Source organism: Scomber scombrus, chromosome 7 (assembly GCF_963691925.1).
Source record: "Scomber scombrus chromosome 7, fScoSco1.1, whole genome shotgun sequence".
NCBI lineage: Eukaryota > Metazoa > Chordata > Actinopteri > Scombriformes > Scombridae > Scomber > Scomber scombrus.
In genome coordinates, this window is record NC_084976.1 from 19,570,034 (window position 1) to 19,641,534 (window position 71,501).

Sequence of the window (71,501 nt, forward strand, 5' to 3'; positions counted from 1 at the left end):
TTAAAACATGTCTTGAGGGGATCTTCCTCTTAAATTTTTAATTTGTAATACTTTTTTGTATTATGGTACTGCTGTGTCATCGTATGTAGCACTGAACTGAAAAGTAAAAATGATAATAAATAACCATAAAGGTTCTTTGTATCCTTGCAGGTATCAACTCAGATTTGTCCTTCAGAGCAGCAGATGTGGATCATCACACACATCCAGAAAGGTTTTTACTGATAATGGAGATGAGAAGATGGGGAGATTGTGGAGCTCTACGCAGGCCTATACTGTCTGCCTTTTTGTTAACCCATGACCATCATCATCTTCCTTTACTCCTTGCCTTCTTTTCAACATGTGATATACCATGTATATGTTTCCATCTTCCTTAAACTATATGCTTCATTTTCTGCATACTGTGCTGATTTCAGCTGCTATTCCACACATGATGTTCATCTCATTGCCTTCCCCTGCATCCATCATTAAAAGTAAAACTTTCTTCAGAACAGCACACACACACACAAGAGTAAACTTCGTCATTTTTAATGACAGAACACTTAACTCATTGTTTCCTTTCAAACTTTCTTGGCAGTTTTATATGTTGTACATTTCACTGAAATACAATTCAAAAGATTGTAATTAATCTAAAATATCCCTGCTATGACAGTAAAATAATTATATTTGCAGAAATCCTATTTACTTTTACTCTCTATTTACATATATAAGTCATCCACCGGGATAATAAGGTAGTAAACATATAGGCTACTGATCGCTATAAGTATATTAACATTTGAAATCTACAAATTAACATTTGCCTTTTATGTGTCTTCTTGAGGACTCAATTTATCCTTGAGTTCAGCTGCTCCCAAACTGTCAGTGGGCAGAGGTCCTGGAGATTTGTCACTGAAAACCAGGTACAACAGTCAGCTGTATTTTAATTTCAACTCATATCAAAGACATATTTTTATTTGTGTTTTAAGTCTTACCTCTCTCCATCTTTCTCTGTCTGTAAAGGAAGTTTAAAAATAATATTAGCTCAAACCATTTTATTAAGCAGTTTTTCAGTCAAAAATCCTCCATCTCATTGAGTTTTTACCTTTGGTTTCTGTGATGAGATGCCCCCAATCTTCCTTGGTACTCCAAGAGTGTCAAAAGAATGGCTACGCACCCTGATGGCTCTCTAGACGTTCAGAAGATAAAATAGTTCAGTGAAGTCAAGAATGGGAAAGTTTTCAAAATTTGAAAGGTGAGGGATAGCAACATTCACCTTAAAGTTTTCAATAAAACCTCCGCTCCCTTCAGACGCTCCACGCACACCCTCAGAAATTGGGAGAGCAGACACTGATGGATCCCCAATCATGCACTGCGAACGGGTGGAGAGTTCAGCCTGCAAGCTCTCCAGGAGTGATGAACGAGTGCGGAGCTTTAAGAGAGAGGAGAGACAGGAGATAACACATGGCAGAGAGCAAAATTAGAGAGCAAGCTTGTCATTTGGATCTTCACTAGTGAGCATAATAAAGTCATAATCCAGATGATGTGCTGTTTCCATCTACCTCCAGTCTGCTGAATCGCTCAGCCTTATAGCAGGAAATCTCTGCGTTGATGAGCTTGGTCAAGAGGAATTCTCTCAGCAGGGAGCGCTAAAGACAAAACAGATGAGACTAAAACCTTTAAAGCATCTCAATAATGGATTTATCCTGTGGATAAACAAGGTAGACTCAAATAAATGGCTCACAGACTGAACAGTTGGAAGAGAAACAAGGTTTACTGATGATCAAAGCAAGATTTGTTCTTAGGCAGGCTGTCAGAGCAGGAAAATAAATAGAATTGACGTATCAGCAGCTAAGCAAACGTCTAAAAAGGCAGCCAAGTGTCACAAACTAAAGCAGGGAGGTTGATGAGGCAAAGGTTGGACCACTACAGCAGGAATGCACATTAGACAATTAACCCTTTCAACAGGAATTGTTGTAGGGAAAGCACAGTTGTTACTAAACGAAGGCTCCGTTCTGTGTAATACTGTGTGCAGTGCAACCAGGATTGTTATTGCCACAACATACCAACTGGATTAAAATTGTTACTACAGGCCATTTTTCAGAGCAGAGCAGACATTTTGACTTGTAATAATAAATAAAAACGATGGCTCTGGGCTGAGACATGAGAGTGTGACATCATGCACAATAACAGGACCCTGAAACTGAAGCAGCTAAATGAAATTCAGCCATCATTAAGTTTATCATTTGCACCTGTGCTCTTAAAAAAAAGGCCTATTTGACAGTACTGAGGTTAAAAAGCAGGTACGTGGTCAGAGAGGTAACAAGGAAATGAGGAACAGGTGTGCTGGTGCAACTGGGGAGAACTTCTGGACAAGAAGGGGGTGGCGGGGGCTGAATAACAGACTGGAAATGATACAGAATTGGCTGTTTCTATGACATTACTTTCTTGAAGTTTTGAGACAAACAAAAGCAGCTGACTCAGTATCATTTCTCACGTCTGTGAAGAGGGGAGGATCTGGGAGGACTGGACCAAAGGGAGGAACATCCTCTCTGGCAGTGACCGACACCTGTGAAGAGGAGGAACCACTGTAATTCTCGAAATATCAGTGGTGGAAGAAATACTGAGACTTTTTACTTTTACTTGAGTTGCGATACCACAATGAAAAATATTCCATTATAGGTATTAGTCTTATTATAGTACTTATAATGCAAACTGCCTCCATTTAGACTGTTATATTTATCATACATATTGTTGGAATATTAATACTGATTCATTGATGTGTTAAGCAGCATTTTAATGTTGTGAAAGGTGGAACCATTTATAACAACTTATACTGTTGGCGAGTCTAATTTATTACAGTGCCATTTTAAAGTTATTTTATAAAGTCATATGTTTTGTGTTTGAAAGACTAATCTGAATCAGAATGATCTGTTTTGGATTAAAAAGTAACACATTTGGCTCTCAAATGTAGTGGAGTAGAAGTACAAAATAACATTAAATGAAAATTTTAAAGTGAAGTACAGGTACCTCTAAATTATGCTTCGCACTTGATTAAATGTACTTCATTACTTTGCATCACTATCCATGCACAGTAACCATTGAGCTACCAGGGCACTCAGGCCAGGACTTTTTTCACCCACCTGGTACGCAGCTTCACCTGTTCCCTCCTCTCTCGGAACCCTGCGGACCACCAGGAAACAATGCAGGAAGTGGGACTTGATAACATCAGATAGAAAAGGTGTTTGACCCTTCTGGTAGACCAAAGCTACAATGTCATTACCAATATGTCTTTTTCTTTGTAACTGTGTAGGATGGAGAGGAGAAGGACAAAAAAATCAACAATTCCCAAAAATGTCGTCTTAACTTGTCTTGTGAATCATCAGTGAAGGACAGATTTAGAGTTGGAGAGTGACTGACCTGCTGTGGGTCGCCCTCTGTGAAGGGCAGTTTAGTTGCGACATGGAACATGATTTCTCTTCTGTGAAAGGAAGTGAAGACTGCTTCACTTCCTGTCTGGCCATGACACACATCTAAACCGCCTCTGAACCTAATGAAAAGAGGAGCGAGGATAAGAAATCATGTGATTTTACACATTGTATGTGTAATTTCTACAGCTAAACGACGTCAGCAGAGTGTACTTTACCCAGTAAAGCCTTGCAGCTGAATTGTTTCTCCCAAAATAGACAGGAACTCCTTAAACTCATCACTTTCCTCATTGTTACCGAGTATGTCCTGCTCAGTGAACTAGAGAAAGATGGATGGTGTCTGAGAGGGAGTAGTTATGATATGATGCCATATCTCAGTCATTTTTATAAATACAAAATGTTGTGAAATGAAGCTCCAAATCTTACCTGCCCGTCAATTTGGTACAATACGCCAAACTTGAAATTAGGAGACACTCTGTGCTCATCAAATGCAGTTATTAGCTCTGGAGCCTGAGGCATGAGTGAGAGTGAGGGAGAGGCTTAAAGAGGATTTGTATAAAGTAGATGTCTTTTTGTTCAGTTATAATTTGAGCATTACCTTGAGGTAGCTGACCACTTCAAACTTTGAGACAGTCACTCTGTCACAGAGCATCTGTAAAGAATATGATGGAAATTTTGTAGACATTTTTATTTAGTTATTAGTTCATTGATTCAAGTAGTGCACTGAAGTACAATTTTGAGATATTTTACTTAAATATTTATGTTCAAAGTTGCTTTATACTTCTATATCACCACATTTCAAAGGGAAATAGTTTAGTAATTTGTAGTTATTAAATTTTACATACAGAACATACAACTTGATGCAGTTTTACAGATTAAACTACCCAATAATATATAAAGTTGTTCTCCATGTTAACCAGCTAAAATATTAAAGGGAAAATGAAATTAATTTGTTTTGTTTTTTAAAGTTAGGTGCCAAAATGAACATTAGGAAGGGATCCTTTATTAGCCAGTATCAACAGGAGGACTGATTACAGCAAGCAAAACCTGTTTCAGTGTTCATATGGGCACCTGACACATATCCTTTAAAATACTGCTCATATGTCAATTCATGAATAAATGTAACAATATCATTTTTATTTAAAAAAAAATATATAACACTCTTAAAGGGGCAATTCTACATAAGCATTTTACTTTTGATACTTGATGCTCATCTGAACTTCTGACGATATTTACAGTGTGTTATTTCTACTTTTACTTTGGGATTGGAGCACTTCTTCCACCACCACTATCCAATATTTAGAAAATAAACAGGTCAATACCTTTGCTAATTCAACCGCAGATGGGATGCTGGGGAAAAGCGACACAGAGAAAACTCCATGCAGGGAGCACTCCTTCATTCTGTGAGACAAGAAACACGATTTCTGTGTTATGTGCAAAAATGTTTAAAGTTTAAATACAAGATGCTATGTTGAATGATTTTTTTATGTATAGTAGCTTGGGACACACAAAAAGCGTTCATAGTTGACTAATACTGACTAAAGATCTCAACCTTAGTATCACCCGTAGTTTATTCTCTTCTTCCTCCAAACACACAGAGAGAACCAGTGGCCCCAAAGATAGATCCACTGCTGTGAAAGAGTGATGGTACTAGGAGGAGAAAAAGAGGGTAAAACACACAAAAAAGCAGCACAGGTAAGATAATATGTTCCTTTATACTTCACAATAATTATTTCTACTCTGGATATTATAAGCTTACTGACTCGTGAGCGAAAGAACTCGTGGTAGATTTTGGCCTCGCCATCTCTCTCCATGATGTCATAGCTCTCTGGATGGAGTCCATAATAGGAAGAGGTGGGACTTGCATCTACAAGCCTCTCCAGAGGGGGGTCTACCCAGTAGCCCCCTGACTTCGAAAGGAGGATAAGCGGCAGTTCTCCTCCTATCGTTAAAAGTTGAGTCTAAAATAAACACAAAGGAGCATCTGATGATGGTGATGAGGGTCTGTCTGTATTGAGAATGAGCTTTTATTGTTTGGGGAAACAAATTACATGGTGTTCACAGAAAGGTCAGTGTCAACACACATAGAATCATACCTGTATATAGAGTTTTTTTAATATCAGACTAACCTTCAGAGGTAGAGGGAATTGACACCGCTGCTCATCGATCCTGCTGCCCTGATGGACAATAGGAGCATCAATGCAATGATAAATAAACCTCTGCTCACACATCACTGGATACACACACTGCAGATCAATCGCGCTGTAACTCACCTGCAGCTTTTCAATGATTTCAAACAGCTCTGTCTCCTGATATGATCAACAGGCCACAGATGTCAGACAAAAGCACAGACAGAGAGAGAAGGGAAGGAGAAACACGGGTAAGAAGAGGAACCAGACAAGCGCTTCGGTTGGGAATGGAAACTCAGACACATAGAACAATGGAAAGACATTAGATGTATGTAATTAAAGTGAGCAGGGACAGTGAACAGATAATTATATCACCCTCTGTTTGCTGCTGGCAGAGAGGAAAGGCTTGCTTTCAGTGGCAGGAGAGTCCAGGATGTTCAGTAGGTTGTCCTCTGGTCTGCAGCAACAGGTTGATTTACACAAGAAGACAGCAACAATATCATCACTTCTCATTCAATTCTTATAATATTTAAATATCTAAAATAATCTCATAACAGCTGCAATAAATTGGAAAAATAAAGCCTCACCTCGTCTCATCCCCACATGTGAATCTGTCCACACTGTAAACAAGGAAGTGATACTCAGAGAGAAAAACAGATCAGCGTACACAGACAACACTACTATCTAAAAGTACTTTTATTCATTGAGTATATATATCTCATCAAAATGAATTTTATGAAATAATCATAACCTTTGAGTCTCATTCTGACACAAACAATGTCTTTACTCACCTTCCATATGCCCCAAAAGTGAAACTTCTCTTTCTGGAGAAGGACGTGTCATTCTTCTTCTCTCTCTCCATGGCTTTGGTGTCACTGTGAATGTTTGTACATGCCAGTTCTCCACAGAGTCAATCAGGGCTGGGTAAGGTTGAATTAATTCACTCTGTCATTCTGTCACTCCTCCTCCTCTCTGCCCCCTGCCTCTCGCTCATTTAAGCTTCCCTTTCCTCCCTCTGTCCTGCTGACAGACAAACAGGCAGCGTTAACCCGCTCATGGTCACAGGTGCAGCAACTACCACAACGTAGAAAACGGACACGGTCAGGCTGCTCCATGCCATCGATCCTCGTGCTTGGATGAACACTTGGTGGTGCTTTCTCAGACTGGCGGAGCTTAAAGACAGACCAGAAAATAAATAAAGAAATGCGTGAGACATTTTCCCCCAGACCAGTTACCCTTTGAGTCAGTGAGGATCATCAATTATTGACAGCACACACAGTGAGGGTGAGGAGATAGACAGCAGGGGAGGAAGGAGTAGGCCAGAGGATAGGAGGTGGAGGGGGAGAGAAAAGAAAGAAAGAGAGAAAGGGAGAAATTTTAAAAAAGAGATGAACAGAGAAAGAGAGGAGGTGATAATGCACATTTACAGTGTTTCACATGATACAAATTCTAATATTACTTCTGATTGTGTATCTTCATTGTATGCTTGGTGGAAGAAGTATTCAGGACCTGTGTTTATCAGACAACTAAAAGGAAATTTTTGGACTAAAATCCTGCAAATGAAAATGAAGTTTTGGAGAGCAACAGGCGTCTTTCAGCTTGATTAAGAGAAGATTGTGTAAGGCTGCAACACAGAGACACAGACGAGCACTTTCTGTGTGACACGCTTTGGAATCAAGTTTTTGATTATGATGAATAATAGATCTGAAGCAATAGTTATATTTCAGGATTGGGTCATTTTATAGTTTGCCAGCTATTGCCAAACACATTTTTGATCAAATTTTACCACAAATAAAACTGACATTGATTTTGTTTGCAATCATCCTATATCTGTGGACATTTATACAAAAATGTAAGTTTTAGACTTTTTAAAAAACTTTCCCCAACATACCTACTTTACCACGCAGCTCCAGTTTGGTTTTCTTTTTTTCCAGTTTCCTATAACTGTGTCCCTATTTATCTGGTTGGAGACTATTGTATTGTTAATTCAACATGTTAAGTGCTACTGGAGATACTGTAGTATTATTATTATTATGAACAATAATCAGAATGTCATTTTTATACTATTAAATGTATTATTTCATTGGATTATTATTACTGACACAGTCGTGTTTAAACATGTAGCTGGTTGAGGTGGAGCTAATTTGAACTACTTTATATACTGTTAGGTATATTAAATGATATATTATATTATAGAATTATCTTATATTTCTGGCTAAATTTTTTTCCTCAAAGTAAATAAGCACACTATTTCTTTTTCAGAAGTTTAATTGTCCAGAAAAAGAATGGACAATACCTTTACATACTAATAGGCAGTTTCATCTCCAGTGCATCATATATCATATATTTAATCTATTTTAACCTAGTTTTATTCCAACTTTTATTAAACTTGATCTTTTATTTCATGTTACTTCTCTTCTGTCTTTTGAATCTATTTTAACCTAGTTTGTTACGCTAACTTTTAATAAACATTTTCTCTTATTCTCTCATTTTATTTATTTTATCTATTCATTTATTTATTTATTACTTATTTTATTTAAATTCTCCAAACATTCCTATCATTCTTATTTTCTTTTACATGCATTGTGCATGTTTTTGTCTTTAAATTTGGTTTTTAGTCCTTTTCTTTATGTAGTCACTTTTCTATCTTATTATCAGCTTGTCAATCAACTGTAAAGCACTTTGAACTACACTAGCCTGTATGAAAGGTGCTATATAAATAAAGTTTGATTGATTGATTGATTGATTGATTGATTGATTGATTGATACTATAAAATAATCTGATATTTTTATGTAAAATATTTTCCTGCAAAGTTACTATAAGATGTGGAATAAAAAGTGCAATGTTTATCTCTGAAATGGAGTGGAGAAGAGGAATGAAAATCTTTAAGTTAAATGCTCTCTTCTTTTCACCCAATAACAGTTCGTCCTCTTATTGTTAAAAGGCTCACTATTAGAGGACTGTTTGTGTCCGTCTTCAAAGTGCCTCTTATCAATTGGTTGCTTATTTACAGAAAACAGATTCAAATTCAAAAATTCCCTTAAATCTACCATTTATACAGTAGTTCTACAGTAGGAGGAATCCGCCTATAAGAAGCTAGCTGATTGGCTATTCTATACGCCATTCTAATTTCTCTCGCTCTCATTGGTTAAAATCCAAAACAACGACCCCTGTAGCCCCGCCCTGCTTAATGCAGCGCGGAAGTTGGTTTTTACGTAGAGAGAGTGGACGGGATGTTGTCGATTAGTGTGAACTAGTGTAAAACTCGTCGACACTTTGTTGTGTTTTTTCCTGGAAGATTTGGTTTCCTGAACGGTAACAAGTAGGTATGGCAGGAAGAGCATTACGCTTTCTTTGACGCAACGAAACAGGGGCATTTTTTAAGTTCGCTAGCTAGCTAGTTAGCTTAGGTAATTAGCCACCATCGTTTCACTGTCAGTGCAACTTTACGCCTCCTGCATCGTAATATCATGTTAATATTTACAAAAACTGTTGATTTTAATTTGCTTAGCAGCCTCTTCAGTTGGTTATTGCTCGTTTAGATGTTACACCTGCACTGTTCAGCTCGCATTGTGGATGTTTCTCTGTTTAAGGGCACAATAAAGCATTTATTATTGCAGTAGTTATGGCGTTATTCATGTTTAAAGCGTAAATTGATGCTTTAATGTGTAGGTGTAACTACTGAGGGACATTTCCCATTGAGAAAGCCCAGGAAAAAAGTAAAAGTGTGACAATACTGAGTGGTTTGGCTCTGCATATGGCTCGCTGCACATTATGTTAAGTGTCTGTGACCTTGCACCCTGCGGTTTACCTGTCGTTGGTCGTGATCTTGAAGTTAATGTGTTGTGGTTGTATCCCTTCCTGTCCTGTACCCAGCAGACTGTTGTGGTAAAATGTTAGAGTGTGGCATGCTGGAGCGGGACAGGCAGGCTCTGCGGAGACGCTCTGTGGTCCTCTGCAAACAGATGGTGGTAGACGAGCTGCTCATTCAGTCTCTACAGGCGGACAACATCCTCACTGAGGGCATGGCAGATAACATTATGGTACGTTAACTCATCTTAAAGCACTGCTCTGTTGAGCTGTTCACCCTTCATCTTCTCACCAAGGCCATACCCCGTGCTGAAGATTTACAAGTAGATATTGCAAAGTTAACAGACATGTTTCCCCTTGGCTGATATTATCGATTAATACCTGAGATGACCACTTTAGACTACTATTGCCTGGTTGAAAAAAAATGTTAAATGATGGGTTCACAGTTTTTCAAGTCTGTCCTAAAACAATAGTCAGGTTCCCAAATGAATATTGAAACAGATTTTTCTTGCCAAAAGAATTCCTCCTGTTCACACTGACCATTAGAAGATCCATTCATGATGCACTTGTAACAATGTAAGTGATGGAGGACAAAATTTACAAGCCTCTTTTTGTGCAGAAATATATTTTAGTTTCTCTGAAGTCAATATGAATCTTTCAACGTTTATTGTGTTTTCAGTGCCAAAGTCGCTCTTTTTGTTACTATACTTCCTCCACAGCTCAACAGGGGAACACCGAGAAAACACAGAGGGAATTTTATGCTAAAAACACTATAGATGTGGCAGATATCCACTTGAAATGACTAAAACAGACTGACTTGAGGCATCATATAAGATTCAGATAAACTTTTAAATGCATTTTTCACAAAATGACTGTGTGAACACACTGTGGAATTTGTCACCCATCATTTGCATTGAAAGCACATTGAAGATATTTTTACAGCCAGTATGAACAGGAGGAATGATTAGAGCGAGGAAAACCTCTTTCAGTGTCTAAATGTCTAAACAAATCTTGTTCTGGGTGAACTGAGTCAACAATGGACAATGCTTGATTAAAATCAAATTAAGGTGACTGTATTTGAGATCAGAATTGGAAATAAAAATGTTCTGCCTTGTTTCTGATCATCTCTATTTTAGGCTGAGCAAACAGCTCAAAAACGAAGCTTTCGTTTGCTACAACTTTTACCAAAGCGAGGGCCCAGAGCCTTCAGCAGCTTCTGCTCAGCTCTGAGAGACACTGAGCAGCAACATTTGGGTGACCTTCTCACACAGTCACCAGAGAAAGATGGCAAAGAGACACATCTAGAGGTGAGTGCACACTTAAACAAACATCACCACACACACAGCACACAGTTACAGTATGCGCAGCAGATTCATACCAGACTTAGTGCAGTCCTTAGACTGTTTTTTGCTCACAGAGTATTCAGCCTGAAGAAGAGCCAGAGGGACAGGCAGGGCGACTGGTCATGCAGACACCAGAAAAGAAGAGAGAGGTGAGCAGATACAATACAAAATCTCTCTACCTGGATAACTATTGGCATTCTAATTGTTCACATGTTCACAAGAGAAATAAAGCCATTGTCAGGAAAGGTGTGTCATCAAGTATGTGTATTTTAAGGAGCTTTGATCAGCTCATTTATACATGCTCACAGTTTGAAAAAAAGTCACATTTGGCTAACAAATGTTCCAGTCACACGATCTTGTGCAGTTATCTTCAGTAAACAGAGAGGAAAAGAGTGAGGAGAGCCGCACCCCATCATACCCAGTCGAAGCCTCAGACAGCTACTTGCGCTCAGAGTCATCATTCACAGGTTCAACTCCAGACAGGGAGGAAGACAGGAACCAAAAGAGACTAAGGAAGAAGAAAAGAGTAAGATAACTGGACAGATGTGAGAATCACACACCACATCCATCAAGACAGTCAGATGGCCTGCTGAGGTAGTCAAACAGCAGGCAGGAGATTCCCCAATAGTTAAGTTATGATTGCAGGTGTCATTTTCTAACATTGAAAAACAGCTGCTGCCAAAGGAAAGAACAAAATCCTTCATTATCTGTCTACATAGATTTGTGCTGAGCAGCGAATATGTTAAAAAGAAAGATTAAGCTCTGCACACTGTAGCTCCCTTAGATGCAGTTTGTTGAGACATCCACCAGTGACTAGCTAATGTGCAGCTAATTTGTTGACATTAATAGTAGCATTATTTTGAATTGTAGAGATATGAAGACTCATCTGTTCCACTTTCAACCCAGGAGGGAATTGTAGCTAAAAGAGCAAGGACACAAGGTGAGTTGTAATCAACTGTGGACTGCATTCAGGATAAAGTACAGTGTGTTTCTCTGTGTCCGATGTTGTCAATATTTTTCTGTTTCCCTGGAGACCCAGGGTGGTGTGTGAAGAAAAGGGTTTATCTATTGTCCAATTTTACGAGACAGGTAATTGAATATACTTAAACACAAACACATTTTCTAGCTAGCAGCAGCTCAGAAGAGTTTAGAGTCTGTCTGAACTGTTTTTTTTATTATGTAATCTCATCACAGAGAGAAGTGTAGGAGTGTGGTTGTTCTAGTAGCTGGTTGCTGTCTGTACCTGCAGGCACCACACCTTAAAAGTGACTCATTCACAGATTTGTAGTACAACGTTTGTTGTCACACAACTGCTGGCAAGACACAAACTTTGCATCAGCAGTTGAAACTGTAACAAGCAGAGTTTAATGTCTCGTATGTTTTGTGTTTATTTGTGTGTGCTTTAGAGTTCATGGAGTGTAGCCTGGATGCAGATAGTCCCATCAACACTCCTGTGCTCGCGTGTACACGTGACTTCTACCTCTCTCACTGCCAGCAGGTAAAATACCACAACTGTGTTTGCAGCAACATACTGTGGCCTTTTAAGAAATTAATATCAGTGTCAAACCTCTAGTATGGATGAGTATACACACTAAATGCATAAAAGAAATAATAGTAAGTTATACAAGCAAGTGTTCAATCCTCTTATAAATGTAGTATTGCAATGCATTGTTACTTTATAGAAATGTTGTGGTCATCAAGTTATGTCTCTGATTCATTCTTGTAATTTCTTTCTCACTTTGTGCACTCCAGTCCTACAGAATGAATTCATTGCCACGTGGCTTTGCCTTGGTCATCAGTAATGTGACATTTGACCCTTGTGCTGCGCCTGACCTTGACCCTAGGAAGGGAGGTGAGGTGGATGATGAAGTGCTGAGGAAGGTCTTCACAGAGCTGGACTACGTGGTTACAGTCCACAGAGACCTCACTGCTCAGGTACTGCACAGACACTGGCTGTATATAAATACTAGGGGTGTAACGATACGCCGATCTACATCAAAACATTGAACGAGCCAATAGCATCGATGCAAAATGTAACGTTTAAGACACGCTTTTATTTTGAAATTCCCCTGGCACGTCTGTCTCGCCCGAGGTCGCACACCTCCAAACAAAATGCCAGCAGCGCCATGGGAACAGTTAGAAAAAAAGTCTGTTAAGTTATCCTGAGCAGCTTTTTCCCAAAAAAACTAAAAACCACAACTCTAAAAGAGCAACGAGTTTCAGTTTCAGCACGTTAGACACCACAGTTTTAAAAGAGAAGCAAAAATCCTGCTTTAACGTATAAAAGTACTGACTTAATGTTCTTTCGGTTTTCTTTTATAAGATGTGAAAAAATTGTGTGGTAGACGCACACATCTGCAGCTCCAATGCAGGTGGATCCCAGTATACCTGAATTGGGAGCTGCAGCATGCCAGCTTTTTTCTTGCTTTTACAGATTTTGTTATTTGGTCCAGCTCCTGCTTTCTTACTCTGGATGTGTTTGTCTACCACTCAATTTTTTCTTTTATAGGATGAGAAAATGTTAAAGCTCTATATCAAAATGTGGCACTTTATAGTGAACAGGAGATCTATTTTTATTTTAAAAGAATAGATTGTTTTCCATTTAAATGTCTGGTTGAGCTCAGAAATAAATGTCAAATGATATTTTAGAAGCGTTTTGGGATTTGATATGAATGGAAGTGATTGTGATAAGTCAGCTGTCATATTGTCTCATATCGATCGCTGCCTGAATCGAATCGAATCGAAATCGTATCGTAAAAAGACCTGATACCAGCACGCATGGAATAGTTGTTCATTGAATCGATATAGTATCGTATCGTGAAGAAACTTGTGATTTACACCCCTAATAAATACAGATGTGCCTTGCTGAAGAAAAAGTGCCCACGTGTAAGATTTGTTTGGCAAGTCTGTTAAGCTATTTCCCCATTTGCTTCCAGAGTGCCGTTGGAAGAAATTGGTGGTTTTATCACAAAGCAAACACACTTTGCATTTTAGCTATTCAGCTGATTATGAGAAACTTGGAGTGAGTAGGCATGTGTGCTATCAGTGTTTTGCTCAAAGACTCTCCTTCCCACACAGCATAGGCTCTTAATATTACCCACCGGTTCTGCATTAAAAAATCAATTTGCAAATAAAACTTTTAGAAACCTTGGACTTGTATGTGAACTATTCTTCCTGATTCTGTATTGCTTCGTAGGGCATGAGAACGTGCATTGAGAACTTTTGCCGGCGGCCGGACCACCGGACAATGGACAGCTGTGTGGTGTGTCTGCTCTCCCATGGAGTGGAAGGAGGTGTATATGGCACAGATGGACAACTGCTGCAGGTGTGTGTTTCATGGTTTTCTGTGCTCACTCAAGAGTAAAGATGCAAGCCCTTTTTACAGACATTTAACATGAAGCTGTGTGTCTCTTGGGCAATTTCAGCTGGACTGGGTGTTTGAGGCCTTTGACAATGCGCACTGTCCACTGCTACAGAACAAACCGAAGATGTTTTTCATCCAGGCCTGCAGAGGAGGTAAAGTTCTGTGTGATTTGGAAGCAATCCTTAAAAAGGCCCATAAGGGATCATGATGCATTAAGTGTTTTTTGAGCCTACATGCATACCTGAGGTTAATAAAAGGCTCATGGCATGTGTTAGACTACCTCTGTTAGATCTGTTTGGTCTCTGCGATGTCCTGAAATCACCTAAGAGCAAGAGAACAGACAGATGCCAGCCTGTCCCTCCACATGTCCAGATGTTGTGCGCTGTCATGTTCCTGACCACTGGGACAGGTAACCCAGGTGGCAGTTTCATAGACATCCATCAATCACACATTTCCAGATGTTGTGGATGGTATAACATGATACATTTCCCATATCTTGCTTTAGATTTGAACGCAATGAAACACAATAATATTCCATAAACATGTAATGAATCTGTGACTTAACCAGGCTCACAGCTAATTAGTCTGTGTCTATGGTTGGAGGTTATAGCCTGACTACGTGGCTGATGTTGCCCCTGACAAACCCTCAGACCCCTCAGGAGCAATCCTAATTACTGTCATACGCTCCTCCAATCCACCACAGAGACTAACACATGTGTGCTGCTGAAAAGCCATTACATTTTGTCAGCCACTGCCTCTGCAAATAGCTTCAGTCAAAACCAATCATCATTTTTTATTTTCATGATGTATCCAGTGTTTAAGGTTCTATTGGTTTTGAAAGTCTGGACAAAAATGACTTAGTTTGATGTTTGAGACCTTTTGACCGTTCTTTTTGCCATGCACAAGTTTTTAAGACAATATTTTGTTGCTACATTACCATCTTAATTAAGAGAGTTGAGTAACCAAAGCAAGTTACTAGTGTTATCATTCCTTTCAGAGATTATAATTGTTCAGCTATAAGATAACCCTTTAAAAGTGGTAATTACAGGATTAATTGTTCAGTTTTTGGTTTATCATATGGTGGCAGAAAATCACTTAAGGTCCACAAGCTTGTTATTGATCACAAAACAGCAAGTTATGTGTTTTTGAACCAGATATTTTAAAGACTGCTGGGTGCACAACATTAAATTGAACCCTTGTTGTCTTCCAGAGGAGATGGATTGTGGAGTGGAGCAGATAGATGGGCCAGTGAGGACCTGCTCACCAAGCTGTGAACAGCGCGATGCTGGGAGGGAGGGACAGGGGGATGCAGATTCCAGACAGAGGGGGGACATGGGGAGACCCAGGATAAAACTGCCCCAGCGCTCCGACATGATCTGCGGCTATGCATCTCTCAAAGGTCAGAGAATTTGTAAGTTTGTCCCTTTTTGCTATTTTCGTGTGGATTTATTTATGAACTAACAGTGTTCATTAACTGAAATGTCAAAGTTTATTAATCACGCGCATGCAGCTTGAACAAGAACTGCAGAAAAACTAACATGGGTGACTTATGTCTTTACTCATTTCAGTCTGAATGAAGTTGTTTTCTCCATACCATTACAGACACATTTAATAAATTAAACGTTTCTGTTGTGAATAAGAACTCATTTTCAAAAACCCCAGGTTTAGATGTTAACTTAATTTTCTGTGTCTGTTTCCAGTTACTGTATGTAAATACCAGACACCACCGTAGCTCTGTCTGCCTGCGTCTCATCACAGTGTATTAAGCTTTTATTGTTTGATCTCTTCGTCCTCAAGGCACAGCAGCCATGCGCAACACCAAGAGAGGATCCTGGTTTATCCAGGAACTCAACACAGCACTCCGCCTCCACGCCAGAGACACTCACCTGGCAGACATCCTTGTGCAGGTAAATGTCTTATAATTTCATATACTGCAAACACAGCAGGGCTGGATGATGTCACCTAAAATTAATATCATGATTAACTGTCAAAATTCTCCGTTCTCACAGTCAAGCTCTTAATAGTTATTTTCACTGAAAAACAAACAGAAAACCCTGGACTATGACTCTTTATTTACCATAATCGCAAAACTTTGATATTTGTTTGCTAAACCCGGAAATTCAAGGTAAAGATTGTTATGTTTAATATCTTTTTTGTCATTATCTTATTCATCTGATCTTTCAGAGTAACATTATCCAATTATCCGTCAACATATTCAGTTGCTTAAAAAAAAAAAAAAAAAGACTAGCAAACTCAACTTGATTTTTTTTATTATAACAAACTGTAGCAAATACTGACCAATCTATAGTTTACTGCTAAGTTCCAGCATACCTGCGTGCCTGTCCTGAGCGCAACCTCACCACGTCTCTGACTCACACGCTAGAGTAGACGGCAACACGCACACCACCTGCTTCATCTCTCCTGCGGTGCAGAGAATCAATTTCCCTGAAGATCCTTTTTTTTAAAAAGCCAATTTCCACACACACTTATTATCTCTGTATTTATTTATTAAAAAGTGTCTACCTTTTGATCACACGGACCTTTTTCAAGACACATCAGTCTTAAAGTGACTGATTGTATGTGTCCATGATTCTGCACCTGCATTTCTCCAACGCTTGGGTCATTTTGTCCTTACTTGACACATATGGTTAATTGCATGACTTAAAACTGCAGGTAGACAGCCTCTTGAAACATATTAGTATGACTGCAATTCAGGTCAGTTAGAGAGTCATAATAGCAGTTTCGGTTACTTCCATTGATTTTTCAGCACTACTGCACAGTGCAAGATATTCAGTTTAGATGTTACAATAACATTCTCCTTTCCTTTTTCTACCGCCTGTCTCTAGGTCAATGGGCGGATCAAGGAACGGGAAGGTTACGCCCCTGGCACTGCCCACCATCGCTGCAAAGAGATGTCAGAGTTCACCAGCTCATTGTGCAAAGACCTTTTCCTGTTCCCCAAGTACCAATAACCAGTATTGATATGCAAACAATGCACATATTAACACACAGATCATTCCTCGATTTGGAGACCAAGACTCATTCATTCCTGTTCCTGCCACACACTCACAAATTCTCCTGTTACAACTTCACACACTCTTATCCAAACAGAGGATTTATTCATTCATATTTTCTGTGTAAATACTGCCTCCCCAAACCCACACACACAGACTCACAGAAATCTTGGAGAGGAAAAAGGAGAAAGCTTATGTTAATCTACATGTACTCAGAGATGGGCAATGTATTAGCATGCATCCTACTAGTGTATCAGTGTGTCTATGCCAGTTATAGGGTTTAGATGTTAATCCCTTTTAGTCAAAGTCAGGATCTTATTTTTTTGCGGTTTAGTTTCCTACTGCACAGCTACTTTAAGGTTTCACAAGTCTCTCTTTTTAAAATGTATTTTGTACACAGATTTATTTTTGTGGCTTTATTTTATATGTACTTGTTTTTATAAGGATTTTTAAGCCCATTTTCAGCTATTTGTACATAATGTTGACTGGAAGTGACCAATTTTTATTATAGTGACAGGCAGGGGGCAGCACTGAATGCTGAGCTTAATGCAGCAAAGACAAACACCTTTCTTTAACCAATGTTATTCATTTAGATGATCATGTCATGATGACAGACAGATTTTATTCTAGTTATAATCCACTACAGCAGCCATTATGCAGCTAAGTCTTTGCTGTAGGTTTTAAGCTGTTTTCATTAGACTTTTTTTCTTTCCTCACATGGTTTGACTTGTGAAGAGGGAAACCTAAAGGGCAGCTTCAAAACACAATCTTCAAGTGTTTCAAACCAACTTTTTTTTCTCTTCTTTTATGCTCATGGGTGTTCAATCAGGAAATTTCTGTTGGCGTTGGTGGACTGGCAGAGGGAATGTGGTGCTACTTGTGGGGTCTTACACCTACAGTATGAACTTTGACCTTCACACTAACTCTTAACACCTAATCGTGTTTCTCCCCATGTGGGCGCTACACTTTTAGTTAGTCCCCCCATAACTCTATTTTTGTGGTATTTTACTGTATCTGATATAGTAACGATAAAACATGTATTTTCCTTGTCTTCCTGTAAGTATAAGCAATATGCAGTTTTTCTACAGCAGCCTGTGCCATGTGACGATGATCTGTTAGAGACATTTATGACCAGAGTGGTGCTTTCACACAAATAAATCCCCCCATGGCTGTATGAGCATTGACGACATGTGTTTAGGTACAACAGTTGTAGTGAAGAAAATACGATACAGTATTGATTGTTAAACATCTGTAAACAAAGAGTATTATTAAACTCTGATACATAAGTTCTGAAGGTTGGTATTTGTTGCCAAGCTCTGGTGAGGTGCATTGTGGGGGGGAGGAGGGGGAGGCTGGAGAGATTTTATTTGTCAACGCCAATGACTGCCAAATGTTCTGTACAATAAACAGGCCATGTCTTTGCATCTTCCTGTGCCGCTGTGTCTTTGTGTGTATATTTTAGTTAAAACTGGATCCTCCTCCCTGCACGAATGTACACTATGGCAGCTCCTGTGCATGCTTCACTTTATTTGATCCTCCTTGTTGCTGTGTTTGTGTGTGTTGTTCCCCTCGTACAGCCTGTCCTCTCCGTTCTCAGGTATAGTATAACTGGCTCCCAACTATTCTGCTGCGCTCAGGTCTCTTCATGCTGTGACTGGGATGTATGTATCTCTCACTGCCCGCCGCTCGGTGATAATGTTCTTAGTGTATCAGATAGAGGCCCAGCCAGCTGTCCACAGTCATTCTCCCTTGACACACACACACACATGCCGACGGTCAGAGTAACACATTTCTCACTGGCCTCCGGTGTAGCTGTGAGATTAGGCTGTTATGCGTTGGCGTGTGGACTACAAACTAGGGTAGGGTTAAGAGGGATCTGTGTGTCTTTGTGGTTGTCATGATGGCAGCCTGAAAAGAGGAACCAGAGCAAAAGACCCTCAGAGAAGTTTCGAGACGTTTAGATTATCCCTTTCTGAGCAGGATGCCGTCTCATCGGGGTGCAGAGCAGTAGAGGTTCACCCTGAAGTCCCCTGATGTGCTGCACATTCGCTCAGCTCGCTTCCTTTGGGACATCTGAACCTCATGCGGAGGTTAAGCAATATGGGGATCGCTTTCCTGGGCTACACATTGGAAGCTATTACCAAGTTGTATTTTTGGGGTGTGTGTTTTACTGCGTGAGGGAGCATTCGGGGTGCTTTTTCCCCCCTCAGAGAGGACCCTCATAGCATGTGAGCGTTACGGGGATTGCCTTGCATCATTGGCTGCTGTGAGCTGTCAGAGGGGTGTCGTGTGTACCTTCCTGCTCACGTTGCAGGGGCAGCCCTATGGGGGGTTGCCCTTCCAAGCCACAACCCCCCCTCCACCCTCCGCACCCTCCCCTGTCCAAACAAGAACAGTCCATCCAAACATACGCACACCTAATGACCGGCTGGCAGGGAGGGTGCTGCTAAGGGCAACAAGTTGTGTATGTGTGTGTGAGAGTGTGTGTGTGTGTGTTATTAGGTGTCTGCAGTTCTAATAAAGGAAAGCGCTGCGTCCTTCACTGGCTCATCAGATGGCTTTGCTCTGCTTTGTCCGCCTCTCTGATTTCTGTCTGTGTGTCTGTCAGTGCTGCAGTGGAGCTGGATGGCTGGCAGCCTCTGGATCATCTGGAGAAGAGCGCGTCTGGAACGGACAACATCTGCGTTTTCTGAACTGTGCGTGACTGGTGTGCTTCATAATGAATGTTTTGGAGAGTGAACTGACTTAAATTGTGAAAAGTGTGCATGAGACCAAGTGTGTGTGAGTGTGTGTATGGTTTTGCCCATGCCATTGGAAATGCTGGGGTGTCCAGCAAGGTTATTTTTGGATCAGTGACAGCGTGTCAATGGCTGCAGATGCATCCCAAAGAAACGCTCTGAGGTACCAACAGACCCTGGTAGGTCTTCCTGATCGTCCTTCACCTGTCTGCTTTGCTATCTGTCTCATAATGTGTCCTTTCTACTTGGTTCATGTGCCTCTACCTGCTTCTCCATCATCTCTTCATCTACCCACCTCTCTTCCAACCACTCTTTACTCTTCTGCACTTTCACTGTTTCTCTCACCCCTACATTTTTTTTCTTTCTTCCACCACTACCTGCTAATCACTTGTTTTTGTCTACCTCTCTCTTGCCTTTCTTCTTGCTTCTCCCCTCTATTCAATTAGTGCTCTTCAAATCATCTATCTTCCTCCTCTGCTCTCTTTTGGAACATTTCTGCAACTTGTGAAGTTTTTTTTTCATACAGCCCTCAAACACATTAACAGTCTCTGCTGATTTCACACTGCCTACATTATGAAACTGCTGAGTGAAGGTGTTAAACGGATAGTCATCCTTTGCAGTAAACAGGAATTTTTTTTTTTTTAATTCACAACACCAAATATATTACATGATGTCTTGCATTTGATTCATTTTGCCTTTTTGCATTGACCAGATCACGTCCTTAAATAATGTCTTCTCCGTGACTTTCTATCTGTACGGCTCCTCAAGCTGAAGCCTTGTAAAGTCATTACTCTTTTCATGTGTTGGTGGATATAAATACCTGTATACAGGAAACCTGAGCAGACAGGTTAGACGTGCGTGTTAAGATGAAGTCATGTCACTATATCCTTCAGTTCATCTGTTTAAATGCTCATCCAGAATGATGGTCATTCCTCCCAGGAGCATCTCAGGATGCCGGGCGGTGTTTCACCACAACTGACAATCACACCCACTCTGTAAATGACTCACAGCAGATCGGATTGTTTCCCTATTTTTCAGCAGGTGATTTGAAGGGATGTGTTGTGTTGATGTACGGGGACTGTGAACTATAAAATGAGAGGATGACAGATACATGAGCAGCGGTAGAGCAGCTGCGGTGTGTATGTGTGCGTTAGAGCAGTCTGAGCAACTGACAAAGTGAGTAGGAGGAGTGACAGAGTGTCAGTACCGCTCCTCTTCTCCTCTGAGAAGATGGACCAATGCCCAAAGTAAATCACTAATCCCCCCCGGCCCCTTATGGAGCCTCTTGGTGGTTGGGTGCACAGGTCAGATCTAAATAAGAAATCTCTATTAATCACACTATTTACTGGCTTTACTGGTCTGTCTGCGAAGTCGCTGGGCTCTCAGGTGTGAAAGCCGTGATGTGTGTACGAGAGGAAATTAGAGCCTTGAAGGATTTGAGGAGTTTATGTGTAGAGCTGTTAATAGATCAGTGTAATATAATTTATTTATTGATCAGGAGCAGGATTTGGCTGTGTATATTTTCAGGGTGATGGCTTAGACAGTTAAATCTTCACAGATACACGTAGGGGCTGTGATTTAATGACAGACGTCTGTGTTTTTGAGTGTTCCCGGTAAGGTTTGACTCAGGGTAAAAAACATCAGCGCCTCTCCTGATACATACTGGACTTATGATCTGACAGCACTTCATGCAGATTCAACTCTGTGCACTTTATTGATATTTTGCACGGGTTACACTTTATTGTTAATGTAACTTACTGTTATTGTAAATTTTAATTATGTAAAATTCAATAAAGATCTTTTTAAAATAAAAAAAGAAAGGAAAAAAATGCATCCAAATTAAACTTTTGTTAGATTAATTGAATTTTGTGTTGTTTTAACACCACTGAATAATTTACTATTCAAATCAATTCACGACATAACAACACACACTCGTTAGGACCTGCTTCGCATTTAACATGCTCTTTTATGCTTTATAGGTTCAGCTTTATTGTAGCACTGAAACAGTTCATCAGTTAATCAACAGAAAATTATTTTTTATAATTAATTGATCATTTATGTCTTTTTTTAAGCAATACTGCCAAACATTCAATGATACCAATATCTCAAAAACGGAATATGTCTATGCTTTGGAAAACCATTTAAAAGATTATTATTTTCTGACATTTTATACTTCAGGAAAATAATCTGTATATATCATATTGATTAATTGTTATTGAAAATAATCTTTAGTTGCAGCCCTACTTCATAATCATCAACATTTCATAATAAAATGCAGTAGCTGCCTCCATGCTGCTCATATAGAAGTTGCATAAATAAGACAAATAAATTAGAATAGAATAAAAAAGAAATAGAGGAAGTTAGGGTTTAAAAAAAAAAAAATTACCCAGACAGTTAAGTAAATATTGTCAAACAAGTTTTAAACTAGATGTCTTTTGACCTGCAAATCACCAAATTGATGGTTACTGGTCTGTAAAGTTGTGTTAATTGCTTCCAAGTCACACAGCTGTGATTGACCCTTGACCTTAACAGAGAGGATGTGCCCTCTGTGGACTCGTGTCATGCTGACAGACGTACTGCAGCAGGGTGGTGAGAACACCCATGCTCACATACCGAGTGTTTGTGTTTGCTTTTTATACAACGGCTTGCTGCAGTTTATTATTTGACGGATGCGGATAAAAACAGGGTTGTGTGAGGAGACGAGTCTCAGTCTGCAAGAATGTCAACAGCAGTGAAATGGATCTCATAAGTCTCAAATGTTACAGGCTACTAAAAGGGATAATGTTCACCTGCCAAATGTCTCACAGACTGGAATGACTGGGATGCAGACGATTAAGCCATTAAATTTATACGATATCACAGCCATTTGATCTGTCTTTTCATTTACAGAGGTGGCTCTAATTGTAGTAATTAAACCAGTAGTCGTGACATCAATTACTACAAGATGTTAACATGCGAGAGAGCGTCAATAACGTGTCATTGTTTTCGTGTAAAGGTTAAAGCGCTCCATCTGTCTGTACAGCAGGCCTCCTGGGAGAGATGGACCTGAAAGAGAGACAAACAGCGTGAGAGAGGGAGAGGTGCGGAGAAGTGTGTCAGTGAACATTGGGTCACACTGCTGCTAAATTTATCCACGAGTAAGGTTTCACCTCAGGGTTGGGGGGGTTGGATGGATGGGAACAAGGGGTGTTGATAGGGAAAGTTTTAGGGGGGAAGAGTGAAAGGTGAAAGGCTGCACACACGAGTTCAAGCGTGGGTGAGACGGCTTGGAAAAGAAGTGCGAGATCGTCTCTGTGTGTGGCAGCAAAGGAGAGAAGAATCTGATTTCCAGTGTGTGTAATGGCAACTTATAGAGCTGCAGAGTCGGGGAAACAAACAAAACGCTGCACTGAATATGAACGAGGGCTTCATTTCACTTCATTCAACACACCTTAACTTGAACACTTAAAATGGAACAAAGAACAATACATAAATGAAACCGCAAATTAGGGAAATTAAAGGAATTAAAGTATATTAGAGACACACAAGAATGTGAGCAGAAACGGGCAAGTAAATGCATGTTTGATATTGTACTCTATGCAAGAATTAGGAGCAACCTATAGTTGTGTTCTGTTGTTACAATATTAGGAGGATAATTTATAATTTTAAGTTTTTTAAATGCATTATACAGAAGCAGTGCAAAAATTGTTTTAATTTGATTCAGAACTTGCAGTGATTTATGTGTAGAGGCTTAACATTTAGTTCGCAAATGCAGGATTGAGCTAAAATAATCATCATTACTGTGTGGTTTACAAAATATAACAATGACAAAGTCAAATAAAAATAATGTAAGAGTAAAAACATTATTGAAAGAGTCTTAGAGAAATGAGTCATCCACACATAAACAGCAGCAAGAAGGTCATAGTAGGCTGTGAGGAGGAGAAAAGTTTCTTAGCTGGTTTTACTGCTAAAAAGAAAACTGCTTCCATCTATCAGTTTTTCTGATCCTGTTTGTGTCGCAGAGGGAGGCTGGAAATGCAGCCCTGCATAGGCCAGAAAACACAATCAGACATTCAGTGGGAAATCTGCACATCCAGATATTAATTAACCTCACAGTTCCAAAACCTGAAACTGTGCACTGTATTCACTCATCCACAAAACCACAGAGGGCTGATGTTAACCAGATATAACATCTGTTCTTTTTTTACACATAAAAGTCAGTAAAACACTACAGTCCTCCAAACTCATATTTATTGTTTATAGCTACCAGGTGACAGAAAACCAGCAGCACTCTGGTCCCCATAGACACAAAAAAACACATGAGGACTGCTTGGTCACAACAGAACTGTTAGTGACCCATTTTAAGTCCCAATGAACATCTGCAGAAAGTAACTGTATAGATTAGAGACAGACTCATGTTACTAATGTACTCATACAATGTTTTACTGGCTGTATTTTTTATGTATTTGTGACCCTTGTTTTTCATACTTCATTTAAATCTTTTCGGATTTGTCTTTTTATTTCTTGTTAACTGTTTTTTAAAAGTTTACTGTCTAAAAATATTTACCTCGTGAGGCAGCTGGATCACAAGAACCTGTGAGATGCCATCCTGTCAGGCTTCAAGTGATGCGCTTGTGTCAATCAGGGGAGGTCTCCCGTGATCTTGTTAATCCAGTTGCCTCGTGAGGCAAGACAGTGATAGACAGATGGTTCATCCAATCACCTGCCAATTTTTTTTTTTTTTAAGTAACCCTTTTTCAAACAGTTTCCAAGGGCAACTTTCTCAGATGGTTCTGTGTAACAAACCATCTGGTGTGTCAAGTTAGTAAAATATCCAGTCTCAGTATATATTGTCTAGAGCTACAAGAATTAGTTGATTAATCCAACGACGGGGAATTTAAAATCAGCAACTATTTTGATAAACAAATAATAATTTCAGTCATTGTTTAAGTGCAAATGTCAAATGTTTTGTGGTTCCAGTTTTTCTTATGTGACACTTTGCTGTTTTTCTGTCAAAATATGACAGTATATCAAGGTTTTGGGCTATTAGTGAGACAAAACCAGCCAATTGAAAACATCACTGTGACCTCTAAGATATTTTGAATGCAATTGTTTCACTATTTATTCAAAGACAACATGATTAATATAGAAAATAACTGACATATTCATGTATAATGCCCTAATATTAGTTTTAATAACCACATTTGAGGAATCACTACCAAAACTAAATTGCAAATATCAGCCAGTATATCATTACCAGATCTAATGACAAACTCAAACTGAAATCTGAAAAGAAAACATGATAAAAAAGTTGAACTTTTGAGTTTAAGTATGTCCTTCAGTCCAGTACAGCACCATCCGACCTGTCCCACACAATGTCAGTATGCTCATGGTCTCCACTCAGTCAGCACATATTATTTTCATACCTGAAGCTTGTGTACTAACCTTGGTATCATTTATGATCCTGCTGCAGGACTCTGCAGGATCGGCCACATGACTATGAATCTACCCCTCAGAATTAAGAGCTGCTGACAATTTTTCGACAAGCCCCACGTGTCCGACTTAACCTCTACTGCTCTCCTCTGTGTGTGTGTGTGTGTGTGTGTGTGTGTGTGTGTGTGTGTGTGTGTGTGTGTGTGTGTGTGTGTGTGTGTGTGTGTGTGTGTGTGTGTGTGTGTGTGTGTGTGTGTTGTGCTGATCCTACCTGTCAGTTACTGGAGTCTATACTGTATGGAAGGCAGGTAACAGGTACAGTCTTGTGTCCGTCACATCGGCCAAAGACAGGGAAGGACAGATGTAAGACACAGATATCCAGAGAGGGAATTACAGTTTATCAGAGACACAAGAGCGTGAGCAGAAAACGAGCAGAGGAACAGCTGGAAAGATGAATGAGCGGATCAACACTTTTGAGACAGGTCTGAATATAGATCAGTTTCTGGTAAGCTCTACAACCTTGTTTATATGAGGTTTGTTTTTTTACTGCTGTTATATCAGTTTTTGCAACAGCTCACATGAAAGCTGGAAGAAGTTTGCCTCTGGTTATACTTTTGTAATCTTTAATTTATTTACTTTAAATCTTTTTAATTTTTATTGCTATGACATAACTCAAACCAGCTGTAGAGGGGATGAAAAGGGCCTCTGCAGTTGCTTTTTTTCTGGATTACTTGGTGTGAAGTTGAACCGCAGGCTCACACACAACACATGGAAGTTTACAGTTTGGTTTATTTTTCTCTTTTGGCGGCGCCGACATGCCTTAATTAGAAGATGACAGCTTGAACAGCGTTTGGACGAGGCATGGCATTGTTATTGTGCTGGTTAATTAGTGTATGCATATGGAGACGCGTTTGTGGAATGTGTGTGTGTGTGTGCGTGTGTGTGTGTGTGTGTGCGTGTGTATGTGTGTGTGTGTGTGTGTGTGTGTGCGTGTGTATGTGTGTGTGTGTGTGTGTGTGTGTGTGTGTGTGTGTGTGTGTGTGTGTGTTTGTGTGTGAGGAGGAGGAAGGGGGGGAGAGGGGAGGGTTGGGGTTTAATCTCCTGATCTATCTGTCAGTGAGTGGGTCAGATTTTATCATTAACCTTGTGCTATGGGACAGGGCTACATTGTTGTAAGGCCTTAACACACACATAAACACACAAAACACACAAACACACACACACACACACACACACACTCACACACAAACCAGCCTCCGTTTAGCATGCTTACAAACACAAACTTAGCATGCTTAAGAACACACACAAACAAACACATACACACACACACACACACACATATATTTATGAATATGCAGTGCTGACTCTCTCCCTCTCATAAGGGAACATGCAGGAATGTACGATTATAATTTTTAATTAACTTTCAATGTCACACTGCCCTTCAACCTCTGCATCTACCACCAGCTCCCACTTAGACTCAACCTCTCTCTCGCTCTCGCTCTCTTTCTCCCTGCAAAACTGTTTCAGATTCTCTGTTTACACTAGTTTCTTACATTTTTAATATCTTTGCGTCTCCTTGTTAAAACCAGCAGCTCCATGAACGAATTCAAAGCCCCTCGGCAGCTCAACAGCATAATTTAACACAGGCTTTGTGTTCCTTACAAAGCCGAGGGGATGGATGGTTTACATTTTCCTATTTTGTTCATCCTGTGAGACTTGCAATAAGCACAACTGTAGAAGCTTCAGTTCTTACAGTAGAGCAAAAGAAACTAATAATGAGGGGTGCAAGTGCCAGAGATGTACAGTAACGCCTGACTACTTTCATGTGTCCGTCGAGAGATTAAAAAGAGAAAAGTGCCGGAAAATAATAAGAGTCATGAGGGGAGGTGGAAGGAATATTGCAAAGAGCAAATTAGTGCGAGTAGAGAATGAGAGCGTATCTTCTGGTGTTCTTGACGCAGGAAGGTCATTCCACGGCTAGAGAGCCAAAAGACGGCAGCGACAAGCGTGTGAACATTGGGGGGAAACGGAGGTCACTGATGTCATTTGTGGGCCCTGTGGTCAGCGTGTAAATGACGTACAAGGTTACACAGTGACACAGAGGTAAACACAAGGTTGAGAGATGGAGACAGCAAAAGTCACCTGATGCGAATGAATCGCTGCTTTCAGCATCTCTCTCACGCTGTCAGAGCTTTAACTTGTCTCACTTTTGTCTCACGTTTTCAGTTTCAGTTACATTTTGACAGTTCAGCAGACTTGATTGGCGGTGTATAAAAGGGTGCAATGGTAAATATAATGCTTTTTAAACAAACTATTATTTTATTATTATTTTAATCAGCTAGACAAATTTAGTCAAATAAAGTTTTAACTAAAATGATCATAAAATCTCCATCATTTTTAACATGTTGAACAGTCAAGATATTCCTATTATAATGTTATAAAACAGACAGAAGCAGACAGTAGTCACATTTGAGACTCTCGAACAAGTCAACTTTGATTATGAGTTAAATGATTGAATATTGAAAATCAAAATAGCTGCAGATTAACAATATGCCAGTTGACCAACTAATCATTTGACATAGTTAAAAATGAATGTCACTTGAGCTGTGTCAAACCAAATTATTTACAAATATTAACAACTAAATTAACAAAGTTATTTTACACATATATGATAAATGAAAACACACAAAAATTAAGAGAAAGGTGTTTTTAAGGCATTGTTGAGTTAAGTTGAGTTATTAAATGAATATTTGAAATAGGAGCATCCATAGGAAGATCTGGTCCTGTTTAAAATTACATTTAATAACCTACACTATTTAATTAATTTTTCCATATTGACCTTCAAAGAAATATTCATACAGTATAACTTTATATGATCAAATAAAAGCCACAGAATCAAACATTCAATCATATTCTCACAAATGTTCGTGTGTGAGAGCTGCTTTTAATGACACAGTAAAATACAAGATTGTAAATTGCAGGAAAAAGACAGTAGGCCTAAGTCCTCTACAGAATAAAGAACACAAAGGCGACGCTGTTTAGTTTAATAGAGAATATTATATACGTAGGAATGCCTGATTAGTTATTATTTGACATTAATCCTCTAGTTATTGTGTTTGTGGTGGCAGGATGTGAGAAGTATGACAGAAGTCTTTCAGAACAGAGCACAGGTTGCTCTTGTTACTGTACCTGGTTTTGATGGCGTCTGGTGCCAACGCCTGTTTGATGATGTTGATGGATTAGTGCTTTGGTGTTAATGTGTAGTGCTGCGGTGGTGAGGTGGTCTGCAGATGAGGACAGGGGACAGAACAGAGCTGCTACCACATCATGCTGAAGACAGCTGACGATGAACAGGTAAAGACCTGAGGACCAAAGGTTTCATCTGGTTGGAGAGTGGACAGTGATTTTTTTAATGGTTTTCTTCTATCGGGGCTTCATGAGGACACAGTCTAGTGCTCTTCTGTTCTCTTCTTTAATCTCCAGAAGTTATTTTACTGTATCTGTTTACATATCTTAATAGGCTAGATTTACTTTTTCCAATTATAGCTTTTATGGCTTGTTTGTGCAACTGGATGCGGCGTGACTGTGTGTGGTTTGTGCACAAGTTTAAATCAGGTGAGAGTCTTAAAAGAATATACTAAACAAATTACATTAAATATAGTGCTGTTCTTTAGAAATTACATTATTTTACAAGGCTAATTCTTTATAATATCTGATGGACCAACAAAAACTTGACTTTGAAAGAGATTTTTAGTTCATTCTAACTCCAAAAAAGGAAAAGCCAGCAGTCTGTTTTATTATAATTATTGTCACATGTCATATTCTTTGTTATACCCACAACAACATATTGCACAAAATGTTATTTTCTATTGTTGTGGTGATATACTTTTTTTTTCTTTTTATAATCTACAAACTTCTAAATAAGTGCTCAGGTTTAAATTATTTTAATGTTTACTTTCGACAGAAAATCAAAGGTTATTAAATTACATGTAAAAGGATCCAGCTGCATAAAAACAGAATGATTATAATTCTTCATATCTTAATACTAGTAGAGTATGGTACAGTAATAGAAACATGGACAACAGTGATTGAAATCAGACTTTTGTCAGATGCTGTTTGCAAATAATTTATGCATGTATTTAACTTGTGGCATTTAAAACATCTGGGCAGCTTAGGTGGTAATTTTTTTCTTAACAGAAACTATCCTAAACTGCATTGAAATGATTTCCTGTGACCTGTGATTGAAACTGCCTCACATCATCGCCTTGTCCATTGTAATAACCCTCTCTGGCAGTAAACCAGGTTGAAACCACATTTGCATACTCACAAATATTTAGAAATCATAGTTTGAATTTCTTACCTTGTCACTGGTCTACTGTGCATGATATACTCCGACACTGGTTGCATTCAGGCTCACAAGCTGTTAGAGGTGCAGCATTGTTCTGAATAACAGTTAGTGGTTTGTAGTGTTAGTGAGGTTTAAAATAACATTCTGGATGATTTAGAGACATCAAAATTTCTCAAGAGCCTTTAACAGTGTAACTGCTGGCCGCCTGCTATGTGGTGTATCCATGTATTACTTAAAAACTTCTATATCAGTCACTTTGTCATGTGGCTGTATTGACTCATGTATTATAGCAAAGCACTCAGACTGGTTGTGCAGGGCTGTGTAATGAAGAAAATCTCACCAAAAAAACTTCAAATTGCCTCACATGTGATTGTTCTGCTGTAATTATGTATGTATTTGCAGATCAGATGAGATTGCAGATTGTTTTCGCACCTTTACTATATTATCAGGGAACGTAATTATGTGTGGTTAGCTGAGCTTTAGTCCTGGCTGGGCCTCATGGTTGGATCTGTCAGCACTCCTTTTCTGTGTGAACATGAGACAGAAATGTATGGCAGCCAGCTCCCTGCATAATTTAGTTCCTTGCATTTGCCATGTGCTTCTTCTGTGATCTGTACGTTTTAATTGCTGCACCTGGATCTTGTGTATTTTACAGCTTCTATGGTTTTAACGAGTACGGTGCGAGCTGATCATAAGGTGTCATGTTTTCTGCCCACGTGTGCGTGTGGTTGTAGGTGTAAAGTAGTCGGAAGGGGAAGATGTGGAATGTCCTCTCTTCCAGGATCCCTTCCTCTAGCTACTCTCCTGCCGTGGCCTCCTCTCAGGGAGGGGTTTTTCCGATCTCTATGCCCGTTTTGTCTATTTCTGTCTGCCAGGGTATTCAGGTTGGTGTGTATCCCTTACACACACGCCGCACATTCCCCATCTCTTTCTCGTTATCTCAAGACTCCTCGCACTGGATCTGGTTTTATCCTTCTCCCGAGTCTCAGTTGTCAGAGGTCATTTGTCCCTGTTTTCCCTCTCTCCTGTCCCCCTCTCCTTCCCATGTTGTCCTTCTCCACCATCCTGTCTTGTTGTTTACACTGTATCTCCTTTAAACTCAGTGACTGTCGTGTTTCCCTTCGGTTACAGCTGTACGGTGAGTACAGGGAGCAGCTGGGGAACTTTGCCCGACGGGAGGCTGCCCGTTTGCTCACAGAGAGACAATGGAGAAGACAAGCAGGGGACAACACTGCTGCCCGCAAAGGGCACGGCCGGCGACATCATCATCATCATCACCATCACCCTGTGAACCTAGAGTCACACCACAGCCACTCATCCTCCAAGAAGCCTCGTCCCTACTCCAAATGTCAAGGTGACAATGGGAATGAGGAGTTTCCAACACATATAGAAACATTTAATGCTTTACAAAAGATTTTGTTCAAAGGTGCAAACAGTTTCCATGGTCATGCTTTAGTGGTTTCCATGACACCTCAAGTGGTAACCATGAAACAGAGGTAGAAATGTACCTTAACTAAGTACCTGCATTTGATTTTTGCTTTCCCTTTTTTGTGTGAAACTTCATACTTTTACTACACTATGCTGCAGATAGATAGAGCTGCATTTATCTTGAAGGCTTCAATTACTGGTTACTTTCCACACTGTGATTTTACAAGCAACACCATGGGTTCATAAAACATGATGCACTGCAATAGTTTGATTAGGCTGCAAGACTACATGAGGCAGTTGGATTTATCGCCTCCTGGTTAACGCTCTGGAAAAGGACTGTTCTTTTACTTTCTGTTGTTAACTGCTGCAAGGTTTGGACACTACTGTGAACACCCAATGAGCACCATGATTACTATTTCATTGCTCTTAATATCGTCATTTTGTTTCATTTTGTAGACACTGCGTTGTTCTCTACTCTGTTGTGTTGCAGGATGGTCATATTGTCCCCCAGCACATGAACACATGGACACTTTGGATTGCATTACATTGCACAAGTGTTACCTACAGACACACTCCACCTATTTTTACACATCAGAGTCAATTTGCTAGTCATGGAGAGAACTACTCAGCCTTTGAAAACAGTTATATAATGATTTCTGTGGATCTGGAAGAGCTTTGTCAAGTTTGAAAAGATTACTCAGCCGACATCACTTGACAACAGTATCACTTGATATTTTACTATCTGAAGAGTTTTAGGCCTGGAGATAACAAAACTTTAACAGAGAGGATTTGATACAAATGATGGGTATTGAGTTTATAGCAAGATTACCATTATTTTGGCCACAAGTGGCAATTACATCGCACAAATTTGAACAATGTGTTAACTCTTTTCCTTTTGTGACACTGAAATATTTTTTCTGTGACATTTTAAAACATAGTGTAATAGCAGCACAAATAAAATACAGTTATAAAGTCAGCGAACTGATGACAGTTACAGCGATATCAATCTAAAGTTTGCTAACATTAACTTAACACCAGACACAAAACTGGTTGCAGTAAAACCCCTAAGTGTGTTAAACCAAGCAGAGATGTTTCTTATAATCCTATATTTCTTATCTTTCCATTTGTTAGAGAATGAGTGTGTCAATTCATAGGATCTTAAATTGATATTTTGACCATCCAGGCTTTGCTGCATTGATTTAACTGTTCATTTTTCCTTTTTCCTCTATATTTGTGTAAGTGCTGCACTAAATTGCTGGCAAATCCCTTTTTTGGGTCTGGATGTAGTTTTACATGGTGAAAATTCATCTTTTGCATATTTAGTAAACAATTTAAACATGTTATGCCCCACTACCAGTAAACTAGCCAGTTGTATTTATATTGTCTTTTTAAATATTTATGTGTATGCACCTTTGTTTGAAGAAAACATGATGAAGGATGCACATACATTCATTTCTAAATGTCAAAAAACCACAAACCATGGAGATCATTCTACCTACTGATACCTCAGTGATACTCATCACATCTGCCCATAATCACCCTGAATGATTTCCTCTCAGGCTTTGCTACAATAACTAACTGTCAGTAATTAAATCAAATGATAAATGGATTCACGGCGAATCATTAATTTCATCACTCTGTCCCAGATTGTTTGGCTCGTGTGCGGAGGTACATAGTGACCAAGTTGGGGGAGGACTGGATTTTCCTGGTTCTGCTGGGCCTGACTATGGCTCTGGTCAGCTGGAGCATGGACTACACCAGCGCCAAGAGCCTGCAAGGTACCACATGTCAAGTTCGCGAAGATCATTACAGTCAAATCTACAGTTTGAGAACACAAGTTTCAATTCAGGTTAAAGCACAGCGTTCTCTTTTTTCTGTATATTTCTGTCTTTCAGCCTATAAGTGGATACATGGAGAGCTTAAGGGCAACGTGCTGCTCCAATACCTGGCCTGGGTTACCTATCCCATGATCCTTGTCATGTTCGCTTCGCTCTTCTGTCACCTGGTTTCCCCACAGGCCATCGGTATGCTCTCCATCACCAGTCAGCCTCTTTAAACCTCTCCCAGCATCTGTTTTTTTCCCTCTGTTTACCTCCTGTTGTGTGTTGAATCGCTGCATTTTAACCTCTTTTTCATAACTAACTACTCTCACCAACCTTTCGCCCACATGTTTAATGTCCTTCATCATCTTTTCTTCCTCTTTTTTTAACAGGTTCTGGTATTCCTGAACTGAAAACCATCCTGAGAGGCGTAGTGCTGAAGGAATATCTGACCCTCAAAGCCTTCATAGCGAAAGTCATCGGCCTCACTGCCGGCTTGGGCAGTGGGATGCCAGTGGGCAAAGAGGTAAACAAACCCGTCTTTTTCATCTTTTTACTATCTGTCTATTAGCTCTTCCTCTCCATCTATTATCATCTATTGATCCAGCATCACCGCCATCCTGCCTCTATCTTTTCTTTTCATTCTCCATCACTCTTTCGGTTCTTCCTTCAAGCTCGGAGGATAATAAATCATATTCTGTCATGTTTTTCCTCTCTCCCCTCCTCTCACGGGACCTGAGCAAATTATTCAAGTCCTCGGCAAAGGAGTACATTTATTCTCCCCATTACCGTGGCAGGGCAACTGTCAAATCCAGCAATTATACAATGATTTATCTGTTCTGATTCAACATGTCCCAGTTTAGACTCTTTGCTTTACACACAGTTGTCAGTGTCTGTGTAGATGACTTTACGTGTCGCTCATCTGTGTCAGTCATGTCTTCCCGTCACCTCCAGGGTCCGTTTGTCCACATCGCCAGCATCTGTGCGGCCGTGCTGAGTCAATTCATGTCCATCTTCTCTGGAGTCTATGAGGTAAGCCGAGGCCCTGACCAAAACAGACTGCATTACCCATAAGCCTCGTCTCCTCAGTCAGTATACTAATGAAGATGTGGAATGCAGTTTCTTCATCATAACACGCTTTGTTGTTGTTTTTTGTGTTAATTACAGAGTTCCCACAGGCAATAAAAACCTTTATATTTAAAATTCAGAAAAATGAAATTGGACGGAGCCTGGGAGGGGAGGAAAAAAACTAATTTGTGCTCTCAAGTTAATAATTTGTGCTCTAAATTTAGTGCTCTTGATTTAACACAATTCACCCTCATGCTATTCTCTAGATCATTTGGATTTAATAAGGATTTATTTTCACCTTGGACTAAAACATGTGGATATACTTCAGGTTTTGACTTGTAAGCACAACTCTGTGTTATCTCTGAGGTCCCTTAAATGTATGCAGAACTGACGTGAATCAAACAACTTTTACCCGTTCATTATCCACTACATATCAGCACATCAAAAAGTAACTGATGTTAGATGGAAATTGTTTTCTCAAACTTCCAGTTTACTGAATGTGTTTGGTGCCGTCTAGAAGGGAATTAGTTATCGTTTTTCTCCATGTTTACTTCCAGGCTCTGTAAAGTTGAAAAAAGAAGCCATGATCTTGAAAATATTGTACCTCAAAACTTGCACTGAGTTTGGATTTCTCATCACGTCTTTACTTGACAAGCCCTTGAGTAACAAATGAGGCATCTACAGCATTTGAGTTTAACCAGACATGCCACTTATAACTGAATTTCAAATTTGTTGAAAGGTCTTTGAAGTTGATGTCAAAGTGGGAACCCTGTGATTGTTGTCCTCTCCCATCTGTGTCTCTCCACCCTGCTCACGCCCTCTCCTCCCCTCCCCTCCCCGCCTCTCTCGTGTCTTTGTTTGGGATCGCTTCCTCGCACCTCGTCTGTGTTTGTGTCTCACTGTATTAATAGTGTGATGGTAATGTCTGGCATGTGTATTAACAGTGACCTCCCATATCCCTCTGTCCCTCCCTATCCTCTCTCTCTTCCCTCACCCCCAACCTCCCCTCGGCTTTTCTCATTCATCCGTGCTCGTCTGTTTCCCCGCTCCTCCCTCTTTCTCTCCCCTCCATCCCTCCCTTTCTGTCTCCACCCTCGACCCTTGACCCCAGAATAGTACCCATAACCAGGACCTGTTGGTGTGTGCGTGTGCCGTGGGAGTGGCCACCTGTTTCGCTGCCCCTGTGGGAGGCAAGTGCCAACCTGCTCTCCCTGACTCACTCAGGCTCAGATCTCCAGTCAGCTTTGTCCACCTGACATAACATTTTTAAAACAGATGTTGAGGTTAAAACTGATCTCAGACCAGTGTCTGGCTCTATGATTGATGATTTAATATTTAAACATGGAGATTACCCTATCGATAATACCTGTGGATTATAAAGTTCTGTCTGCTTTAAGGGGATGATTCAGCTTTTTGCAAAATGTACTTTTTCACTTTTTTTGCTGAGAGAAAAGCTTCATGCAATATGGAGCTAAAGCCATCAGCAGGTTAGTGGAAACGGGGAAACAGCTCGCCTGGCTCTATGAAAGGTGACAAAATCCACCAACCAGCACGTGCAAAGCTCACTAATTAACACCATCGTAACCATGTGCGGATGTTATGATGTATGTGCTGAAATTCATCTGAACAGTGTTGCAATTGCTCAAAATAGTAAGTGACTACAAAGTTGCTCAACTTCTTGTTATAACTGTAAACTTTTATGGACTTAACACCATCCTTTTCATGCAATTATGAGATCTTCTTCACTTTATAACAAGATATTTTCATCTACTTGTCAGTTTTATTTTTTATTCTTTACAGAAAACTGATATAATACAACACATCTTGTTATAATGCAAAACTTTATCATTATTTCACAAAATGAACGTGTCTCTAAAACTTTTCTTTACTAACTTTCTTACCCACAAGATGAATTATCATTAAATTAATTAGAGCTTAGAGGAGCTGATAGGTGCAATTTTGCACCTTTTGGCAAAGCTAGGTGTTTCCACTCTTTATGCTGACCTAAGCTAAATTACTCCCAGCTCCAGCTGCATGTTTAATGTACAAACATAAAAGTGGTATCAATATTCTCACCTAACTCTCAGCAGTAACTGTAAATTATCTGAAAATATCAACTCCATCCCTTCAACAGTGCTGAACTCAAAGTGTCTGAATATGTAAATGTGTGCATTAGCTTCAGTGTGTGCACTAGGTCAGTGATACTATACATTAGTTTTGAATTATAAGGTTTCTGTTTCAAGCAATATCTATATATTCTCAAAAAACAACACAACAAAGGCGATAATAGACAGTCACTAACTCAACTGACTAAAAAAGTTTCACAGAACCTCCTAATTCAAGATCATGAACGATACATGGAAATATTCAATGTCTGTTACCTTATTTCTGTCTGTATGGATCTGTCTGTAAGGAAGACGTAATAACTTTTTTCCCCAGATTGCTTGATTGCATCCTGCATGTCTGATGGCATGTTCATCCTTACTTGTCTTTATACTCCTGATGTGATTATTCTTGTCCTTTATCACCTTTTACCACACTCCAATGAGCATTATTTATTCACTTTATTCCGTTTTGCTTCCCCTCTGTCAATTCTCCCTGTGTGGTTCCCCATCCTGTCCTCTCCACCTTGATCTTTTATTCTCTCTTTCTCCACCTCACTCTCCTGTCTTTCTGTCTGCACTCTTGTCACCTTCATTTTCCCCATCATCATCATCATCATCATCATCATCATCATCATCATCATCATCATCATCATCATCATCATCATCACCTCACGGCTTTCATGCCTCATTCTCTCTCATCCTGTCCTTTACCCCTCTGTTTCTTCCTCTCCCTCTCTGTGTTTCCTGTGTCAGTAGAACCCTTATGGTTACACAGATATTCTGACTGTTGGCTGTGCCGTTGGGGTGGGATGCTGTTTCGGCACTCCTCTTGGAGGTACTGTACATCTTGCACGCTAACTCTTACAACCAAACCTCCTGCACTATATATCCCTCTTTACTGGACGGACACTAAACTATGACACACAACAAGTTTCCCTGTAGGGCAATCTAGAAAGTTGGCATTCATTCTTACTCTTGTTTGCTTACTGATTGATCAAATACAAATTTCTTGATCTAAATAATGACATAACTTTTCTAGTTAATTGTTAAATAAATTATTTGTTTAAATACTCTTGAAATTAGTATATATTTGATATATTCAATATCCAATCCTCTTCCCCTGTCTTCTTTTATCAATTACTGGACTCTAAGATCAATGAAAGTGAGTACACCAGGACGTACATACACAAAAAAGCAAGCTCATTCATCATCTCTAAGCTACTTCTCCAAAACAACACTCACATGCCCATATGTACATATAAAGCGTTTTTTTTCTTCTTCACTGTAATCATTCCTCTTGTCGATGTTAGCTGTGAAACAATTCTTTAGTCCTTAAGAGAGCATGAAAAAATGCATTAAAAGTTGAACAAAAGCTAATACAAGACCTCAGCAGTCTGGGTTAGAAAACCAAAGTTACAGTATTTTACTATAAATATTCCTCTTTGTGTTGCTTTCCCTTTGACCTGACTCTCTAAGCAAACCATGTTGAAACACAAAGAGGACATTTCATACTAAAAAGACTAGGTTTGGAGGATACCCACTTGATTTGTTTAACTCAGACTGAAAAAGCCTCATCAGTTAGTTTTTACATATAGCGATGACCGTGGATTTTGTCCCCCATCATATTGACATTAAAAACAATTTAAGCAATATATGGGCATGTGAGTACTGTATCAAGACACAGTACATATTCTTTAAGTTTCATGCCATCCTATATCTAGAAAAAAAACCCGACTTCTGACATATTTCCAGTCTTCAAATATCTTTTCATACACTGAAAGAAATGATCTCATCCTGTTAGGCCTGTGTCAATGCTCCTCATAAGTTCATGTTTATCTTATCACAAGTACAACCACGTTTTGCCACAGGTTTCATCAGGTTCAGTACTCTCACACAAGAACAGTCAGGTACCTCAGTTGAATATCCAACCTACATAAGTCAGTGAGATGTGCATTCAGTCTCATATTTTATTGGGTTCGGGGGGGGAAATCTAGCAAATGTCCATCTGTAACCATCAGTATTAGAGCTGAAACGATGCTGTCTGCTGTTTAGTTTTCTATTTTACCTTTTCAGAGTGATTTTCTTAATGGGCTCTAATGTTTGTTTTATTGCTTCACCGGCTGATTATGCCCCTGTGTTTGTTTGTTGTTGTTGTGTGTGTGTGTGTGTGTGTGTGTGTGTGTGTGTGTGTGTGTGTGTGTGTGTGTGTGTGTGTGTGTGTGTGTGTGTGTGTGTGTGTGTGTGTGTGTGTGTGTGTGTGTGTGTGTGTGTGTGTGTGTGTGTGTCCAGGTGCCTCCCTGATGTGGACAAAAAGCAAGTCCCCTTAACGTTAATTTTAGGTTGAAGACTTGGTTTACATTTAGGGTTAGTTTAGGGTTATGTTAGTGTTAGCTGTGTGGTGGTTATGGTTAAGGCTAAGATAATACTCCAGGAAATGAATGTAAGTCAATGTAATGTCCTCTGAAGTGATGGAAACATGACTGTGTGTGTGTGAGTCTGAGCGAGAGTATGTGTGTGTGTGTTTATTTGTGGTAGAGTGTGTGTATTTGCTCCCTGTGGCTCTCCTGTTGTGTATAATTACACCCTCAGCTTCAAGTGTTTTTGGACTCATTCTGCTTATTTAACTCATTTCTCCTTCTCCCCTGTTTCCTCCTTCTTTTCATTTCCCACACTATCCATCCTCCTGTTTCCTCTCCTTTTTAATCCTTCTTCTCCCTCTGTCCTTCCTCCTCTCTCTCTCTCTCTCTCTCTCTCTCTCTCTCTCTCTCTCTCTCTCTCTCTCTCTCTCTCTCTCTCTCTCTCTCTCTCTCTCTCTCTCTCTCTCTCTCTCTCTCTCTCTCTCTCTCTCTCATCACACCACTACCAGGGGTGTTGTTCAGTATTGAGGTCACGTCTACCTACTTTGCAGTGAGGAATTACTGGCGGGGATATTTTGCCGCCACATTCAGCGCCTTCATATTCAGGGTGCTCTCTGTTTGGAACAAGGATGCTGGTGAGAACATTTAACACACACACACACACACACACACACACACACACACACACACACACACACACACACACACACACACACACACACACACACACACAAACACACACACCCCTGAAAGGACTGCAGAGCTGGCATTTTATGGAAAGTAGCTGGATATGACAGCTAAGTAATTTAGCTTCTTTAGATAAACCAGAAATGTTTCAAGTCATCACCTACAGAATATAAGCAATCCACCAGTATAATTGTAGAGATCCTGCAACAACTTTCAGAAACGTCACCTTATTACAATTATTCATTTTCATTTTTTAGTTTTATATATAAGATAAAATTCATGTATTCATATTTCATGTATTATTTTCAAATTGATTTGCAAATCAACTCTTTGGTTTTTTGTAACATTTGTTTCTCTCTCATTTTGTCTCTCTCAGTCACGATCACAGCTCTCTTCAAAACTAACTTCAGGATGGATTTCCCCTTTGACCTGCAGGAGCTGCCTGCATTTGCAATCATAGGGTGAGGATATTAGTGTGTGTGTGTGTGTGTGTGTGTGTGTGTGTGTGTGTGTGTGTACAGTGATTGAAGTTCAGCTCAGTAATTTCTCTCTTATGTTGTATTAGGATCATATGCGGCTTCCTGGGGGCGTTCTTCGTTTACCTGAACAGACAGGTGGTCCTCTTCATGAGAAGACCAACGGCGCTCACACGCTTTTTGACGAAGCAGTGAGATTCTCAACACACACACACACACACACACACACACACACACACACACACCAAAAGTCACCTTTTTCCACTAAGGGACACATAGCTTTTGTCCCCAACTGGACACAATTAACTTACACACACACACACACACACACACACACACACACACACACACACACACACACACACACACACACACACACACACTGCTGTGGTTAAATGTGGCACTCAGCTCCTAAGCCGCTGTGACTCTGGTAACAGAACATGTTCCCAGGAACTCAAACCATTTGTACATTCAAATCCAATTATTTCTAATGTATCTCAGCTCCACTCGCCAAACTCATCAGTCTCACAACACTGGCCAGGACAGCAGCAAAGCCTTAACAACCTTTCAGCCAGTTATTCACTCAATGGAGAGATTCACTTATCCTTTGAGACTCAACAGTCAGGGAACATTAGCCTCCACCATTAGAGAGCGGCGAGCAGCGGCACCAGGAGAGCTGTACAATCAGTGTTTCTATCATGAGCCATGTTGAAGGTTTCTGAGAATGTATACTTGACTGTGTGTGTATTTCTGTGTGTGTGTGTGTGTGTGTGTGTGTGTGTGTGTGTGTGTGTGTGTGTGTGTGTGTGTATGGCCAGTCGATTGATCTATCCAGGTGCAGTAACACTGATCATCGCCACCTTCACGTTTCCTCCTGGATTCGGACAGTTTATGGCTGGAGAGGTTAGAAAGCACAACAGACATTAGACTCAATCTCCTGTTCTGACTTTTTTTTTTTATGTGTCTTTATTAATATTTGTGATATTTTTGAGAAGGGGACATTTGAGTCTAGACTGTGTAGATTTGTCATAATATGCTGTAATATTTTGTATTGTCTACTACATTTGCGCAAGTATTAAAAATTTTATTTGAACATTTTTTGTATACTTTTTGTCTGACCACTAAACTATGACATAAATAGGTTATAATCAGTTTTATGTCCGTATATCCTTCTCTCCTTTGTCATGTCGGCTTTTTGTCTCATGACAACCTGATAGGAATGATGCGTTGCCTTTAAGTCCAGTGAAGATTTGGGGGCTTTAATCTACTTAGTTCATTGACTATCTTGCACCTGCGTTTTGAAAAAGGGATCATGTGGAAAAAACAATTTTACAATGTCCTTTTGTTTCCTCCAACAGCTGATGCCCAGGGAGTGTATCAACTCCCTGTTTGATAATTTCACCTGGACCAAAATCTCAGGATCTCCTGCTCCGCCTGGCCTGGGTCGCTCAGCTGCATGGATTCATCCTCACGTCAGCGTCTTTGTCATCCTCATCCTCTTTGTTATCATGAAGGTACCTCTTCCTCCCACTTGCTACGTGCAATAGGTGTTGCCTTGAAATATGTGATAGCATTTTTTATTTTTTTAAACCTCTGGGATCAGTCTCATTGCTACCTTGATCCTGTTTTTGTGTTGCAGTTCTGGATGTCAGCAGTTTCCACTACGATGCCCATCCCCTCGGGTGCCTTTATGCCAGTGTTCATATTAGGTAAGAGGATTTTGTAATGCGAGTGTGGTATCTCCTGCTGAGCTTCAGTTCAGTTTGTCTTTACCAGCATGCCTTATCTCTCTCCTCAAGGAGCTGCTTTCGGTCGCCTCGTAGGGGAGATCATGGCCACTCTTTTCCCAAATGGAATCCTATTTGATGGGATAGTCTACCGCATCCTGCCGGGAGGTTACGCTGTCATTGGTCAGTCTCATACATTAGTTCGGTATTCTGGGTCTCATAGGCCTTGAGATTCCTTGAAGAGTTTAGAGTAGACATATTGCCTTGAATGGATGGCTTAAAGCGCTTGATTTCTTAAAGCAGCCAAATTCACCATTCACCGTCTTCTGCCCCAATGACTGTCCTGGCATTTATACTTCTCATCCTAGACGAAACGTAGTAGAGCAAGTAATGTTGATTTAGCGGCAGTTTAGAAGCAATTTCACCATTTTCACTGGACTTGGTCAAATTTAGACCTTTGTGCTATGATGTTTGTAATTGTACCTAAAAATATGCCAGTTTATTTAGAAGTCACAACTTCACCCTACAACTATGAGACCTCAAACATGATTCAGATTTCCCAAATGAAAACTGTGAAAGGATCAAAAATCACTTTACTAACATAATTTGGATCCTCACACCTTTCATCAAGCAAGATGATAAAAATATTGCAAGAATGAAGTACAACTGATTGATAGTATGTGGGATTTTGTAGTCCTAATGATGACTGTAAGAACCTTGAAGTACTTGTTACCAAAATTAAAGCTAAAATAATTTAAAAGTCTTGAATTTGATGTCCAACTGGGTATGATAAACCTGTTGTTCAACGATTGCTTCAAGCCTAAATAGTCTCTTTGTAAGTCAAAGAGCAATCAGATAGAGGAATAATAACAGACTGATTGTACTTGACCCACAGCCTACCACACATTTTATATCCGCCCCTCTGCTCTCTACCAGGTGCGGCAGCGATGACAGGGGCCGTCACACATACAGTTTCCACTGCGGTAATCTGCTTTGAGCTGACTGGTCAAATCTCCCACATCCTGCCAATGATGGTGGCGGTCATCCTAGCAAACATGGTGGCCCAGGGTCTGCAGCCTTCCCTATATGACTCCATCATACAGGTGAAGAAGCTGCCGTATCTGCCTGAGCTGGCCCTCGGGCACATCAGGTAAAGTGTGAATTCTTATTTTATATGTTCAATATGATGTTTGAGTTTTACATACAGCTGCCGTAGTAAGGCAGTCAGTGATTATTGCATGATGTCTCTGCATCCACCAGCAAGTACAACATCTTTGTGGAGGACATTATGGTACGCAGGGTTAAGTTCTTGTCGTCTCAATCCACCTTTCGTGAATTGGACCATCTGCTAGATAACTCAACACTGAAAACCATCCCCCTGGTCGACTCTAAAGGTGGGCGACTTACATCTTCACACTGATTCTTAATGCCTCTATCTTGTTCTATGTACTGTACTTAATCTTAAAGAAAACAGTTTGACATTTTGGGGAATATTGGTATTTACTTTTTTAGCTGAGAATTAGATAAATATATCGATACCACTATCTACTGTCTGTTAAATATGAAGCTGCAGCCATGAGACAATTAGTTTAACTTAGCATAAAATCTTGAATCAGAGTGAAACAGCTAGCTTGGCTTAAGGTAAATTGATCCACTTACAAGAATTTCTTAAATTCACTAATCAGATTAGATTAACTAATCACATTAGATTCCCCAGGAATTAAAGAAAGAAATAATCTTACCAACATCAAAAATCCCCTTACAGAGTCTATGATTCTTCTGGGCTCCATCGAGAGGACGGAGCTTCAAGCTATTTTCGACTGGTGGCTCTCACCAGCGAGACGAGTCTTTGAAAGAGGTCAAAGTTCACCGGGCCATGGCTCCAAAGTCACCTGGGAGTCATTCACCTTTGTAGACGAGGAGGACGGAGAGGTGAGCACAGATAAGGTCAAAAAAACAAAACATGAACTAACTCGACGGTGCATCTGGAGCATGGAAAGTGTTTGTTTAAAAAATGCATGATGCAGTTACACGCTGTGTTTTGCCCCCAGACTACCGCAGTGCAGGATGAACGAAACGGGCCCATCCCATCCCCCAAACCTCAGGATCACAAAAGCTCAGGTAACATTTCCAATGCACATAAACACAGGTTTGCCCATCAAATGTCACTTAGTTTCTTCTGTTACACATGTTGCCATATTATGTCCTCAGCAAAGCGCAACCTGCCGTCTGTCAGGAGGACCCTTCAGAGACTCTTTTCATCCACGTCATCGACGGGCCCGACTGAAACTCAGGTACGCCTGCTGAGATCAACCTTGCATACTTATTATTTTGACCCAAAAGGCTCAGAGGACCTTTACATCATTGATCTGCTGAGGAGCTGGTAGTGACAGCTGAGAGCTTAAGCCAACCTCACTAATGTGATGGGAGATTGAAGTTGGTGAAGTTGACATGTGTTGCAGAGGGTGATGCCATAAAACCACCAGGGGGCATCTTACCATCATCTGTATATATTTTCAAACTGACCCTTGATCTTTGTTGTCTTCTCTTTTCCTCAGGAGACCGCACCCCCTACACTGACTGACACCATGTCCCCAGAGGAGGTACTGTACTTTATTGATTGAGCATCCACACAGCCAACAGTGAGACAATCAAACCATCTCAATCAATAACTACAAGCTCTGTTTATCCTGAGTCCATCTCTATGTCTTGTGATTGGCTGATGCAGATCAAAGCCTGGGAAGAGGCAGAAATGGATAAACCAATCGATATGGAGCAAATACGCATAGACCCCTCCCCATTTCAGCTGGTGGAAAGAACATCCCTGCACAAGGTGAGCACAACAACACCTGAGAAATGTGTCATCACCTGCAAAGATAATGTAAACAGACACTGATTATGCATTTACAATTCATGCACGACTATCGTTTCATATTTACAAATTGAAGATTTTAAATGAACAGTTCAACATTTTGGGAAATATTCTTATTTGCTTGCTTACCGATAGTTAGGTGACAATTTCAATACTGGTCACCCTCATGTCTGTACAATTAAGAAGAAGCTACGGTACAGTCAGCAGCAGTTTCAGCAACAAAACCTGCCCGTCAGCATGTCTAAAACTCACTAAGAAACATGCCATATATCAGTTGTTTAATCTGTACAAAAGCAGAAATGTTATAGTGACACATTTCTGTGTTGCCACTAAACAAGCAGGAATTTCAGGAAGTCACTGCTCCAGGCCATAGTGGTGCAATTTAAACTAAAATCTGGGTTACAAACTGGGGTTGTAGTGTTTGTCAAACGTGAGCAATTACCAGACATAAGGGTCTAATAACAGATGCTATCATGTTTCATCACGTGACATTAATCTCGTAGGATCCAGTGTTTTGCAGCTTGACCCCTACTAGACACTAAAAGTCAGAATTTTGACATTTTTAAATAAGTCTGTCCCTTGCGAACCCCCAATTCACAAACAACTACCTTTTTATGACGTTTTTATTTCTTATGGATGAAAATGGGAACAACAAACTAAGAACTGTACAATGCAGCTCATTCTGTGCATGTGACAAACAACTCTGGATCCTGAACCTTGAATATTATGCTGTGACTCATGCTATGCTATAACGCTGTTTTTTTAACTTGGAGAAAAATTGTTTACGAGGAACAGTGCAGCCATGCAAGCAGAATACGGTTACTGTACAATACATTTAACACTGACTGGATCATGTCCTCCTCTCTCTCATTACTCAGACCCACACTCTGTTCTCTTTGCTGGGTCTCAGTCACGCCTATGTAACCAGTATTGGAAAGCTGGTGGGTGTCGTGGCACTCAAAGAGGTAAATCCACTTCTTCTTTTTTTCCCTCCTCATTTTTCCTTTATCTGCATGCTTTTTTGTCACCTCTCTTGGTCTGATCCTGTAATGTGGCATGACAACGAGCTGTGATGATCTCATGTTGTGGGCAGTTGTTCTGTCACTGAGTGCATCATGCTTTACGCTCTGATTCATGCGGTTATTCCATCAACCGCTCTCACAGCTCTTCTCCCTGGATGTTCACTTTAGTAACAAGAGTGTCTTTTCATTATTATGGTTTGCCTCTGTAGATGTGTCAACCTCTTTCTCTCTTTTAACAGCTACAGAAGGCCATAGAGGGCTCAACTCGTAGCGGGGTGAGGCTTCGTCCCCCTCTGGCCAGCTTCAGAGACGCCAGTAGGAAAACCAAAAAGCACCAGCCTCCCCCATCCGCACCTTCCTCCCCCGCCCGAGAAAGGGAACTTTGGGGGGAGGGGATCGGACTAGAGGGGGAGCTGGCAAGAAAGGACTCCAAAGAGGATTCACAAGGAAAGGTGTCATCTTCCAGAGGAGCACCTGATAGTGATGCTCCCTCCTCCCCCAGCAGTGTGGGGAGCAGCAGTGGCATTCCTGCCACAAGAGGAGCTGAAAGCGCTCCACAGGACCCAGAGACCCCCTCTACCTCCTCCCCTACCTCACACTCACCCCCTGCCTCTCCTGTGTCACCCACAAGCCCTGTTCTCACACTGTCCTCCGTGCAGGAAGAGGGGGAGAGTGAGGAGTCAGATGAGCCCATATAGGAGGCCCCAGGATTCAAAAGAAAAGACTTTTTTTAAAACCTCTTTTTATTTCACTTTTTTTCTCTGGAGACAGAGCTGCTCTCTGGATGGAGGACTCGGACCCATCTGCAGCCCTCACAGACATTCAGCTCTCAGCGAGCAGGACAAGTTGGTGCACACAATGCTCCTGAAACTTGTAGTACAGGATTTTTTTTCTACTCTTATGACAGTCTCACTTTTTTCACTCTCAAAATCTCAGGTGCCTTCCTGTGTCTTTTGATCTACAGACAAACTTCAGCATAATGTTCAATGTCCATCCATATCTTGGAAATGTTGAATGTAGCTGTATGTCATGTTAATTTCAGTAAGAACTGACAGCAATGAAATGTATGATAATGGAATAATATATTGATAACGACTTAATTAATTTGACCTAGAGGTCAAAGTGACCATGCATTTAAAGTTTACTGATTGATTTTAAATTATAACTTACATTTATCATTTATTTGTTCTATTATAAATATTCAAATCACTTATAACATCTGTAATTTAAAATAAATAAATAAATAATAAATGGTAAATAAAAGGTCCACAAACTTATTTTAAACCATTTTTAACAATAAGGAGAACATTTGAAGAAACAGAACAGACTGGAGACATTCTGCTACAGCCTCTGGGAGGGATGAATGGATTAAAAATTTGATCACAGCTTGGAATAAAAAAACAGTCATTATAAATTGATCACGGTGAATTCCAAGATCGGGATAATCATGCATATCCTCACGAGTGACTTGAAAAAGCTAGCTGCAAGCGCAGTCCTATATTGACTTTCTGATTATTTCAAATTGCCACAAGGGGGAGCCACTTCTCGAGTCATTGTTTGATTGTTTGTTTTTTCACCATAAAAAGAAGATACGTCTTATCTGTGATGCAATAACAATATTAGTTTCTTAACAAAATGTAGGTTAAAGTAATTCCACTATGTTTTCATGTCATTTTAAGAATTTCGGGATAATATTGTCAAATTTTAATATTGTCAAATTTTCATATCGTCCATGCCGAGTTACAGCACAGTGGTGTTTCGAGCTAAATGCTAATGTCACCATGCTACAGGCATGTTAACATCTGCTATTTAGTACCAAACACTAAGCATGGCTGAGGCTGATGGGAATATCATCATAATTTTGCAAGCATTTAGTCCAAAACAAATTAGAGGATTGTGAGTTAAAGTAATTACAAAGATCTTGAGGACAAAATAAGTGTCTGTACCAATGTTCATGCTATCCATTCAATATGACATGATAGTTCACTAAAAAGGAAAACTTTGAACATTATGGTGGCGGTAGAGGATCACCAAAGTCAGTGGGTCTTCATCCTATGGCAATTTAATGGCAGTCTGTCCAATAGTTATTGAGATATCAGTCTGCACTAGAGTGGTGGACAAATATGACTAAAAATCATTCATCAAGTGTTCCAGCACACAAGCTTGAAAAAAGCTTTGGAGCATTTGACATTTTTGTGCTGTGAAGGTCAACAGAGTGCTTCAGTCTCTGATTCCTTTGTGAGCCTGAACAAATAAGCAGTTAGACCCTTTGGGGGAGGCTTGTCTCTGAGAATTTATGATTAATATTCTCTTGGCATAAAATCCATGATAAGGACTGACTGGAGAGGAATGTTTTTGAAAAAGCACGACAGGCTGGATTACACTGCTGCCAGGTCCTCTGTGATTGCTGTTTTGTCTGACAACCACCAATGAGTTGGCCAGAGACACCAGCTGCTGCTAAAACGCGGTTTAAAAAAAGACATAACACTTGTTATGGCTCTAGAGGGAAAGACAAGGGTGGACTTTAACGTTAGGTAAGGTAGGGAAATGCCTGGGGCCCCAACTAAAAGGCCTAAAACAGCTTTAGATTTATTTTGTTAAGATATGAAAAATATTGAATTATGTTACTTACTAATTATGTTCTAACTCACTGTAGCACAAAACTTACAAAATGCCCTTAAAGCACTTAAACATATGCAATTGTTAGTTCTACTTCTACCTTCTTCTTCTACCTTTAACAGATGTTGAGTAAATTGAAGTATATTGTGCTGATTGTCGGTCCCTCCAGGAAATTCAAAATAATTATTGCAAATTCAAGAAATCATTTTCAAGAGCTTGCAATTTTGTCAAATTACTCACAACTTTTCCGCATAAAATGGCCAAATCGACAAACCACTTGTGATTTGGAACTATTCAAGCATTTTGTGTTGTGGTAACTTATGTTCACATGCTGCAATGACATGTTATGTCATAAGATGCTGCAAAATCAAATGTTTTTGGATACAATAGTCACAAAAATGAAATCCTAGAGGGACTGAATCATACCTCTCTTCAATTTAAGTAAACATTTGAATGCAGGACTTTTACTTTTGCAGTATTTTTACTTAGCGGTGTTAATCATTTTACATAAAAAACAGTTTTGAGTACTTCTTCTCCCACTGGTGATACCAACATTCCCAGTTAGAGAAAGGGTACTAAGGGTAATAAGCAAGCCTGCATTTTTCTTAAGCCCTTAAATCACTAAATTTGCCCCTGGGTGAACGTGTAGAGATATCCACACATATGCACAAGAAATGCCATTTGTTGGTTTGTTTATTTGCTCTTTCTCCACCAGAGGAAAAGAAGAGGAGACAGATAAAGGAGCCAGAGGGGTGTGTAAAGGTTCTGTCGTGCAGGAAAAAGAGGGGGAACAGAAGAGAAACGGGAAGAAACTGAGAGTTGTTGACAGAAGAGGAGAAGGGGGGAGGGAGCGGGGGACCACTTGGAAGAACCATCCTGTGACAACCAACCAACAAGCATGCATAGGTGGGAGTGTTACAAGTGAACGCTGGTTTCACCAGCCACACTGCCTCAGTTCAAATAAATATATCCAATTCTATACAGACTTTTACAGAAGCGATCCAATTTTACACAGCATTTTATACAGCGGTATTTTTTAAATTTTTTCTACGTTTTTGGGGGATTTTGTCACACACATCCAAATTATATGTATGATTGCCTCAAATCCCCTTTGGTTGAAAACTTTTTCAGGTTTTTTTTTTTTCAGGCAGTGATTCTTCCAACAAGACAGCAGACAACTTACTGTACACTGACAGACAGACACAAATACACAGAAGAGATACAAACAGATAGAAAGAGAGAAAGAGAAGGAGAAAGGCAGAGGTCCAGAAGCAGATTTGAGCGTCATGCCTGCAGACAAGTTACTGAAACTCTTGGAAGAAGGCAGTAGAATTATACAAAAAGAGAAACTCAGCTGCAAACCAGTCGGTTAACAAGGACGTGATCAGTAAACCTTAACATCCACAGAAATATATTTGGCTTCTTGTTATTAGTTTATTCATTCATTGAGATTTTGATAAAACAAAAAAAGAAAAAAGCAATAAAAGAACCCAAATCGAAGCAGTGTCTTTTCTGGTTTTTCATCAAGTCCATGCATGTTTCCTTATGAACTAATAACTCTTTTTTTTTGTTAAGCCCAAATAAGTCTAGCAATTGTTACCATCAACAAATATGAAGCGATATAATCCTTCAACCATGTTACGTCTTTAAAGCCGAGAGACTCTGACTCATAAAAGAAAAAGATACTGCTCCCAGAGGGGTTGGTACCCACATGAAATTATAGACTGTACAAGCTGTCACATTATTCCTCCCCACCAAGTTCAATAAATAAATGAATATGTGCCAGTGTGTAAAGACATTCTGTTTGCAGTTTTGAGCCCTCTTACTTTGTTTTTATGACCTGCACGAGTCACTAAACAGGGACTCCTGAAGTGAAATAAAATGATTCTTTATATTTGAGAGCTGCCAAACTATCTGTTTCTAATCTCTCACCAAGGTGTCAAAGTAGTTTTTTTCTGTGTGTAAAGTGCTCAAAACCAGAACAAAACAAGACTGCTTTACAACCATGACACCTATTCTAACTTATACTGGAAGGGATTTCAACAAGTTAGTAGAAAAATAAACATTGTCCCAACATTGCATAAAGAAGCAATCAATCAATAAATAAATTCATTCAAGTCAATAAACCATGTTTTTTTTTATATATATATATATATCTTAAAAGTTTCTCACACAATCATAAAAGTGAGAGAAGAAGTTGCTCCCCAACAGAGAAAAGATGAAAACAGTGGTTGTATTTTGTTGTAAAGTTCGTCAGTGAATCATGCACAGAAAGTCTCTCTTCACTGTTTCTGTTTAACTCCCCTCCTCGCTGGCAAACACCCACTCTTCCTCAGGCAAAAGAAGAAGAAAAAAGAAGTAAAGAAAAAATGTAAACATGCTTCCTCAAACATCATTATAATCACTATCACACTCCAGGCAGCTGCTTCACAGTAATCACGATGAGCAGGAAGACACCGATCTATTCAGCTCTAGTGTTCAGTTCTAGTCTTCTGTTCTGTTCCCTGATTGGCTGATTGAGTGGCACACGGGTTATAATACCAACCCCCCCCCCCCCCCCCCCCACCCCCATGAACCTACACACCTACTGAATTTGTTTCCCACGAATCACGGATCCACCCTCCAGTTTCAGAGTGATCGCTCTATTTACAACACAAACATTCCTCTGTTTTGATCTCTGCTTGTTCTTTGTGTGGTATTACACATTTAAAAAATAAATAAAATTCAGGCCTGAATTGTGAGCAGTTGAGAGCAATCCCAAAATAAAGTGGGACCAAGAGGTGTAAAAAAATAAACAAATCATACTGTACTACAACAGTTGTGACTGTGAGTGAGAATCAATTTTTATATACTCAGACTATTTACATCTATACGACAGAACTGACACTGGTCTGTTGGGAATCCAGTGTTCTCTCTGCCTATTGCTGGTTACAATTCAGATATTCATGTGTTTTTATGTGTGTGTATGCATGTGTGTGTGTGTGTGTGTGTGTGTGTGTGATGTGTGTGATGTGTGTGAATGTGTGAATGTGTGTGTGTGTGTGTGTGTGTGTGTGTGTGTGTGTGTGTGTGTGTGTGTGTGTGTGTGTGTGTGTGTGTGTGTGTGTGTGTGTGTGATGTGTGTGGTCTAGGTGAGCCAGCAGTGAATCCATTTTCAACAGCTCCCCTCCCACAAAATCCCTTGTTTATCTTTGTTTCTTAAGAAAGTGTTAGATTCTCTCCCATGTGGGCCGCGGAGAGACATCAAAAAAACAATGTTTAGAACGGCCTCGGATCATGTACTGCCATCTGTCTTCCAGTACATTCAAATAGTGGTTGTCATCCTCAATTTATCACGACTATGTCTATGGAAAAAGCAGCTGAGGGTTCATGTTGTTAAGTGGCTCGGTTTTGGTTGTCGGTGGTGCTGAAAGCTTTCAGAGTGGGAATCGGATAACGTCAACAGTCCAAAGACAATCTCAGATCTGTTGGATTGCATCAGTGCAAAAGAGATTTGCTTATGCAGCTCTGTCTTTATTTCTCCGTCATTCGCGCCATGAATCTTGCCGCTCAAGCCCGCCACAGGCCCCACCTGGGATACTATGGTTCAGTGCAAAGTCTATACAGTGCTGTATAGGACAGGTACTCCATAGTACTCTGAAGAAACATGCATACAGAGAGACAGAGTAGGAAGCACACTATTGTACAGTACAATCCTTATCTGTGCAGTGTTTAGTGTGTGTAGTCAGCAGGTCAGGCCTGTCCCTGGGTTGTGCCTCAGGCATCCTGGTGCCACAACATCAAACAAGAATTTATTAGTATTTATTATATTTTAGAGGGTTAAACTGCATTTCACTGAAATACCAATATTTTCTGAGCTTACTTTAATCATTTGTGAAGTTTTTTGGGTTGCTATTGTTCAGACTATGAAAGTATACTGTGTGTGTTTGATGTAACAGGGAAATTCTGATTAAACACTAATATGTTGAGTAACAGCTGTAAACAGAGTAGTTCTCTTGAAGGAAAACTATTATATCTTATCATACACTAATACATAGATTTTAGTTTTGTTGTTTGTTTGTTTTGTTTTTTCTTTATTACAAAATTATTCTTATAATGTTTTATTATGTTAGATTTTCTTTACCATTATAAGATGATGACAGGGTCGAGTTGCTTGTCTTCATAAAAAGCATGCATGTTTTCTTTCCCCTCCGCTTGATCTCAAAGTGGTTTAATTTCCCTGACGGAAATGTCACGGTCAGTTGGCGCTCTTCTTCCTCTTCCTCCACCACTCTCTTCTCTTCATTTACCTTTGGGGTGTAAGGCTTAGAAAGAAATAGGTGTCCTTTGTTGCATCAGCTCTTCTCTCAGTGTGAGTCCCACTTTCAAATCTGTTTCTCATCATTTCATCTCGCAACCAAAAAAACTGTGTTCTTGATACCTGAAAAGGAACAGATTAATAGATATATATTGTATTATTACGTTCATTCCTCACTGACTCCCTGGTCAGTTTGTTATAAGGAGTCTCTTGACAGCCAGGAACTCAGTTGGTTGCCATGGAAGCGGCAGGCCCATCCTCCTCCTCTTCCCTCTCTTCTAGCATCTGAACGAGGCCAGAGGTGACGTCGGAGCCCTTCCGCTCTGTGATCGGCTCTGACGGCGGTTGCCCTGGACTACTGCCACCGGAGGCATACCCTTGCTGTGTGGGCGGAGTCAACGTGGCCATCTCTGGCTCCAAGCAGAGTGTCACCTCTTCCTCCTGATCAGGACAGACGGAGAGAAACACACACACAGCAGGTTCAGTCACCCCAGGTCACACACAGTAGCTGTTTAGCATTAGCACTGCACCATAAACTGCTAATTAATCACCAAAACATCAGAAGGATCAATACTGGTGGTTTTGCAGATTTTATCCCATCAACTACAAATATGATATTATTTACAATACTGCCAGCTGTCCTCTGTTTATCAACTGATATCCATGTGTGAAGGTCAACTAGGACACACACGACTATCAGCCGAGATAGACTTTGTCAAAACAATCTCACCATGAGGTCCATTTTGTAGCTGCTCTGGAGCCTTTGTTTATATCACACAATCTTCCTAAGCAGATGGAGTTTGCTCAGTAGGAACACGTCAAGGACATCTCATCTGCTTTGTCTTAAACTTGACATTTAAAGTTCATTCTTGACCTCATTCGGCAAAAAAGTGACCTTGTGGTGAGATTGTTTTGACAGCTGCATCACATTCAATATTTGTTGGCTCATATTGTTTTTTTATTCGTCTCCTTCAGTGAAATCATTGTCACGTGGTGATGTATAGTAGTTGTGAGCAGGGACGTTCTTAAAAGCTGTTTCTTGTTGGTGGGTTCAGGAAGTTTAAACATTGAAGATATCTGAGTCATAAAATAAAGAAGAATGCCCGCCACAAATTCCCAGAGCACACAGCAATGTTTTTAAATGGCTTGTTTTGTCCAAGTGACAGTCCAAAACACAAAAATATGAATGTGGGTACAGAGAATGTTTGGTATTATTACTTTATAAATTACTTAATTATAACTTTAGATTCAGCAGTCGTTCTTACCACACTGGCAGACATTGAAACCCGACTATAGCTGCTTACATGGCTGGAAATTAATCTTTAAAACTTAAAGGATGATTTGGAGAATAAGTAATGTAAATGAAACATGATGTGCAGTTAATGGAATACAATCAGTAGAATCATGTAAGTGGTTCATCTTCACTTTACAGGTTAAATATTAAATGATACGTTCACAAATTTTCAAGTCTGTCTTACAACAACAGTCAGGTGCTCATATGAACACTGAAAGAAGCTGTAATCATTCCTCCTGCTCATAGTGGCTATTAAAAGATTCACTTCAAATGGTTATTGGACTGTATAGTTAAAACACCTCTCTTGTCTTCTGGCCACTCGAAGCGCTTTACAATACATGTCAACTTTCATCCATTCGTACGCTGATATCTGAAGCTGCTGCCATGCAAGATGCCAACCTGCCCATCAGGATCTAATCTAATACACACAGTTACTCACCACTGGCACAGTCATCAGGAACAGTTAAGGGTTCAGTATCTTGCCCAAGGACATTTCAACATACAGACTTGAGGAGCCAGGGATTGAACACCCAATCTTGATAAGTGGACAACCCAGTCTACCTCCTGAGCCACAGCCACATCCTGCTTTTAATATAAGTGGTGGGGGTCAAAATCCACAATGTGTCCACACAGTAATTTTGTGCAAAAATGCATTGAAAGTGAATATGAGGTACGGTAGAAGAACACCAATGAAAACAGTGTAATGCTGAAAGATATCCACTTAATTTGACTAATTTAGACAGGTGAAGCTTCATATTAGCATCAGATAAACTTTTAAATACAGTTTTGCACAGGATGCTTATGGATTTTGGCCCCCACCACTTACACTATAAGAGCATTATAAAGCCAGTATGAACAGGAGGAATGATTATGGCAAGAAAAACATATTTCAATATTCATTTGGGGTCCTGACTATTGTATTAAGACACACCTGAAAAATTGTGAACTCGTCCTTTAATCACTGAAGATGTAAATTTTTTGTAATCTAACCCTCACCTTGACCTCCTCGTCCTCCTGTTGCTCTAGCAGTGGAGAGTGTTCTGTTCCTATCATCTCGTCTCCAGAGGGAACACAGAGACTCGGCTCCACTACTGCTGCCACACCCATGAAGCCTCCTGCCTCCGTCTGATAGGCCTCCATCTGCCCAGTGTTCCATAGATCAACCAACGGTGGGTGAACCTGATGGACCAAACTGTGGATGGTGCTGTTGGGTGTCGCTTGCAAAGAGTGGTTGGCACTGTGCAGCCTGTGCTCCAGCGACTGGAAACAGAAAGATGAGACTGTTATCAGAAGAAGTGAGGGTGAGGAGGAAGAGTTAGAGGAAGGCCAGACATCTGTTGCTTGTCTGTAACCTTTAACCACAATGTCAAGCAGTTTGTAATAATACACAAAGACTGGTGTTGGCAGCCAAGAACGTAGTCCAGGAAAGGAATAGATTATCAAGTGGACATTTGCTGACTTTGACTCTGATCAATACGACTTTTGTTTGTACATGAAGAGATAAACAGCTTTTTGATAAATACATGAGACTGATGCTGTTTAAAGCTAAAACAAATGCTTCTCTTGGATGCACGTAACTGAGAAAGTAATTTTGAATTCAGTCAGTTCTGCTGAGTTTATGAGCAGTTATTACTAGAAAAGTAATACTTCACTGACACTCACCTGAGTAAATATTAATTCATTATTCCTCTATTATTATAAACTTTACTCTCTCTTTACTCTGTGTTCAGTTGTATACTTTTCTGACAAATTTTACATTTGAGCACATTGAGCTTACTTGCTGTGGCTGTACTAAGAGGTTTTTTTAGGTTATAATAGCAATTGATTAAATGTTTACCAATAGAACACTTGGAACATTTTTTTTATAATTAATACCAAACTACTATATTCTTTTCCAGAAACATTCTCATTAATTAACAGTTATATCACATCCTCACTAAGAAATTTCAGGAAAGCGGGAGACTCATAAAACAAAGAGTTGCTTAAAATATCCCAGTTGTTTTACGACATGTCTTATGTCTTATCTAGTTGGTTTTGAAACTCTTTCATACAAGCATTACAAAGATTTCTGAAGATATAGAGGACCATGTAAACCTTGAATCAAAGTTGAAGCTTGAATGGAACATGAACCTGGAACTAAAAGGTTTCTACCTGACACTGACAATATTTTGGCACTACCTGTCTCTGCTGTGAAATTACCCTCCTGATCATAGTGATTGCTCAGGTTCTCGAGCTTTATGCATTGTTACAATGGAGCGAACAATACATGTGCTCACAGACCAAATCTCAACCCCATCTTTGCACCTGCTGTTGCTGATACTGCAGGAGCTGCTGTTGCTGGTAGTGCTGGATCTGTTGGATCTGCTGCAGCTGTTGAAGTTGATTCTGCTGCTGGAGAGTGAACTGCTGCTGCTGCTGCTGCTGTTGCTGCGACAGGAAGTGCGCTGCTGCCTGCCCATCATACCCATCATTCCCCATAAGGTAAGAGCCAGCAGGGGGAGACGCTACACCGGAGGGATCATTGTTGATCGGCTCCCAGGCATCAGAGGAGGAGAGGCAGTAGTGTCCCTGGGAGACATATGTATGAGGCCACACCTCTGCTGAGGAGTGATGCAATATCTGATCTGTAAAAAAATGAAAAAGACAGCAGCTTGTAACAGGAAGAAGATATGATAGTTTTGATCAAGTTCCAATGGCAAAGAGCACAATAGACTGAATCATCTTATAATGTCAAGAACTTTAAAAGTAAAGGAAATCCTGATGCTAATAGCTTTGCTGTTACAAAATGAAAAACAAACAAAAGCATTTTATTCCAGCATAATTATAGGGTAAACTGCTTAACATCCAGCCCCTAATGACCAGCAATTCAGCCTGTGACGATGCTGATACCATTGTAAGGTTTAAAAAGTAACCTTTAATTGTGTTTAGGTAATCTGGTTTCAACTGTTATCACACAATTAAGAGACGTTTTAAGTATAGCAGACTCAATCAGATTTGGATTGAATTTTGGATTTGATCTTTCCTGCTGAACAGAGGAAGTATGTTTGTCTTAGAGCTAAACCAAAACACTCAGCAGAAAAATCTCCACACTGGCTGGATCAGTGTTATGACAGAAACTCTCCATGATGTACTGAATACAGTTTGAACGCTGGCACACCTTAAACTGTTGATTCATCACTTGTGTCAAACCATATAATGCAGCCTTGACTTTGTGCAATTTCTCTTTCCATCAGGAGGACATAAACTGGGCTCAAGAGTATACACACACAGCCACACATTTTCATCCTAAAATATTAGTAATCTTAAAAATGATGAGATAATTTGATGCAAATGCATTAATGAAGCATCATACCCTTAAGGAGGTTTATCTTACAACACAACGCACAGTGTGAGATGTTGGAAAATGTGAAAATTAATGAGCTTAACCCTCCAGCCCAGAGAGAGGAGATGGAATGATATGTTCACATTACTAAGCAACGTGACACATGCTATACCACAAGCTGCTTATCTTTGCCTACACAAATACTAACATTTGTAAAGGCTGTTTTAATGCTTGTTGGCTATACATCAGTTTTCTAAATATATATTATATTAACTGTATGCAAAATGTCCTTATAGTATGGTGTTAATTAAATTAAATACAATGTTTTATAATCAGATGAGAACATCATCCATACAGTAAATATGAGGATACCGCTAGCAGCCTGTTAGCCTAGCTTAGCATGAAGACTAGAAACAGCTGGCTCAGTCCAAAGATATCAAAATCCACCACCAACAGCTCTAAAGCTCATAAATGAACATATTCTTGACTTGTTTGTTTAATCCTTAAAAAAATGGAGAGTCAAACAACAAGTTGCAGTTCAAAAGGAGTTATGCTGAAATATTTCTTTTGCAGGGTGCAGCAACTTTGTCGTCATTATGAGGTTTCCAGGCAACCAGTGAAGACTTCAGGTAGGCTAGTCACTACTCTTGGTCAAGAAATAACTCCCTGTAAAACAGCAACTTATGCCCATAGTTTTTCCAATCATTTTAAAAAAAAATGTTTTTCTGGCATAGACACCTTTATTAGCAGTAGAGAGACAGGAAATCACGGGAGGGTGAATCATGGGAGGGAAGATGTGGCATGCGCTCTTAACCACTCGACCAACTGCGCGCCTTCCCAATCATTTAAATACGTTTTCTGAAATTGTTGCTTAATTTCTCAAAACTCTAAAACTCACAACCGAAAAAGATTCATACTCATGTAAAATGAAACATTGTACTCAAAACCATGTTCTCTCTTCTCAAAAATGCCTCTTCCCACAAAACGATACACACAACTATCATACGAATATCTTTTGCAGAGCATCAGTGATACAATTGTGTGATACATTTATAAACAATGCCTATAAAAAATAAAAATCCTCCTCTTGCTCTCTCTTTCCCCCCCAACACAGTTGAGGTCACCTCAAGCCTCTTTTATGCTCTCACACATAAAATGATTTTGTGCTCAGACTTTTGAAAAAATGTGATTTAGAATTACTGTTTGAATGACAGCAATAAGATTGTGCTCATTGTTCAGCAGTCTGGAGTCTTATTGATTCATGAGCTTCAGGTTTTCAGTATTGTGTGCATAGTGGCATTTTTTGTTCTCATGCAATGAAGAAAAACTGTAATATTATAGATTTTTGTTAGTTTTCTGTGGATGAATTACTGAGCTTTAGTAGTTCTGGTAGATACTTGTTTTGCCTTGTTGCCTAAGCTAAACTAACTGTCTGCTGACTGTAGCTTCAAATTGAACAGACAGATATATTGATCTCATCTAGTCAAGAAAGTGAAGAAGCATATTTACTAAAAAGGTCGACCTATTCCTTTAACAGCTTGACCTTATGTTCAAAACCTTGGTCTGGGGTTTCCTGGCTTCCTTCCTTTCCTCGTTACATAATCTTTAACTCAATGTAATGATTGGTAAATTGTGCAACACAAGTTACTTGTGTTGCACTAGTTGCTGTGTTGCACTAGTTGCTGTCGTGTTTGTAGTTCTTTACCTCGACTGGTGATGCTCTCCTGGTTGACGTCGCTCAGATGAGCCACACTGCCCTGGTTTGAACCCGACCGTGGGCTCTCTCCGTCCATTGATGTCCAGGCCATGAGCGTTGCCTGCGAGATCGCAAACTGTTGCAAGATACCTGAGGTCAAAACAAAGAGGACAAGCCAGGATTATTGTGAGGACCTGAATAAATCCCAGCATGTGAGGCGATGAGCACATTATTCTGTTGATGACAGTTAACAGGATCTGTGGAGCACCCGCCCTCGTCTGTGTGTGTGTTTCCCAACCTGCCGCAAAACGGGCCTCTTTCTCTCCATCACTGAGGTCACTGTAAGCGTCGTTCTCCAGCCGCCGCTCCTCTTCCCGCTCCTGGGTGGTGATGCGTGGCATTGGGGTGCCCCCTGCACCCACTGTCTGCATGCCCCAGTTTTGCCATTCAATCATGTGGGCGACACGACCCTGAGCCATGGCTGTGGGCTTGGTCACTCTCTCCTTCATGGTACGGGACACCCCTGGTGGTGGGAAAAGACAAGGGACAGGAGAAGGAGGGACCAGAAGGAGGGAGGATGGTCAAAACAAGAGTGTGTTTGTGAAAGAATGAGAGGAAAGTAAGGCAGAGGGGGGGGGGGGGTGATTTAAGGAGGAAGTGATGGATGAGAGAGTGACATGAGTGATAGAAGGAGTTCAGGAACAAAAAAATTAAAGGACAGATGGAGAAGAGACCGGATAACGTGTTGGGAGCAGAGGATGGACAAATAGAAGAAAAGAGGGAGGGGAAAACATAAGATAGATTTTAGTTATTATCAAGTGGGCATTGCTGTTTGGTCATGGAAGCTGTGGTGGGATGTGGATGAACTGGTTTTGCAGCTGGTAGAGGTAAGTATTCAATTATTACTTCAAATATGATGAATTCAATTTTAAAAATAGAAATTGACTTGAACTGGATCTAAATCCTAAGGTTCATACACCTGTAATTTTGATGTATTTTTAAGTAATATTTCTTGTTTTTTAAATGACAATTTTATGTAATGTCCAATTTTTTACATTTGTTTTTGATAAGTGGCCTACAGCTCTAGGTGAGACCAAATAAAAACTGATTAACACGTGAGTTCTGCAGACGTATTAATGTCAAACTCTTTCAATATTGAATACTGTCATAAAATATCAGCTTTTGCAGTATTAAAAATCCCATATCAGTTGAATCCTACTATTCAAAGTTAAATGAGGATCCTCATGAACATGGATTACGAGAATAGCTAAATGACAAAGGTTGTGGAGGTGACATTCATGTGTCTAATGTACAGACTGTGGGGAGGAGAGGAGGGAATGGATGTGTCTTGTCTGATGAAGGCGAGTCATGGATTGGAAGAGGTTAATTGGGGTGAGGTGGCTGTGTGGCATGAGTAATGAGAGGTTGGCTTGTTGACATGATCGCTTTCACACCTCTGCTAAGCTGCGCTGCATAAGCATAACACTGCGCTCTTACTCCTCGCTGCCTATCTTAAAACGTGACTCATGCAAACACTGCCGAACGCACATTTAAAAAAAGAAAGAAAAAGAAATTCCTTTACTGCTTCTGAGCTCATACCAGCTGAAATCTGCATAATGGCTGTCCTCCATATTTCATGTGACCAGCACATGATAACATAAACTGTAAATCCCTGGATGTTGGATTCTCTCTGATGGTGGCACATGGACATGAAATTTATGAATAAATTATAGGAATACATTATGGGACAAATCAGTACCACCCCACACAGTGCAGCAGCTGCACTCCACTGCACTGTACCGAAATACATTTAACTGCACTCAAATAAACTGCACTGCACAAAACAGCTGGATTTAACCAAGCACATTGCACTGAAAGAAAACACTCCACTACACTGCATTTAACTGTTCAACACAACACTTTACATGGTTCAGAACATCCAAACTAACACTTATTCAGGACACCACAAAGACCAATTTCACAACCACTTAACATAAAATAACTACACTTCCCACTCACCACTCACCTTTTCTTAGAGCAACAAGCTGTATGATGATGCACTCTGTGTGTGTTGTGTTTTCAGGCTGAATTCATTCCATCAATGACTCACACAGAGCCATTGACGAGTGTTATCACAGTGTGGAGAGGAAGTGATACAGGGGAACCCATTTTGGGTACCATGCTGACTCCAGTGCCCACGAAGGATGGAGCCAACATGGGGTCAGTTTACCAGTTACAGCACAGACACACACCTGACACACCTGACAGAGAAGACTTAGCCAAAGCCCCGATGCCGTAGGCGTTTGAGTTCCTCTTGAGTCGAGGCAGGATCGACGTTGTGTCTTCCATTGACAGCTAGAGGGATAAAAGAGAGAGGAATGGAGGAAGGGGAAAAGGAGAGAAGGATAGTATGGGAGGTGTGCCAGGACACACGAAGACATTGAGACAGTGTGTGTTAGAGAGGGGTGAGTGGAGAGAAGTGATGGAGATGTTGGGTTAATACAAAAGAGAAAATCTGCATTACCCAAATCCTGATCCCAAGTTACTGTGTACATGTTTTATTCTGCACCAGTGAGTGATTCTGATTGTGCTCTCTACAATAAACCGAAAGAGATCGACTGTAAGGCTGAGGTGAAAGAGGGAGGAGGTCGTGAGGGTGGGGAGAGGTAGGGGAGGTGGTGCTGATCACTAAAGGGTGAGTTAAATGAAAAACAGGTGAAAGAAACAAATAGGTAGAGAAAGAAAAGTAGTAGTTGAAGGAATGGTGTCACAACACTTACATTGATTCCTTCCCATGAAAATTCTGAACGTCCATGCTGAGGAAGAGAAAGAGGAGGAGACAGGGATGGGGAAAGAGCAAGAGAGTGACAGGACAGAGAGAACATTGACATGCATGGGTGGGAGATGGGAGAAGACAAGTAGAGGAGGAGGTGTGGGGATTGCACGTTGGACATGCAGAGGAAGATAAAGAAATTAAGAGAAGGGAGAGGAAACAGATACACAGGATTTTCCAGGAACGAAGAAGGCAAGAGTCAAGGACCAGAATGACAGGGAGAAGGGAGGGGATTAAACAGGGATCAGTTGATATTTGTGTAGTTATGTATAGCAGAGTGAATACGCTACAGATGAATGAATCTCCTCTCTAGTTACATGTGCTGCCAAAAACACTGAAAGCTAGCGGGAAAATAGTGTGTGTGTGTCTATGTGTGTGTGTGTGTGAGCGAGACCATGATGTCAGTGCTCTGTCGAATGGTATCTGATGCTGCAGACAGACAAGGGACTGAGGCTAACAGGAGGAAGAGGAGTGTCTGCAGTGTGTGTGTGTGTGTGTGTGTGTGTGTGTGTGTGTGTGTGTGTGTGTGTGTATGTACAGACAGATGCTGGGGACAAAGGAGATAAGCAGTTTCTGCCACACCGCTTCTCTCTATCAGCTGGACTGACACTAACTAGACCGGGGACACTGGTGGGCTACTGGCTGTGGTGAAATGTTTTCACCTTCCTGTCGATAAACACACAGCTGAGGCTGAGCAAACATAAATTAGCAATCCAACAGACTGAAAATATGTCACTTCTCCCTGACATCACACATATCCTGTCCATGTGTGTTTTTCTCGACAGAATAGAGTTCATTTTATTCCCGAGCCTGTCCCAAAGGCGAACATGATTTTCTTTTGTAAATATTTGTATGGTGGAAGAAGCACTCACATCCCTTACGTAAACTTGCAATAACTGATTTTTTGCCACTTGGGGCCAACAGAAACAAATTGAGAACACAACATTTACACATCATCACTTTTAAGATTTTTTTTATCATATAAGCAAACGGTTGCTTATTTTCACATCCAGCATTTATGGAGCAACATTATCTTTCATTTGGAGTCGTGTTTTAAGCTATTTGGTGAATGTAAGTCCAATATTTGCTCTCTTTTAGCTTTAGTTGGTCACTACCAACTCCTGAGATAAATGTGTTTTTTTAGCTGCTAAATGCTCGACTATGTGTATCAGCTAGTTGCAAACTGTGTCTGTATGTTGTGTTTAATACTGAGCAGGTAGTTTTTCATTTAAAACAGAATAACTGTTAAAGAGTTTTAGGGGTGCTAGTAGGCAGATTTAGTTATTCTTTAGGCAGAGCCAGGCTAGGTGTTTCCCCAGGTTTTCAGTCTTTATACTAAGCTAAGTTAATGGGCTGCTGGGTGCAGCTTCATATTTACCATACAGATCAATAGCTCAATATCTTATCTCCCATTGAGGCAAGAAAGTCAGTAAGCGTAATTATCAAACTATTTATTAAAGTAAAAATAGAAATATGAAATATTCTCCATTACAAATAAAAGTCCTTTATTCAAATAGCTAAACATACTGAAGGTAATAAAAGTAAAAGTACGGATTATGCTATATTATTTTGTTTATTATATTATTGTTTTATTATTACTCATGCTTTCATGTGTAAGCAGTAAGTAGAACGGTAAGCAGAGCTTTCAGTTTTAAGTTTCTCTCCTGTGAAACCATCTTCCAGTTTGGGTCCGGGAGGCAGACACTCTGTACATTTAAGGGCAGGCTGAAAACTTTCTTGTTTGATAAACTTTATAGTTCGGGTCGGCTCAGGCTTGCCTTGTATCAGCCTCTAGTTATGCTGCTATAGCCCTAGGCTGCTGGAGGACTTCCCATGATGCACTGAGCTCCTCTCTCCTCCTTTCCCTCTCCATCTGTGCGCATTCATGCCCCATTAATGCATGTTTCTAACTTGGCATCTTCCCCAGGGGGTTGTGCTTTCTCATCTCGCAGGTGACCTTCGGTTGCAGACCGCCTGCTGACTGTAGCTGCAGGCAGTTGTTTCATTGTTATTATTGTTGTTGTTGTGCTTCTCTGTGTCTCTCTCCCCTTTTCCTCTCCCTCTTTTTCTCTTAACCCGCACACCTAGAGCACAGTTTTGCTTGAGGTTCTTCCCTTTAAAGGGGAGTTTTTCCTTGCCGCTGCTGCCAAGTGCTCACTAATCAATATCAGCCTCTTCCGGTGCTTTTTTTCACTCCTTATTTTTCTTGTAAGTCTATTCTTTGCTCCGACTTCCTCCTTCGCTGGCTCTCTGATCATCTCTCACTCTCTTTCTTGCTCTCCCTCCACAGGAGTGGGTGTGATGAGAGATTTAACACACTTGAGTGGCAGAGCTGGGCCCCTTCAAGCAGCTTTTCCAACGTTCCTTCCAATAGCCCTGACAACACTGATGGTGTGTGTGTGTGTGTGTGTGTATTTGTGGCTGTGGCTGTTTTTTCCTCCGAAGGGCATTCTGGGGCACGATGCATAAATAAATGATGGAATCAGTCCACAGTGCATTTGGTGGAAAAGAGTTCTCTACATTTTAGTCCAAAATGGTTCCCTCTCCTAGGTCCTGTCTCAGATGGATCACTTTAGAACAGGGGATCAGTATAGCAGTAGGAGATGAGAGGATGTAGTAATGTTGAGTATAAATAGGGAGTGATTCCTTTGCTGTTTTGCTCTGAAGCAGCACTGAGCAGTGACTCTTTCAAATGGACAGCAAGCAACAGACATTATAGCGACAGCAATGAGCCAACCGAAAACCGCCAATTATACATTCTTCCAGCTACGCGACCCCATCTTGGGCAGAGTGGTGTAGTGGAAGTTAAGCCACTGACATTGACGCTTAACTAATCTACTAGCATAAGCACTGGCATCTTGAGTTACAGAGAGCTACAGTAGTAGGGTGAGCTGCGTCTAAAAGCAATAGCTCATCATGTAGCTGCCTGTGAAACTGGTTTTAAGTCAGCAGCCATGTTGGTTCCTCAGGTGGAGTGGCAATCAGTCCACTTTCGGAAGAGGTCTGGAGGAAGGGTGAGTCAGAGGGATCGCTGAAGACTTACCTGCTCCCCATCCTTCTGGACCGGCACGCCATCTGCCGCTGGGAGAAGAGTAAAGGAAGAGAGACAGAGAGAGAGAGAGAGAGAGAGAGAGAGAGAGAGAGAGAGAGAGAGAGAGAGAGAGAGAGAGAGAGAGAGAGAGAGAGAGAGAGAGAGAGATAGAGAGAGAGAGAGAGAGAGAGAGAAGGAATGTTAACTTGTATTATTTGTATTCAAGTCAGTACTGTGTCAAAACACAAACCTTGAATCAAACCACAAGAGGAGCCTTCCTTCCACAAAATAATCACTAGTCTATCATTTTCACCATTCACAAAGCTGAAAATTCAGTGAAGTAGATTTTTCTTTTGTTCTGCTTTTATTCGTGTTTGGTTGAATTTTTGGTATTTCTTCCTCTTCCACAGTCTTCTGTCACTTCTGCTTTTCTTACCTTGTGCTTACACTCATAATTTCTTTCTTCAAATTAAATTGAACCTCCAGGATGTTCCAGGAGATGCCAACGATTTTTGTATTGATGGAGTTTAATCAGCAGTCTTTCTTCAATAAATATTATTATGCCCATCAGGTCCTTTATATGTAAATCCCACCTGCATAACACTTAATGCACTGTGAAGAGTCAATCGCAGATCAACACAAAGACATCCACCAGGCATAGTGTAGATGGGACTGGGAGTCATCTGAAAACCACACTCTCTGTAGGCTAATGAACGTTATTATCCCTCCTCTTTCCGACTGTCCAAATCCTAATTAAAACATTGGTTTAATTAGAGAGACTGTGCTGGTAATGGAGTTTAAACACAGCTTCAGTCTCTAGGTACCTGCTCTCTGTATCAGAGGGTCTGTGCTCCATGTGTGCAACTCTCAGAGGGGCTCACTTCTGTATCAGCACTCTGTGTGTGTGTGTGTGTGTGTGTGTGTGTGTGTGTGTGTGTGTGTGTGTGTGTGTGTGTGTGTGTGTGTGTGTGTGTGTGTGTGTGTGTGTGTGTGTGTGTGTGTGTGTATGTGAGTGTGTCTGTGAGTGTTTGCATGTGTGTTGCTGAGCCAATCGTGTTTTCACAGCTGCATTTGGCAATGATGAGCCATTCCTTGGGAGCTCTGAGAAACACGGAGAGTCCATTGACTCTCTGGATGTCCAGTGATGTCTCTGACCCACTGACCCAGTGATTCAGAAACATCAGCTCTGCTCTGTCTCTGTTGGGCTCTCAGATATTACCCTTCCCTCTGAACTCCATCCAGTCGCATCAGATCACTGCAAGGGCAGGAGACAAGGGACAGACTTCATTCCAGAAATTGACCCTCTTTACTCACACAGGGAAGGGTGTGCCAACTACAAATCACCAACACCTTGCTTCACAATCCCTAATTAATACAGTCTAATCTATTTTCAGAAGTCTCCTTTTTGTAAAGACTGTAGTTATCATTCTGTGATATTTAATTCATTTTAAGACTTACCTCCAGGACTGATAATGTTTTTTGTTTCCCGGTTTATTCGACCCGCCTCAATCCACTTTGTGTAATTCTTCTTCTATTAACATTCCCCATTTCTCTAAATACTTCTGGATATCTCAACAGAAGGTACATAAAGTTATATAAATACAGCTGGTTAGTTTGTATATTAGCATAGTAAACTTTCCCTAAAGGGACAACATCAATTTTATGTGTCGAAATAGTGTCGAAAAACTCCTGTTTCTTGCTTATCACCCATTTGTACATGCAGCACTTCATTGTAAGAGTACCTCTTTAAAATTGAGTGTTTGGTGGATCTTTTTCAACTTTTCAGAACTGGTGATGTCAACTGCATGTCCAGTATCTCAACAAAACTTCACTTCACTTTTACATGTAGGACAGAGAGTTACAGTTAAGATGCACCTTACGCAAAATACAACGATATCTTTTTGTTGCATAGGATCACAGTTCAATCGTCTCTGTCGGTGGAGAAATTGGTATTCTGTTATCCATCTGTGAGGATAATCAGTCATCCAGGTCATGGTATGTATAGAATTGCAAAGTCAAAGACAACTGGACTCGCTTTAGATTCCTGAAGATGTTTTGCCATCCATTCAAAAGGCTTCTTCAGTTCTTTTATCAGTTTTCCAGTGTAAGCCAAACATGCCTTTGTTCATTGATGTTAAGAAACATTAATATTTTAGATTGAAAATATGCCTCCCTGTGAAACTCAATTTTGGCTGTTTTGGAAATATTTACTTAACTCTTTGATGTTTGACTGGTGAAATATTGAAGTACACCATTAAGAGGTACATTTTCAGCTACTGTTTTTACAGTCTGGATGTTTTAACAATGTTTAAGGGCACTAACAGCAGCTTCTGACAGTACTCCCCACTCTACTGCAAATACACCTTGTTTCTATCAAACTGTGAGAAACTGTGTGAGTGTGAATGAGGCGTTCCTAAAAAAGAAAGCATTGCTCTTAGTGAAACTCCTCTGGATCAGCTGACTGTCACCCCAAAACTGCGAAAGTAAAGGCACTCCCTTAAGTCTAGCCATTTTCAGAAGGGACGGCCACATTTATATTCAAGCGCCGCTTTCACTATTAGAGATGAACCCTGTGTGACCTCCGAAGGATTAGTCAGCCGGATTCGATTTTTGGCACTGTGGATTGTGGTGTGAAATGGTTATTTATTGGCTGATATCAGTTAGACATAAAGATGTCTCATTTTCTGCCTGGGCGGGAGAGTGTCCCAGATTTTTCCCCCATCTGGGTTAAAAATCGGCCCTGCAGACACAAACTATACATGTACATATATGCACACCCACACACGCTGGGCCCGCAGCAACATTCAGTGTGACGCACAGGGACGAACACAATGCTTCTAACTCTCGCTGCCTCTCTCTCTTCCTCTGTTTCATTTTCTCAGTCTCTCCCCTCTATGTCCCCCAACCTCATTCGGTCAATTAGTAGATTAGCAGTCACTCTCCCTCACATGAATCACAATATGGCTAAGAGTTCTCTGGACTGCAGCAGTACAAATTACCACTGGGAAGCCCTCCAGCCTTTACACAGCAATGGACCAGAAACATTAAGTACAGGGTGCATACCTATTTTAGCTGTATGTACAGTATATTATCTAGTGTCTATAAGCTCCAGCTCATACGAGATTACATCAAAGCATGTGCTATTTGTGAAGTGAGCCACAAAGGTTTGGATGTGTATATTGTGCTGTGATTTTTTAGAGTTGTTTATAGGCTACAGTTCTCAAAATATCTCTGCAGATGATAGGTCAGTAGTCATTAGGTAGCAACTCAGTGGTAACCAAGGCTATGGCACGCTCAGTGTTTCTCAGTTAGGTGACTCTTGGACTCTGAGCAGCAGCAGCACAGTAAGCGAATGTGTAATTCTGCTCTGAGAAGACAGGCAGGATTCCTCCTTGAAGAAACAGCAACAACAACTGAGCACATGACCAGAGCTCTGAGCCAGCTTTTCTTCCCCTGGCGCTCTCCTTCCTCCCCCGCACACACAGCAGTGCGGCGCTGGATACCCCCCTGCGGTCAGAGGGGAGTCAGGCTTAGCTCAACTGAGGAGAAGGAGCACGGAGGAGCAATGGAGGGTGGGGAGATAGAGGAGCATAGGGGAAAAAAAGAGGGAGCAGCGCGGCCATGCGTAACGAACAACCAAAGATCTGCAGCGCCTGCACTGTCAACTCCAGCTCTGACTGTAGTGGCTTGATGGCTCCTGCTGAAGTGGGAAGCATATGAGCGTCATCTGCCTTTTTTAATCCCAGTGCCCTGCGGCAATGACAGCGAGGAACCAGGGGGCTTGGTGCTTGTTTACCATGAAAGCTGCAGTGAGGACTGGTTGCCACAATGGGGTACCGGCTTGGATAGCAGCCCTCTTGCAGCGATATGTGCAGATGCTGGGTTACTGAACTCCAGAGTTCAGTGAGAACACAGCTGAGGACCAGAGCACAGATGGTTGGGAAAGTTTGGTTGAGGAAAATGGAGCTAAGTGTGTCTCAGGACATACATGCATATACATGCAGGGGAGCTGACAAGCACAGCATGAGTAACTGCCAGCTTCTTGGCAAAACACCATCTGAACCTACATGCCCATGTCGCTGGCAGGCCTGACATGCCTCATTAATCTGTTAGGGATGAATATGGCCATCACTGATGCACAGACTGTGGTAACTAAAAACCTACAGCATGCAGTATGTTGCCATAGGCAACTGCATCCCATCATAAAACTGATCACATGACATAAACATCCTAAGGACCTGCTAAATATATATTAAACATATAGACCTGATTTAAAAGAAATACTGATATCCGATTCTGTTCAGATGAAGGGATGAAAACCTGCCGAGGAGCAGGAAATCAACCAGTTAAGTCTGAGGCAGATATCACTTTATATGCAGGAAATCTTTATTTTCTTGCTCTTTGATATTCAAAGGAGACTTCCCATTTTAGAGAACATGGCCCTTTTCTTTATCAGCACTAAAGTGGTGCAGATAACACTGAGACAATCAGTGCTGGTCACACACTAACGCTGAGTGCATCCACAAATGCACACACACTCATGTGTAAGATAACCCCCCCTCTTTCACACACACACACATACACACACACACACACACACACACACACACACACACACACACACACACACACACACACACACACACAGAGAGAGAGAGATCAGACTATAGTGATACAATTCTCTCTTTCACAGCTTTATGTTTCAATCTCATAACTCACACTGTGGCTGACTCATATTGTTTACAGAGACGCCTGCCATCAGGTGCCCACACACAGGCCTCTTATTTCTGATCTGCCACTTACACATAAAAGCACAAAATGATATACACAAGGGCAAGCACACATACACACCCATCTACATTTCCTACTCACAATGATCCACGTGTATAACCTGGCATCCAGTGACATGGAAAAATATAATAGCACACATTGGAGAATATAACACACTCACACTCACATAAATGTTCTGGTACAGATACTTTGCTGTATGCTACATTGGAGTCCTTGGACATGTAAGCAACATGTATGACCACACGCACATGCACACTAACACGAACACATACACAGGTGAGGGTCATCAGGTTCCACCATCTCTCCGAGGTACTACATCACTGAGTCATTCACCTTGAATGTGTTCATGTGTGCAAGGCTTTTCTAAACTGGACACAAGCCAATCAATCAGCCTCCACCTCCATCTGCCACATTTGCCAGTTTACAGGCAGACTGCAAACTGGCAAATGCAGGACGTGGTGTTGATTGTTGACTGTATGCGTATAAAGGCATGGTGCAGCGGGAGTGTTTTCTTCTCTTTTTTTTTTATGTGGTGGCAGGGAATCCCTCTGTGTAATGCAGTATTGAAAAAAGGGTAATGGGTCTAAGTGGTGAGCCAACAGTGTTGTCTATACTATAATCACAGCCACACATGGGCATCATGCATATGTATGTAGCAGCAACCATATAAAAGGCACATGTACACTTGTCATTCACAGGTGTATGCATGATATATAATAAACACTGACAGTAAAGCTCAGTATTGTTCAAAAATGTCAACACTAGCAATACTATATCCAAATGTCGACACTGATACTAGATTTGAGAAGTATAGATATTGTTTAAACATATTTCTTTTCAATTAGCAGAAAGGGCCAAGGCTCTTAAAATGTTGCCCAAACAGCCATAAACAACTATCCTGAATAAAATCAGTCACAACAATCACATTTCAGTCAATTCCATAAAAGTATTAAGGTTTGATACCCAGCCCCATGCACACACACACACATACTACACAGAATTAGCTATTAGTGCTTATTGAATCAGTAAGTGGCGTGTCAGCAGTGGCTTCCCTCCGAAGCTAACTGAGGAAAAGTGAAGATAGAAAGAGTCAGCAGCTGAACAAACAGGTGAGAGTTGTCATAACATTGCACATATCTGTATTGTCACTGCTGCAGCCTGAACAATAGCAGTTATATCCACACTGCACACAAAGCCCTGATTTATACAGTGATCAATGTTTCCAGCACTTGTAGGTAGTGTGACCTGATGCATACAGAAAAATGACTTCAAGCTTTTACACTTACGGCTAATAGTATTATCTAGAAATGTGATCACCACCATGTTGCTGTGACATAATTACTAACACTGTGTTTGGCAGCTGTAGAAATGTGCTCGTAATGAAGCATACATAAGCTGTGTGTCCTGCACGCAAGATGATTCGCTGACAAAAAACCTGTTTGTAGTTATTTTGCTGTCGATCTCTGCGCCTTTTTCTCGCTGACAAGGTGAAGAAGAATGTGCACCTCCCATCGACTGCCTCTTAAGGGCTTCGCTCTCTGAGGGGGTGATGGATGCAGATACCTCAACTACTGCGCATCGCTGTCTGTCTTCACCTGACCCAGTAACAGCGATGGTGAGGGGCAGCTGGGCTAAGCAGGAGTTAAAAGGGTTGTGGTCAGCACAATTCTTATTCTCACAGATTAAAACATAACCCAAAATAACAGTTTAAACAGTAACCAGCGCAATGCTGATTTATCTTCAATCGATATATTATATTGAAACGATGTATCAGTGGTAAAATATCTGGTTTTAAACTTTGACAAACAGTCACACTGAATTAAAAATGAACTAACTCCAACCCTGATATTTAAGTCAGTCCTCATTTTCTAACTATTTTTGAATTAACCCAGCCCCACTGACCCACAGCCATGACCTCATATCTATCACATGAACAATCTTTACTACTATATTGAAGTTTTCATTTGCATATACATTTGATGCATGTATCAGTGTCTTCAACATTTAATATGATGCCGCTCTTTAAGCTGTGAGTGTGTATGTGATGAACCTTTCTTCTTAATATATTTAATGTTCAGGATGGTGAAGAGTAAAGCAATTTCCTCACAGGGGATAATAATAATATATGATAATAATATTCCCACAACTAAAAAGATGGCAAATTTGTGACATCACCTATGATATCAGAAACAAAATGTAAATGTAATGTTTGTTGCTGGACACTATGCAACAAACATTGTTGTGATTCACAGAGCTGTGATTTTTGTGAGGACTACATAACATACTATAGCAGTGTGGGGGTACAAACAGATATCACAGGCTTGACCACGAAGCGCACACCCAGATACAATGGAGCTAGGAGAGATAAAGTTACCGGAGGGCAGACAGATAGATCAGGGCTGCTCCCATACAAAGACAGATCTAGTCCTTGCTGCCTGCTGCTCCCTCCTGTTGATCTCTGCTTGGCAGCGTGGACTGCAGTTGAGAAGGCCGATC

The 71,501-nt window shown here is 40.5% G+C and overlaps 4 protein-coding genes across 10 annotated transcripts; 2 read left to right on the forward strand and 2 right to left on the reverse strand.

Annotated features, from left to right (window-relative positions):
* Positions 1–575: 575 nt before the first annotated feature.
* On the reverse strand, positions 576–6,392 carry rap1gapl (RAP1 GTPase activating protein-like). Its single transcript, XM_062421911.1, has 19 exons — positions 6,322–6,392; positions 6,118–6,150; positions 5,906–5,987; positions 5,675–5,710; positions 5,531–5,578; positions 5,165–5,362; positions 4,954–5,051; positions 4,724–4,802; positions 4,000–4,053; positions 3,828–3,911; positions 3,620–3,720; positions 3,394–3,523; positions 3,117–3,278; positions 2,471–2,542; positions 1,536–1,622; positions 1,250–1,405; positions 1,079–1,162; positions 969–988; positions 576–885 (listed from the first exon to the last, which is right to left on the reverse strand). The coding sequence occupies exons 1-19, from the start codon at positions 6,390–6,392 to the stop codon at positions 801–803; spliced, it is 1,680 nt and encodes a 559-aa protein (XP_062277895.1). The 3' UTR covers positions 576–800.
* A 2,312-nt stretch (positions 6,393–8,704) lies between these two features.
* casp2 (caspase 2, apoptosis-related cysteine peptidase) lies at positions 8,705–18,479 on the forward strand. 7 transcript variants are annotated; one of them, XM_062421821.1, is made up of 12 exons: positions 8,705–8,857; positions 9,408–9,574; positions 10,478–10,648; positions 10,759–10,833; positions 11,555–11,624; positions 12,091–12,182; positions 12,437–12,619; positions 13,881–14,009; positions 14,110–14,200; positions 15,259–15,459; positions 15,846–15,955; positions 16,895–18,479. In XM_062421821.1, the coding sequence occupies exons 2-12, from the start codon at positions 9,425–9,427 to the stop codon at positions 17,018–17,020; spliced, it is 1,398 nt and encodes a 465-aa protein (XP_062277805.1). In that variant the 5' UTR covers positions 8,705–8,857; positions 9,408–9,424; the 3' UTR covers positions 17,021–18,479. The 7 variants fall into 7 exon arrangements, with proteins under 7 accessions (XP_062277805.1, XP_062277807.1, XP_062277808.1 ...); XM_062421823.1 differs by having other exon boundaries at positions 9,411–9,574; XM_062421824.1 differs by having other exon boundaries at positions 8,705–8,853.
* Positions 18,480–19,928: 1,449 nt separating this feature from the next.
* clcn1b (chloride channel, voltage-sensitive 1b) lies at positions 19,929–46,327 on the forward strand. The gene is made up of 23 exons (XM_062423116.1): positions 19,929–19,979; positions 30,692–30,914; positions 32,635–32,766; positions 32,884–33,012; positions 33,201–33,334; positions 33,763–33,840; positions 36,738–36,816; positions 38,848–38,973; positions 39,402–39,486; positions 39,591–39,692; positions 40,320–40,404; positions 40,860–41,015; positions 41,141–41,210; positions 41,301–41,411; positions 42,165–42,378; positions 42,489–42,622; positions 42,994–43,160; positions 43,280–43,349; positions 43,440–43,522; positions 43,787–43,831; positions 43,957–44,061; positions 44,979–45,065; positions 45,362–46,327. The coding sequence occupies exons 1-23, from the start codon at positions 19,929–19,931 to the stop codon at positions 45,818–45,820; spliced, it is 2,925 nt and encodes a 974-aa protein (XP_062279100.1). The 3' UTR covers positions 45,821–46,327.
* A 5,094-nt stretch (positions 46,328–51,421) lies between these two features.
* fam131bb (family with sequence similarity 131 member Bb) lies at positions 51,422–60,699 on the reverse strand. The gene is made up of 6 exons (XM_062421838.1): positions 60,603–60,699; positions 58,649–58,873; positions 58,360–58,500; positions 55,637–55,956; positions 54,329–54,592; positions 51,422–52,479 (listed from the first exon to the last, which is right to left on the reverse strand). Exons 1-6 carry the CDS (start codon positions 60,697–60,699, stop codon positions 52,264–52,266), a joined length of 1,263 nt encoding a protein of 420 aa, XP_062277822.1. The 3' UTR covers positions 51,422–52,263.
* Positions 60,700–71,501: the final 10,802 nt, after the last annotated feature.

Bases quoted from the DNA above. Each gene is read 5' to 3' on its own strand.
- rap1gapl (XM_062421911.1), bottom strand. From the start codon at position 6,392: ATGGAGAGAGAGAAGAAGAATGACACGTCCTTCTCCAGAAAGAGAAGT. The intron at 3,721-3,827 runs GTAAGATTTGGA...ATCTTTCTCTAG, and splicing joins TGTACCAAATTGACGGGCAG to TTCACTGAGCAGGACATACT. The intron at 3,524-3,619 runs GTAAAGTACACT...TCTTTTCATTAG, and splicing joins CAGCTGCAAGGCTTTACTGG to GTTCAGAGGCGGTTTAGATG.
- casp2 (XM_062421821.1), top strand. From the start codon at position 9,425: ATGTTAGAGTGTGGCATGCTGGAGCGGGACAGGCAGGCTCTGCGGAGA. The intron at 12,620-13,880 runs GTACTGCACAGA...ATTGCTTCGTAG, and splicing joins ACAGAGACCTCACTGCTCAG to GGCATGAGAACGTGCATTGA. The intron at 15,956-16,894 runs GTAAATGTCTTA...GCCTGTCTCTAG, and splicing joins TGGCAGACATCCTTGTGCAG to GTCAATGGGCGGATCAAGGA.
- clcn1b (XM_062423116.1), top strand. From the start codon at position 19,929: ATGGCTGCAGATGCATCCCAAAGAAACGCTCTGAGGTACCAACAGACC. The intron at 19,980-30,691 runs GTAGGTCTTCCT...CTTCGGTTACAG, and splicing joins TGAGGTACCAACAGACCCTG to CTGTACGGTGAGTACAGGGA. The intron at 41,016-41,140 runs GTACCTCTTCCT...TTTGTGTTGCAG, and splicing joins TCCTCTTTGTTATCATGAAG to TTCTGGATGTCAGCAGTTTC.
- fam131bb (XM_062421838.1), bottom strand. From the start codon at position 60,699: ATGGAAGACACAACGTCGATCCTGCCTCGACTCAAGAGGAACTCAAAC. The intron at 58,501-58,648 runs GTTGGGAAACAC...TTTTGACCTCAG, and splicing joins AGAGGCCCGTTTTGCGGCAG to GTATCTTGCAACAGTTTGCG. The intron at 55,957-58,359 runs GTAAAGAACTAC...ATTTTTTTACAG, and splicing joins GGAGAGCATCACCAGTCGAG to ATCAGATATTGCATCACTCC.